The 72,089-nt window shown below is 40.8% G+C and overlaps 2 protein-coding genes and 1 pseudogene across 4 annotated transcripts; 2 read left to right on the top strand and 1 right to left on the bottom strand.

Moving 5' to 3' along the window:
• Positions 1–16,388: 16,388 nt before the first annotated feature.
• On the bottom strand, positions 16,389–30,638 carry ccdc30 (coiled-coil domain containing 30). Of its 3 annotated transcripts, XM_006785500.2 has the most exons (28): positions 30,562–30,638; positions 29,636–29,835; positions 28,787–28,969; positions 28,477–28,597; positions 28,089–28,279; positions 27,786–27,866; positions 27,621–27,695; positions 26,856–27,012; positions 26,528–26,599; positions 25,247–25,362; positions 25,033–25,136; positions 24,749–24,941; positions 23,682–23,780; positions 23,345–23,473; positions 23,015–23,152; positions 21,867–22,045; positions 21,360–21,627; positions 21,150–21,254; positions 20,565–20,735; positions 19,902–20,111; positions 19,346–19,503; positions 19,074–19,239; positions 18,460–18,581; positions 18,213–18,354; positions 17,953–18,089; positions 17,546–17,663; positions 17,284–17,348; positions 16,389–17,188 (listed from the first exon to the last, which is right to left on the bottom strand). In XM_006785500.2, exons 2-28 carry the CDS (start codon positions 29,648–29,650, stop codon positions 16,978–16,980), a joined length of 3,726 nt encoding a protein of 1,241 aa, XP_006785563.2. In that variant the 5' UTR covers positions 29,651–29,835; positions 30,562–30,638; the 3' UTR covers positions 16,389–16,977. The 3 variants fall into 3 exon arrangements, with proteins under 3 accessions (XP_006785563.2, XP_087690262.1, XP_087690263.1); XM_087834136.1 differs by lacking the exon at positions 27,621–27,695; XM_087834137.1 differs by lacking the exon at positions 29,636–29,835 and having other exon boundaries at positions 30,562–30,613.
• Positions 30,639–36,012: 5,374 nt separating this feature from the next.
• Positions 36,013–47,671, top strand: LOC102796035 (uncharacterized). Its single transcript, XM_087833711.1, has 5 exons — positions 36,013–36,133; positions 36,483–36,620; positions 36,806–36,946; positions 37,437–37,577; positions 47,523–47,671. The coding sequence occupies exons 1-5, from the start codon at positions 36,013–36,015 to the stop codon at positions 47,669–47,671; spliced, it is 690 nt and encodes a 229-aa protein (XP_087689837.1).
• Positions 47,672–55,367: 7,696 nt separating this feature from the next.
• LOC148096891 (uncharacterized) lies at positions 55,368–60,807 on the top strand (annotated as a pseudogene).
• The last annotated feature ends 11,282 nt before the right edge of the window (positions 60,808–72,089 follow it).

The raw sequence follows: 72,089 nt of genomic DNA, 5'->3' as shown, positions 1-72,089 counted from the left end.
GGCACCCTTATAATCAATAGCTCTCATGCATTTTTGAAGTGGTATTAAAAATAACTGAGCAAAGCTGTAGCGCTTATCAAGGTCACACCACATAAACAACAACACCCTGTGATGTCAGTGCAGTCTCACCAGTAGTCTACAATTATAGTGTGATTCTGTTTGTAGCGGTGGGAATCACACAGTACTCTTAGTATACACAAGACACCTTAACAATGGCATCACTGTATAGTGATTCTGCTATTCTGTAATACTTAAATGTAGTTACATCATGGAATATGTGAGAGAGAGTGAAGAAGAAGGCATTCATTTACTGCATTATGGTGTCAGTGCGAGTGTATTATTATTATTTTCTTTAGCCAAGTCAATTCAGCTCAGTTTAATTCAGTTTTATATCTAAATATATCAAACTAATCTTTCAAACACAAGCAACAACAGTGCCCTACAAGACCCTACAATACTTACACTACACAATATACTGATAGTTTTTTAACCCCCAACTTTCACGCTGATTAAATGAGGTTTGCAGCATTGTGCACAAGGCAAAAAGACAAAAATAGTTCCCATTTTTATTTGACTAATTGTTATTCCCTAGATCCAAAATAATGTTAAAAACAAGTTCCCCCTTAGTTTGGTAACACCTGCACTGGAGAACTGCTTATAGTATTACTTTACCAGACTTGCCTATGTTTGTTTTGCAGTCTATTGCTTTTAAATACAAATTTTCTGTTTGAATAGTTCAAAAATATTTCAACTAAAAATAAATATTATATATAAAAAAAAATGAAAATTTTCCATTTAATTGGGTTACAATTGCTCTCCTTCTCAGCTCTTGAATCTGCCCTACTTTGAGCCCTTTGAAAATGAAGGTCCTCAAAAAAAATCCCACTGGTCGCTTGACCAAGCAGCTTATTAAAACCTATTGTTGTATTAATAATTTCTGCTGCCCTTTTTTCCCCTGCCTGATCTCTCTTGAAAAAGAGAGTTTTAATATCAATCTTTTTTTTTTACCTGGATAAATAAAGGATACATATTTCAAAATTAAATGGCCTATAGCGGTTGTGTGAATGACTGTATGCAAAATTTGATTTTCACTCCTAGAAAACAGAGATTCTTCACATGCATTTAATGTTGTAAAATACTTCATTTTAACTGATCCTGCCTTTAGATAATTTTTGCCTAAACCTAAGCAGATTTATTACAGTGTAATATAATATAACATTTTCAGACATAAGACTCTAACCCTGGTAAATGGTAGAAAGTTATGTGTGGTTGCCCCTTATTATATCACAAATAAAATCAATCAATTCATACCAAACTGGCTACCCTGCTGGTAAAAGTGATAAAAAGTGAGAAGTGTGCTCCAAAGCTGAATAGTTTCAACCACAAGGTCGGCGGCACCTCGGGCAGTTTGTTAATAATCTTTAGTTGCCATTTCATGAGCTCACTTTGACTGCATGCTTGGTAACATTCTTGATGGCTTGGTTTCTGAAACTCAGGACTGAGTGTTTCATGATGTTAAGCTTTGCTGTGTTGCCAGATATAATGAATCTAGCTATCATGCAGAACTTCTGGCTGACTGCCTAGCTCACACCATCGTTAAACAATGTTTGTATGGTCACCTTTTTGTTTTCCATTAGTTTACTTCTTTCTCTGACATAGCGCACATCTGCAGTTGCTCAGCCTGATCGGCTACATTCAGGAAAGAGTCCCAGTTTCCAGTGTAGGGGTGAACTAATTGAATTGATGTTTTTGGTGTCTTTAAAACACGGCATTGTAAAAATTCAACAGTAAAGGACCTGTCCCAGCAACACTGAATAATTCACTGAGTGCTCTCAGCAGGGACTACTTCTTCGGAAGAAAGAGGCTCAGATCAAAACTGCACCACATGTTGCTTGAATCTCAGTCATAAATCTCAAAACCTGATTACCACTTGAAATAAGTGTTTTTAATGCAACTTTGGAGACCTGACCTTTAAAAATCCAATTAACATCTGTGGTATAACGCGTCCCTTTTTAACCACCGTGTGTCCACTGTTATGCTGGAATCTCTTTTTCCTGCTTTACTGATAGAACTTAGGCAGAGTTATTATCTGTAGTGCTTTGGATTAAAATTTGTTTGATCAGCAAACCAAGGATTTCCTTCTTTTCGTTTTCTTTTTTTTTCTTTTGCAAATCTACAGGTGACATATCTTCCATGAGTTTCAGGGATAATCTGGTTCTGTGCAGAAAATAGTTTAATAAAAATAAAATCTCCTCCCTGCAGGTGTACCTGAGTAGTTGACAGAAAAAGAGAGGAGCTGTTGAAGTGTGTCCTTTTGGCAGCTGGTGGAGGATCAAGTCTTGTGATGCCCCTGACCTAATATGGCTAGGTCTGGACTATCAGCTGAGAATCAGGTGCTTACTAAATATTTAGGAGGATAAAGACTTCCTGCTGGGCTGAAGCAGTCATCATAAGGCTTGGATCAGGCTTTCTTTTCCATCGCTGTTTCTCAGTCACACTCTGCATACAGCTCACCCATGTGTCCTTGTTCTCTACCAGTGTTGTCTTCTGTTCCGCATATGATCACATCTACCGTCGGCATCCAAGAGATTTTGTGTGGGAAGTCTGGATTTTGTGTGGGAAGAAACATTTAAAAAACAAACAAAAAAAAAGGGTTTCAGTTCTCCGAGAGGACTTTGAGTTTTCTTTGAATGCTTTAGATGTGATTGGTATGAACCATGTTGATAATTTCCAGCAGTTACATTTTTGTTGTCATTAAATAATATTAACAAAGGTAATTCCGTATTTTAGTGCTGAAGAATATTGATTTCACCCACTTTATCATTATCTTTGGCATGTAAACTGATTTTTTTTTATGTTAAATTAAGCGTTTTGAGCCAAAATAAACCAAAAACTAACAATGAGGAGAGCTAAAATTTTACAGGCCCCATCGCATGATTACTGTTGTTTCAAAAAACAAAACATTTTGTAATTATCCATCATTTTGCATGTTTTCTGTCTCTTACAAAAGTGTGGCAAAATGACTGTTTACCTTCTCCTTTTAATTTCAAAAAAAATATTCCTTGCACTATGTTTCTGCTACATGCGCAAAACAGGGGCGCCTCCTGACTTTTTTCTCAGGGGTGGCCATATGAGGACAGAACCAACCCTGAAATAACTGTGGTGGCACACTGAAAACAGAATTTCCAGGTTTATGATGCTTTTGTCAAATATATGTTACTTAAAAATATGGCAAAAATGAGTGAAAGAAAAGAATTGTATGCCTAGTTAATTTCCTGCTTTTAAAGCTGACATCACTGAAAATGGGTACGTATGAAAAACAAATAACATTTTGAATTGATAATTATCTTTTATAAATAATAAGTTAATGCTTGAACTCATTGCACGATGTCTTCTCTTTTGGTCATGTTTGTTAAAAGTATTACCAGCATGGGGAAGTCTTGCCAGGGTGGGCCACTGTTGGGTTCCAGCATTTTTTCTTGGGTGGGGGTCAGTGCCCCCCCTGGCCCCCGCCTTGAAGGTGCCCCTGAAGCAAAATTCAGTAACCATAAGTAACCTTGACCTACAAGAAATTCCTCTGAGGAACCACCCACAAAACAGGAAGCACATGGTTGTACAGTGTGCTCTTAGAAACTCCAACTCTTAGAAACTTGATGATGATGATTCAAATGATCCAAATCTAAAGAGTTTGTGTTTTTCCCCTAGCAGCGGGGTTACGGTATTTTTATTGTTACACTAACTTTCAATTTTAATATTCAGTTTAAATTATAGTGTACCCTACTGGCAAAAGTTCTAAACTTTGCTGTAGCCTCTGATTGCATTGATGTAAAACACAGCACAGTAAATTGTGAATTTTTAACCATGAAGCAGGAAAATTATGTCAGGGTCTAGATAATCTTGAAACTGGGAACATGCACCATTAAGCATAAAGTTGTGGTTGCAATACAGCGCACATTGTTCACATTGTCCGTGCTTGGTGATCATTTCAGCCTACACACATCAATACTCAGTCACTGTCACAGTACCCCCTACAGTTAACAGGAAGTCATCTGATTTGTGCTTTGATATGGACAGATACAGAGCGAGCAGAAACAGGCAAAGCTGGTGAGAGACTGTGGATGACATGCCTCAAAGGACCCGGCCACAATTGAATCTTGGCCGAGCAGGGACATTGCCTTGATTTGCTCATTCGATCATCTGACTTAGTAGGCAAACATATTACACCTCTGTGTAACATTGATAAAAGCCCAAGCCTGAAGACATCTACATGACCGTAATTAGCCCCCCCACCCACCCTGCCTGCTACTAGCTGTGTAGCACCCTAGCACAAAAGGTAAAAGGGCCCGATCATAGCTGCGTGCCATTTTTACTTTTTTTCTGAGCATGTAGCTGAATCCTTGCTGATTAAATTCTACCGTAAATGCTTCTGCTCAATGAAATGCAAGCAATTAAAGTAAAAGCCTGATCAAATGGTGGCTCACCGTCAGTCAAATAAGGTGACATGTAATTGAAAATGCTGCCGTTCTCTTGCTCTCTACTGCCCCTGTAATATGAATCCGTTTAAAAACAGATCAAGTTTCCCTACTGCAGGGGAGTAGATGATACTTAATCAACTAATTGACACAACAAAGACCTTTTCAAATGTGTGCGTTCAGTAACATCTGGTCCTTCTCATGTTTAAGGCTAAATTATTTACCAGCCATAGAATTCAGTGTTTGGCATCCAAACTAGTAACAACTCAACATTTCAGCTACTGATGTGAGTGTCGGGCAGCAAAGGTTAAAAGGTTAAACTGAAGTAAACCAAAGTAAAGACCCTGGTAGTACAGCTGATGTAAAATACAACTTCACTTTGTAAATGTGCTGGCACCTTCTGCAAAACTGATCTTTGCGACAAAAAGAAGAAAAGGCCAAAGACTTTCATTGATTGGCTATAGTATTAAACGTTATTACTCGTCAGGCTTTGCAGATCAAAGGTAATTATTCATAATTCACCTTTCCAAAATCCGTTGGTGTCGCTCTGCACTACAACAGGAGCAAAGAACACAGAATACAATTTAATGGATTACCATTTTTCCTGTGCTTTATGACACAATGACACAATTACCTTAAAGCTTATTTTCAAGGCGGGCAAAAGAGGATTGGGTGACAGAAAAATAAGGCGACTAATACTCCCAGCTGCATTTAACTCTGACAAACTTACAGGCTCAAGGCATTAACTGTTACCTACTCGTTTGTGTCGTGCTGCAGAGAGTGGGAAGGGCCTTGCATGCTGTAGCTACAGGTCATTGTTGGCCCACAGATGAACTAAGTGACAATAATTGAGTTAAGAGGGGAAACAAATGATGTCACGAGCGCATGAAGTGGAACGAGTCGACTGATTTATTTTTCAAAACAATACATGCCAAAGCAAATCAGTTTTATTAGGAGGTATACGGGGGTGGGGAGTCAAACTGTAGCTTTAATTCACTCAGCTTCAGTGAAGCTCCAGCATAAGCAAAAAGTTTCTTTATGCGTGATTGTAGGAGGGCAAAGATTGCAACATGAGAGAGTGAATACTTAAGAGGCAGGAATACGATTATCTGTGACTTTTACTTAAGCATGGCAGTATTATCTGCACATCTTTTAAAAAGAAAGGTAATTTTTTATGCCAAGCATGCTCATTTAGAATATTACATTCTATTATTGTATTGTTACTGATGCCTTAACATCAATCAGGTCCAGATGTTTTTCTATTAATTAATCAATAAATACAGATAAATACGCCTTCCTTGGAATTAGTTAAAGTGTTCTCGAGCTGTAGTTCTCCAGGTTTCCTTTGGAAATGCTTTTTCACTCTTTTGACCATTTCAAGGGGAATGTTTTTTGAATGAATCACTCAAGTATAAAAAAGCCACCTAGCTTAAGGGATAAACCAGCATTGTGTCAACACATAACAGATAAATTAGCATAAAATTAACTTTAAATTCTACTTTTAGGCTGTTACTACCATTTGTAAAATGCATTATTTGTTCCCCACAGAAAGTGCCAAAGATTACACAGTTTTTTGGAAATATTTTTGAATCCCAAAGAGCTCTTAGATGAAAACTTGGCCTATCTCAGCAAGCGCATCCTTAAAAAATACGAGGAAACTGGACAATTGGAAGACAATAGAAGACATTGCAGGCCATCTCCTGTTCACTGAAGCCTCATCAGAAATGATCTCAAGGTGGCTGTCAAGAAGCCATTCTTAAGCAAGGAAACAATGAGAAACAGTTGTGGTACTGGATGGTAAATTAGCAACAGGTCTTATGGAGTGATGAATCCAAATTAGTATGTATATGGAGGAGGTCAGGAGAGAAGTACAACAGTGCGTGTCTACAACCATCATCATTGTAAAACATGGCGGAGGCTCTGTCATGGTTAGTAGTTGCATTTCAGCCAGTGGTGTTGAGGATCTTGTCAAAAATAAAGAGATTGTGAATGCAGCAAAGTTAGATTTCGATCCACCATGCAGTACCACCTGGAAAGAATCTGATTGACAATGGCTTAATTTTTCAGCATGTCAGTGATCCCGAACACACTACCATATATCTGGACTGAAAAAAAAGAAAACCCCAAACATAATGGTAGACTGTCTCTATCAGTCATAGATTGAACTCATGACAGAAATCATTTTGACAGAGATAAATATCCAAAGAAGAGCTTTGAATGTCTTTCAGGAAGCCTGAAGAACTATTCCTGAAGACTACTTAAAGAAATTACAAGAAAGTTTACCTAAGGCTGTGTTGAAGAATGAAGGTGGTTATGCCAAATACTGACTTCTAAGCTTGTTACAATGTTTCCATGTATTTATTTATTTATTTATGTAATTCCATTTATGTTTGCACATGTTTTTTAAAAAAAATTGCTGCACCTATTTCCAGTTTTCCTAGCAAGACTTTTGCTCAAGACTTTTGCACAGTGTGGTATATTATAATTCCCTGCATCACTAAGTCGGATTCTGGTAACTGTGCTGAGATTAACTTAGTTTACTTCATATACTGTATGTTTTCATGGCGATCAGACAACGTGACCGCTGTTTCAGGAAATACAACAGACACAGTGCACACTCTTTCTAAATACACTAATATACAGCACAGGTCACAGCATCATCTGAAAGAAGAGCACTAATGATGTGAAATAGGACTGAAGGACATGTTGAGTTGTTGACATTCAGCTGCAGGAAACTCAGTCCACGCCAGCGCTTGGGGGGGGGGGGGGGGGGGGGGGGGGACACAGAGGAATGATTAAAGTGAAAAAGGTTCTGTCTGCTCTTGTGCTTTATCTGACTGATAACTTCACAGAAGAGATACTAATTGCGCTCATGATGAAAGTGGCCACAATTATATCCATATAATGGCACAGATGCATCCATTTCAAAGAGAGGTTGCAACTTCATATGAAGTTTGGCTGATGAAGCGCGAGTGTAGGGCTTTTTGTTCCTGCATGTTTACATTTGACTGTTTGAGATTTCACATGCAACTATTTTGGTTTTATGAATTTGTATGCAACAATGATTTCATTTAGGTCATTGACGCTGTTTCTATATATGCCTGTGACGATCTAAAAAGCCTATCAACTTTTGGGATTTTGCACATCTGGGATTTCAAAAAAAAATTAATGAAAATTTTGAAATATATTTTGAAAGGTCAACTGTTATACGTTGTTTTCACAGCTGAGGGGGATGTTTATCAGTTTAAACCGGATCTAATCACTTCTGTTGAAATTTTAGGCTGCACCACATTAAAAAAAAAGAAGCTATTGCCCCAGTTTTAGTGCGTCAACAGTCACAGGCATGCTGCAGTGGTAACTACTGTGAAAAGTTTTCCTGTCTGTAGGAGTGCGGTAAGGCTCTTCTTGTACTCAGGTAAAATATGACTCACAATCCCAGATGACTCATGTGGTGAGCTGAAGTCACACCAAGGTTTGCAATATACAGGATGGGTATAGTTTTGACAAGATTGGAGCTTCTTCCTTTTGTTCTACTTTTTAACTCTTGTCTGGGGGATGGCTGTGTTGGGTGGTGTGTGTGTGTGAAAGACTCGCTTATCTCTGGAAAAGCTTGATATGAATAACTGTGCAGAAGAAACTAGAAAGTCTGTTAAATATGCATTTAACAGCAACAAGAAATACAGACAGTTAAACTAGCTTAAAGGGATATTGTAGCTTTAGATATCACAGCAAATGATGTGCTGTGAATGCACCCCAAATGCCTCGGGCCAGCACAGTGACTAATGCATTTAGCTGTGATTAAACAGGCTATACTGTATATTTAATGTGAAAACTGGTCACATTTTCCAAGAAATAAAAGGAAAAACATGGGGGAAAAAGGTGGTTATATAACTAATATTTATAACTATTATTTTGAGTCTACCTAAAAAAAAAAATTCATGTATTCTCTTTAAAATTCATCAAATAGCTCACACCATTTAAAATGCTCTTACTTACTCTTACTTTTGTTTTCAGGGCAGGGTGTTACAGGAAAAGGGCGATACACTAACATGTTATTTACTTGTTATTGTGGACTAAGCTGTTTCCATTGTTTGTCACAGTGCAATCATACAGAAGAACAAAGGGATGCCATCTAAAACAGGCTTGAGCTCAGGAAAATGTATGGCCAGCACAAAAGGTACCCTAATTGTGTGCTGCAGCTAAACACACACACAAATATGTGAGCACACGCCACATATTTAAAAAGAAGTGAATGCATTAGTGTTTCTTTGCACTTTTCAAACGCTGCAGTTTCTGGGTCACAGCAGGGGGAAGAAAAGAGCCGTGTATAACTGCATTTAAAACATTAAATTAATAATTTTTCATGGACACATGCATACCCTGTAAAAGCATTGCATTGTGGTGTCAAAAACACCCTATGCCACCCTATGGCTTACTATTCACAAGCCATCCCTGTGTGCAACGGTTTGTTACAATTCAGATTTGGTAACTGAATATCGGGCAGCCGCATATACGTGACACTTCTTCTGTTCTTTTAAAAGGAACTATAAATGCTCATTCTATTTGAGATGATGTTACACTTCTTCACAGAAGCAGAAGTTGGAAGTTCTGGTCAGTCTCATATTCCCATGAGCACGAGCAGAAAGGACATCAGATCCCGGCGTTGACACTGGATTCTCTCACTGATGTTTACGAGGTAACGGAAACAATCCCGATGCCATAGTTGTAGAAACTCATTCCTTCTGTGTTTTCAGGTCAGTGGCTTTCATTAAATGTAATGGGGTGGCAGTAAATTATGAATGAAGAACCACTCTGTGGGCGAAGAGGATGATGCAGATTATTCATCCCTGCTTCCTTCGATGCCACTTCTCAGCAGAGGGATTTCACGCCAAAGGGATGAGGACTGTATTACTCAGTAGTGTAAAGTAAGTAGATTACAGGCTGCAGACAGCGACCGGTATCACCATCTGGATTATGGTGCGGATCAGGGGGTCCCCAAACTTTTTTATAATGTCAAAGACTACTATCGATATACGGTGGATTCAATCTTCAGTTGTTTAATCTGAAAAAACTTCTCTTGAGGGCTTTCTTTTAGTCACTGTTGAATCACTAATGTGTGTGTATTTCAAATGTATTTATGTAACTTTTGATCTTTGACCGAATACATTTTGGGGGGTTTTCTTTTAAGACAGGCTTCTGATCAAAGTGACGGTTCAGGTTACAGAAAAACGGGAAGGCTACATGGATGCTCGGCTTTGCTTAAAGATGAGGATAATAATGATGTGTGGGTGGAGGAGCTGAAACAGCCTGGGAGTGATGGCGATGGAGAGAACAATCAGATGGACAGAGGATCCTGAACTTCACCATTACTTCCTTCCTCCTTACTTCCTCTGTTCGCCATGACTACAGGCGAGCTTAGCAGGAGAATAAATGTTTTTAATTTACTTTTAAAACACAGCCGTGTCTGGCAGTTTGTGGGCCCTAGGCTAAATATCAGCAGCGTGGCAGGGAAGAATGATTGCTGCTGATCATGCAGTATGCAGGCTGCTGATGACTTTATCGGAACAGATCAAGTTATGGATGATTAATTTAGAAACTGAATCAATGCTTGCCGTTGGCTTCATCGGAGGCCTTGCTGACCTTACAAACCTTCATTATGTAGTGCGAGGCGACATGCTAAAGCCACTTCCCCCCTTCCCAGCATCATCACTTTTTAGCAAATTATCTTGGAATTTCCTTTAATTTCCTAGATGAACTATGCTTCCTTTTTCATTTGACTTTATTTACCTTTGTCCAGCTTACCGAAGTCACATGTGTCTGTCCCAATTCCCGATCTCATGATTATAAAATTTTATCAGTGAGCAGCCAGCTGCGCACGACCCGGATAGGAAACACTGATGTGATCTTGAGTGTTAAAAAGATACCATACTGTTTCCTGTCTGCTGTCTGGCAGAGGTATAGGTGGAGAGCAAACCACATGCAGAAGGAGAGAAGAGTAGGGAGGGGACCCTAGAGGAGAAATGAGGTTGGGCTCTGACGAGGAGGAATGGTGAAAAGAGAGGAAGAGAAGGGGGGGAAGCAGAGGGTGGGGTAAAGAGGAAAGGGGTGGATTGAGAGGAAGGGGGAGAAAAGAGGGGAACCGATATTGGGGGGAAAAAGGTAAGGTGAGGAGGGGGAGAAGGGTGCTTAGAGGGGTCTAACTCTGGCATAAAAGTAAATTCAAATACATTATTCATGGATCTCTGTGTCAAAATATCATTTACGTGTGCTGTGTTGACTCATGGCTCGTAAAATGAGAAGGACATGAAAAGAAAGAAAAGGAGGAAGGAAATAAACAACTCAGGAGGCTTTCTCTATTCTTGGCCAGAAATAAAGAAAAATAATAATAATAATAATAAAAGGAACCTCAGTGCAGTCGCCCTCAACTTATTAGGCATCAATAATTTATCGTACCCTTTGTTTACTATTCTTTATCCATGTAATAAGCAGCACCCCTTGTCAGCTGAAGTCTCATTGTGTTGTCAGAGTTTCTAGGTTTGAAAGGGACGTTGTATTTGCGAATGTTGCATAAACAATATAAAGAAGAATAAAATAATATTATTTAGGACTGTAAAACTTGGCAAACGAAGCCACGGATTTGTGAGGGTGGCAATTTTAAAATCAACCATACTCGCCCTCTCAATACATTTTTGAGTCTTCAATCATCTGATTAAAATATGGGCCAGCTGTTTGTGAGGTTTGTGTTTTTTTTCTTCCCCCCACATTTTAATTTTCTGGATTTCCTGTATAATGAGTGCTGCTGCTGCTACTGTAACCATCATCAACCTTCCAGTTGATACAGTACACCAACACCACAGCAGCCCCTACAGGTACACAGCGGCGCTGCCATCAGCTCCAGTCAGGTTTAATTACAGTAATAGAGGTTTCCAAACTGCAGGTTGATTGCAAGATAAATTCAAAAGGTCACCAGACGATTAACGGGATAGGGAAGCAGACAAAACCTTTATACTGCACAAAATTAAATTCACGATTCCGGGCGCTTCTATTAATCTTTGCTTGTGAATTACTGGCTAATTTTACCTCTTTAGACATCTAAAAATAATTCAAATGCAGGGCAGGAAAATAAACTTGCACATTAAAATAAAAAAACAGAAAAGAAAAAATCTCTTTGTAGGTTGTGAATGATGTACAACCAAAACAATGGGCCGCAAATACTTTGTTGTAAAGGTTTAAAAAAAAGAAGCTAAGATCTTGTTTTGGTGATTAAGTGTAAAGGAGAAAAATCCAAGAACAACTGGGCTTCGTTTCCTGTGTGAACAATAAATACAACCTTGTATTCTGATATAAGAGAATGAAAATGAATAAAACAATGTTCCACAGACTTTTCCTCTGATTTCTTCTCTTCTTACCCCAGGTTTTCGTACACATGTGTGCCTATACACACACGCACACATATATATGTATATACATACACATGCAGTGTATATATATATGTGTATGGGGGGATGTGGGTGTATCCACTGACGGTAGGGGCACATATGACCTGCTCCACTTTTATTTTGATTTATAAGGCTAGTAGAGAGCATCATCACAGAATCGCTTCATCTTCTCTCCTTTATTACACCACATTTGTTTTCATTTTACTCCCAAGGCCTGGCTGAATACATTACAGATATCCCATGGGGCCGTGGGGGCCAGCATCTTCACCACAGGAGACAATGGGATGACGGGAAGGGATTTGCGGGCATGCTTCATCATTACAGGCATTAGTATTATTTTGACTTCAAAACACTATCTGAGGGATTATCATTATTCTTGGTATTAGCACAGCAAGCGGACACGTGGGTCAAACACATTGATCGTAATAAGAAAAGTAATTATTTGTCAAGCCTGCTGGCAATAATTGGAGACATTAGTGTCAGGTGTCCGTCAGAGAGGCCAGCGCTAAAGAGCTAAATTCGGTTTCTAATCAGAAAATGATGCTTTACATGCTCACCTGAAATTTCCCCTTTCATTTGGAGCTCTTCAGTGTGTGCTTTTACCTGACTTTTTGGTGAGTCAGGGTCCAACCCCTCACACCCCACAACCCCCAATTCTTCTCGCTCATTCAAGACTTTTCTTCTTCTTTTTTTAAGCCCGGGGGTAAAGTGGGAGACAAAATCTGATTCACTGGGAGCGGGACATTACAGTGGAGATAATATGGCAATTGGGTTTAGCATAGAGAGGTCAATGGCAGGTTAATGCACAATGCAATACATCATTCAGTAGCAGATCTTAGAGGGGAGGGGCCTAGAGGTCAAGAGGTGGCTCCGAGTCTTGTTTTGGGGCACAAGAGCACAAGATGAGTTGAATTATGTCCATTTATCACGTTTGTCATATGATTTTGTCATGATGCCGGAGAAAGGAAACCTAGGTTGTACAAGCTTTTTATATCTTTGTTACTACATCAACATTTTCTTTAATAGTTCATGAAACAGGTCCATATTTAATTTCAGAAAGCTAGACATCCTTAAAAATATAAAAAAATAAAATTCCCCCCGTCCACGTTGTGCATATATCAATTTGCTGTTGTTCATAGCTACATGGCCACATCTATAAGCCTGTGTTTGAGGACAGTAGAAAAGGAATAATACGGCCATAAACGTGGGCAGATGACCTTACTTGAAGCTCTCACAACTCCAGTCATCACCACCGTCACCTGCTCGATTACAGTCGCACCGAACCATCTTTTTTTCCACCTCATTCACACGTTCAACATTCACAGCCAGCAGTGAAACTGATAGCATCTACATCATTTCAAGGACATACAATAACACCCACCAGCCAAGCCTTGTTACATGAATACATAGAGGAAAGGTTTCCAGCAACACTATTCCATGATTGAATTCCCAAGGACGAGAGGAAGAGGGAAAACATTGGAGGAATAAAAGGGGAAGCAATGGAGATGAAAGGAGGTTCGGATGGCTGAGAATGCAAAGTGAAACATACCTCAATTTTCTTTTAATAAAACCAATTTATGAAAATACTTATTTCTAACATTGTTTATGGGCTTGAAACATGCATGTGCAAAAGCATTCAACATACAAACCTTTCAAACTGTCCAGTATTCCACACAACATTTGAAACCAGCTGACAGTAAGAACAAATGTCAGATCTTGAAAAGCCCACCGATGAAATCCCACTGGCTACTAAGCTTGCTATAGGCATGACGGCTGGACATGTAAATTGCACGGCCTTTCCACTCCTGGGGGTAAAATTAGTCCTCTCTACTCACTGCACCCCATATAATAACCCATATATAATATCTCTCCTTGTTTGAGGATTCAGGGGAAGCCTGTCAATCATCTCAAAGGAACACAGAATATATTTACATAGTTATACCACTGTGCAGCATCTCAGAGACACTGACAAGAAATATTGTCTGAATAATGCCATTTTTATGAACAAGATTTATGACACTATCAGATTTCCCAATTTTGATCTAAACATTAAAGCAATCTAATGAAACACTTAATCTTGGCTATTGTTAGGAAGTGATCCATCTTAAGCAGCAATTATGTTTCACTAATAAACTTATTTGACTGGAGGATGATTAAAAAAAGGAGGTTTCGTTTGCTGAGATCCTCGAATGGAGACAGCCACCCAGAGGATAAAAGAGGTACTACAGTTCATGCATGTCTATTACTCTAATACCAAACTATTCCTGTGCATGGCTGCCTGCACTGCCATGCACTTTAAGGAATCACTATTACTTTAAAAGCATTTGTCAAAACCTTTATAGCATATTTCATATCAGCACTGAGGTTCTTTTTCCTATTAAGTAAACCAGTTATGACAGATCCTTTCTTTAACTGTTATTACAGCCCATCTGTGGCCTGCAGGATGCTCACCAGCTACTAAGGCTTCCTGTTTACAGCCCTCTTCCTGTTACTGCGATGGCCGAAATGTCACTAAAACCGCTGACAGAGCTGCTCACACCACAAGAGCCTCGCTATATAATACTTAGTTAAAACACTTTGGGAAGCATTTCACATCATTTAGGTTGTGCTTGTTAATACTTTATTTAACATTAATGCTCCTTTTATTTGTACTTTTTAGATAATTTATTTAGATCAGATTGTTCATTTGATTTTAGTTTCAACTACTTTTTCTTTTTTTCAGTTTCATTTTTATTGCGTAACATGCATTTCAGTATCTGTTTAGTGCTATTTGGAGGAAAGATTTAAGAACTTAAAGGGTATTGCAGTACAGTTTATTCACTATCATATCAACATAAAACCTCCACACATGCATAATACTAAATAGGATTCTGTGCATTTTATTTATATATATTTTTTATAAGGGAAAGAGTTTTGAAAAGGACCACACCCACCCTAAACAGTAACTTTAGAAATCTTTCATCCAAACAATAAAAATATAAAATTATTATTTTGTTCTCATTTACAAAACTGAGTGCAAAACATATCATAATTTAAGGATTATGACAGAATTTCTTCTAAAGTGATAAAACGACAAACAGCTTTAAATTGATTTGAATGGAAAATTTCCAAGAGACCCTCTTAAAGTTATTTCTATATCTTTATAAATTATAAAAATACTGGCATCTGCCAATGCTACCCCCTCAGCCTCCTAGTAGACACACCTATTATATTTCAAAATCCTACATCACCTTGTTCTCACGCTTTTGCAATCACAAGATTTTCAGAACACTTGATCTCTGACCTTTAAGGGGGGAAGATACTGAGATTCAACGATTTTCTAGTAGATACACCTATGGTATCAATTTGATACCATACTTCACCTTGTTGTCGAGTTACAGCAAAAAACACAAAACAAACCACAATAAAAAATCCAAATATGATTGATATGCTTTTTGGGTTTTTTTCCTGTTTTTGGTTTTTACACTGATACCCACACAGATGAGAAGTGTGAAATGCATAATATGCAGTTATAATAATATTGTTGCTCAACAAGGATTTTAAAGCTAATACATGTCAGGCAACAATTACAGTGAAAACTCTCCTGAGCAACTTTATTAAAAAGCAGATGGTAACAGCAGTAATTTCATTCTGAAATATTTCATATATTTCCATTCATTACAAATACAAAAAAACAACTCCAGAGATGTTAAACTCAATGTTATCAATGTAAAATTAAAGCAGCTTTGCATCCTTCGCTCAGTCACAACAGTGCACATTGAGATGTAGGGGAAATAAAAAAACAAACAAAAAGCATTGTTTATTTATCAGTCTTTATTTATGAAAATAGCTTTTTTTAAAAATGCATTTGTACAAATACAACAGGAGTGAAAGTTTCTTATTGACTACATCTCATTGTTCCCATGTCGTTTTTGTTATCAGATGTATTCACACTTTGTCATTTCAGGCACGTTGAAGACAAAACCAAAGACACTGTATAACGGTGGATACAAAACCTGTATTTAATACAATGTGCAAATGACTGAAGTCTTACTGCTGATCGTCTTTGTGACTAAAGCACAAATACCTTAAACAGCGAGAACAGAAAAAAAGGTTTAAAAAAGAGGAAAAAAATGCCTGGAATTGTGTGTCTTTGCAGACTAAAAGAAAACTATAAATAGTAAATAAAGCACTGATTGTAGCTAGTACTCATCTCTGAACAGAGTCCAGTATTTACTTTCAGTGTATGGCAATCTCTTATTAAACGAAAAAGTGAGTCCGCCTTGTCTATCTTGAGTCTGTCTTTATGGTTGATATGAAATGAGTACGATTTTTTTAAATTTGTAAAAATGCTTATTCTTTTTAAAATGTCTTTGAAACATTCATTACTATCACCTCTGTGCCTTTGATAGAGACTAGAGGAATCAATGTGGAAGAGCGACTCGAGTATCCCTGATGGTTGGTGTGTGGAGAAAAGTGTCCGGGCACCATCCACCAGCACACGCTCGCACTCACTGACATCAGAACACTGCCAAGGTTAAATTTAATTGGGGAAAATGCATACCTTTAATATCCCACACTTTCCCCAAATGTAAACACGAGTTAAACATCTTGTAAAGTGCTCAGTTTAAACTAGTACCATTCAAATATTCCTCATGAAGAGACATTCACTGCATTAGCGTGAAAAGCACTAATGTGATTTTAAATATTTAGACGGCTTAGATTTTTTTACAAAATTGATTCACTTCTTCAGCTACCAAGTCAAATCTCCTTTTAGATAATGCCCCCTTGAAAATATGTAATAAAAATATCGTATTGACACTAGCACAGGCATTTTTTGTTTTTTACAAACCCCCCAAATTTTCCCTCATCCAAAATCGGACTTGATATATACACATGTACCTCCCAGCCAAAGAAGAACCTGCTAACACATCAAACGTAGACACCGTCCTGAGCAGAAATGTAGTGGAAGCTCCCTTTCATTATTACTCTTTTAACAAGGATAATTTGGATTCTATATATAATATATATTTATTACTTCTACACAGATTTTTCCCTGTAGATGAAGACAGACATCGTACCATTTCTTATACCGGGTCACTGCTTTTAGAGCTCTCCTCCACCCCTTTGGCGGAGGCTAGAGGAATCAATGGGGAAGTGAGATTCAGGTATCCCTGCTCTGAAGGTTGGTGCATGGTGAAAGGTGTCCGGGTGCCATCTGCCAGCACACCATCGTCCACCTTCACCCGACAGATTGCATCCAGGACGCCCAGTTTGTTACCAGAACCTGACGTCAAACTGATGACAAACCACAGATGATATGAAAATTGCCCAAATGACAAATATCAATCAATATTTTAGGTCAACAAGCTGTTCTCTTAAAATTGTCTTACCTTAGTGCAGACGTATGTAGGATGCTGTCAGTGAGAGCATCAGTGGGAAGCATTTTTCTGGCATTCTGTTGATCATTTTAAATTTATTAGCAAGCATGCCAACATGTTTTTTTAATACAGTGAGATGAGAAACATTTTTACAGTCTTTTATTCCTCTTTTATTTAAAAAAAACCCCAGTCATTTAGTGAAATGGCAATCCTGTCATTTTTAATATGTGTATAGAAAAATATTGCAAAAACATAACGATGTATAAAGAGCTACCTCCATGCTGTAGAGTGACTGGACATTCCTCAGAGCACGCTCTAAAGAACTGACTTGATTGGAGAGTTTCAAGGTTTCGTCCTGCAGTTGTTTGTTTTCCACTTCTAAGAGGTTAACCCTTGAACACAATAATGTTCACAGCATTCACTCACAACTTCACAATAATTTTTCCAACATATCCTTTACATCTTTAGTTACAAAAACATTCAGGCTAACAACTAAAAAACATGATTCTGTTGTGTTAAATACTCTCAATATATGTACAAGTAAATGTGGTTTCTTAGCACTGTATTATGTAACTAATGAAGTTAACAAATAGTATTTTATACTTCTGGTTGAAATAATTAAAAGAGTAATATTCATACTGTTCTGCATCATGTACATGTGTAAACAGTGACTGAGGATACCTATATTGGACTGTTGAGGCGGTCTTCATGGCCTTGCTGCCCATCTCCTCGGCCTCAATTATCTTCTGCACCAGTTCCCTCTTCTCCTCCAAAAGCTTCTCATTGACTTCCATCACTAACTGGATCCTCTCTTTGTCCTATCACAATTCAGAAGACAAGAGAAAAATTAATGAAAACAGATTTTGAAGAACACTTTTCTACAGTGCTTCACATCTCTTCAGGAATATTTAGGAGTCAGCATTCTGCTTCGTGTGTGTGACCTTCTGAGAAAGCATGGAAGCAAGCTCGAGATCATTCTCCAGTTTCTGGATGGTGCTGTTTCTCTGTTCGGTTGCCTTTAGAAACACCTGCTTGGCCTGATGCAGTTTGGTCTTGTGTTGACTCTGTTTTTCATTGTACTTTCTGGTTGGTGGAGCAGAGGCAATTGAGAGCAAGAAAGGCAAAAGGTTAATGTAACCTAATTACCATTTACTTTATTTTATATTATGGTTGTTAGATGCATCTAACCTGACATGCACGTCGAGTTGGAGGAGAACCTGCTGCAGCTCATCCTGCAGTCCTTTACAATCCTGCTGACTGGCCAACAGCTCCTCCTGCAGCTTTTGACGTGACGCCTGGCTGTCCTTTCCCTACAAAACATATACATTTCAACAGATATTACAAGTGCATAAAATGTACAATCGTGCTAAACACAGTGAAGCGCTGACAGCAAACTGCTTGCAATATGATCGATTTTTTTTGTATATCTGTCAGCAATCAAGCAATCTTAAATAATGTACTTAATAGGTTAAATGTGCCCTGTATAGCAGCTTACTGTCAAAACTGAGTACGCATTCCTCTGAAAAACTTTCTGGTTTGCAGCAAAGGATTGAAATCTTAGCTCGAAAACAGAGGAAGTGACAGAAGATACATACTGCGCAAACAATGTTTGATATGGGCTGTCAGCAGGGCGCCTTAAAAAACAAACAAACAAGACACTTAATAACACACTCCTTTTAAGGCGTGTAGCAAACTTGGAATGGGTGTATGTTTTGACTGTCACTTTTCAGGGAAAGCTTTCAGTTCAATGAGACCTCAAGTGCCACAGCAGATCTTAAGAAGCACGGTGCACCATTCCTCACCTCCTCTCTAGCATTGCTAAGCTCAGCCTCCAGGACGGATAGACGGGTGTCCAGCTGCTGGACACGGTGGCTGAGCTCTGCATTTGTCCTGGTCAATGAGGCCTCCTTATGCCTCAAGGAGCGAACCTGCTGCTGCAGCTCCTCCTCGCGCTGTTCTAACAGCTTCCTGAGAGGAGACCGGAAGAAGAAGAAGAAAAAAACTATTCAAAGCTCTTAAAAGCAGGTGAAGAAAAAGGACAGTGTCAGCTGAGCTGCACTTTGTGGACTTTCACCTGGTGACGTGCTCTTCCTGCTGCTGGGCTCTCAGAGCTAACAAGGCGTCAGATAGATCCCTGCTTTCCCTCTCCAAGCGGTTGGTCTCGCCTACACGAGCTTCCTCCACACGCAGCTGGTGCTGGACAGACTTAAGCTGCTGTTGTAGTTCCAGGACCTTCCAAACCACAACAGAACCACAGGTTTTGCTCAAAAACACAAGCTCCTAAGTTTACACCCATCAACAAAATATGTCAGGATTTCCTTATGATATCAAACAAACAAAAAATACTCCACAATGTTCGCAAATAATGTTGACTGCAACCGCTTCTTCATCTTAGTCAATGTTCAGAAAAGCATTAACTTCATTTGCTTAAGACCAAAACATGTCAGACTGGATATTCTATTAAGGGCTCAGTATGGTGTCACTGGTTATTTCACTGATAAGAACAACTACAGCAAGAATAACATAACTGTTGAATAAAACCACTTGGAGCCTTTAATAACAGTTGACACACTGACAAACCAGGCGATCCAGATTTCACACCGGACTACAGTCTTTACAGTTATGCTAACCTTCTTGTCAGCAGCGATGAGTCGTGCCCTCTCAGCCTGGAGGTCCCCCTGCAGACTAGTAGTGGCATTGCGGTTTGCGGAGCTACGAGCCAGTTCCAGCTCCAATTGCCTGATTTTCTGCTGCTGATGTTCACACTCGGCCGCATGACCAGTGACTTTCTGCTCCATCTGTACCAGCTTTGTCTGGACCTGCTTCAGTTCTGCACTAAGCTGAGAAAACATGTGGGAGGACAGCAGATGTAAAAAAACAAAACAAAAAAAAAAAGATGTTGAGTGTTCATTTACATGTTGATTGCAGTTACACATTTGTTCATAAGTTAATATAAGTATCTAGTAACTCAAGTGAGGGTTGTCCACACAGAAAGTGATCTGCATGTCGCGCATCACCTTGCTGCTGATGGTTGGTTGATAACGGAGATTTCAGGTTATGGTTGCCTATGTAGTTACCAGTTTCATATGTCAATCTACAGTATTATTTGCTAACACAGTAGTCACTTCATTTGTGGTTATTTTCCCCATCATCGCTTTAAAATCATCCAGCGGTCTTTGGCCGTCATGTTGCTGTGAATCGCTTCCTATTTAGACATCTCTTAACAGTGGAATAAAGACGAGGAAGTGCTAAGTAAATTAAGTGATAAACAGAGGGTTTCAGGGAATACTCACCTTGAGTTTTTCCTGATCCAGCAGCGTGTTGTGTCTCTTCAGGTCCAAGTTCTTCTCTTTCTCATAGCGTAACTCTTTCTCCGCTGAGGTAAACAGGCTCTGGGCCCTCTGCAGGTCTTGCTTCATTTGTTTAGCTTCTTCTGTCTTCTGCTTCAGCACCGAATCTTGGGACTAAAGATGGACACAGTGTCAGTGTTCATGTTTATGCTGATTTAGCAAATGAACAGAGATAGTCAAGTGTCCCCAAGTAAGATGTGGCTGTCGCACAACTGGCCCTTCTGTAATTTTAATGCAACACCAGTGAAAGAAGGCCATCTGAAGCTTCTGTGTTAATGATGAAAATAATTACGACATTATTATTTTTATCATTATTATTACTACAATACAAAAGAGAGGTAGACTGCCATAATATTTGGCTTTCTGTCTTTCAGTAAGATTGCTGAAGTTGCTAATTAATAAGAATATTAAGATGTCAGCTGCTTAAAGCATAAAGGCTAATGCAGCTGCTACAGTATGACAATTATAGCAATAAAGAGCCAATTACATAATAAACATACAGAATAGATTTTTGTTTTTCACATGTACCTTAATATGTGCCTGGGCTTCATTCACCTGAGCCTCGAGGGCCATTTTGTGCTCAAGACCCTGCTGCCGCTTCTTCTCTAGCTTATTCTGTAGATCACTCAGCTCCTGCCCCAAAGAAGACAGTGAAAATATTTATATCCGTCTTCTATAGTTCTGGCATAAGAAATACCCTATTACCCCTAACCCACCTAAAAGAACCAATGCAGTTACCTGAGCCAAGCACTCTTCTCTGCGGTTTTCCACTGGACTGACTCTAGGTTCAAAATGAGCTATGTGCAGTTCAGGCTTCTGGCTGCTGCCAAGCACTTCCTTCGCGGTGGATAGTTGGTCTTGATGCCACTGAAGCTGCTTAACGAGGCGCTGGATCTCCAGCTCCAATCTCTCCTGTTTGCCCTCTGCTGCTAGCTTCTCCTGAACACTAGAGCTTAGCCTGGCCTGTAGCTCTGCAGTCTGCATCCGCTCAGAAGCCATCTCATCTCTGGGAAATATTCACATATATGCAAAGTAAGTAAGCTACAATGTTCCAGTCTTATCTCATCACTGACTATGAAAAAAGGTACAAGTAACAACTGAGGCAGTGATATCAGTTCTCATCCAACAATGATCCACTTCAATCCACATCTCATAAATACCATACATGTACTATATATTATTTGAATTTCCCAAATATGCAATGAATAAAATATCTTATTGTAGGACTGGAACTAAAAAAACAACCTCAGGCTGTTGTGTGCTGTCTGGAGGCTGCTAAGTTCAGCAGTAAGCCGGTCAGCTTGTTCCTGCAGCTGGCTGATGTGTAGCATGCTTTCCTTCATCTCTTCTTGGGTCTGCTTACTGTCTTTGTAGCACTGCAGCTCTCCCTGGAGTCTGCTATAGGCACGCTCCATCTGGGAGACCTGACAGCCACAGAGTTAAAGACAGTAAGGTGATGAGAAACTCACGTTGGGGGATGTAAATGTCAAACTAATGCATGCTATAAATTCATACTGACATATTTATACTGACACGTAATGTACAGCCCTGCATGAAAGTCTTGTAAAATAACTACATTATTTGGAGAATAGTTAATAAATTTACTTCTAATTTTCAGTGTCAGAAATACCTTATGTTAATGCTAAGAGTCTGAAGTTTGTTTAATATGCTATAATTTTGTATTACCTAATAATCATGAACCAGTCAATTTGAAGCTGGAAAATCTTTATGATATGATAATCAGTGAAATTCTAGTCAAGAAATGTTCTCTTTTTAATAGAGTAAATACAAAGAACACAAATATCAGTTTGTTATTTTATCATATGCATAATAGCCTGCATATACAGTGGTTATCATACTGCAAAGGTGTAAAGAGCTAGTTCATAAAGTCAGATTTGAAAGAGAAGGGTGTCTTTCAGAAATCCCAAAGCCGCTTCAAGTTTCTTTGTTTATGCTTCCAAATTTTCTCCTTCATTTTTTGCCCCCAATGAATGTCCCATATATCCATAATCATAAATAAAGTTTGAATAATTAAATAAAGAAATCCCCAGTCTCTTGGTAGTGCTTTAAAATTTCTGTCCATTCACCACTTAAACACAGTGAAGACGCCTGCAAACTTAGCAGCACACTTGCACTTGAGCCTTTTGATTTTATCTGGGATTCATTAGACTCATTGGTAAACTTATTTAATTAATTAGGAGTCAAGATATTTTAGTATTATACACACCTGTTTTCATATACTCTAAAGCTGTATTGTGTGCAAGGTATTTTTACTTTTTAAACCATTTACACCAAAGGCCTATTTCTGCCAAAATGTTTATAGTCTATAACCATTTTCCTCTGAAGAAAGACTGTGACAGTTTCATCATGTGTAAAATGAAAAATTAACAAACCTTTTCTTCCAGAAGTGTTTTTTCCACCTTAACTTGAGTGAGACTCTTGATGAGTGTTTTCCCCTGTTGGCATTCTATATGAAGGCTGTTGTTCTCAAGTCTCAGTTTGTTTCGCTCTCGCTCGCTTATCTGCAAAGCCTTTGGTGTAAAGAACCGAAGAATAACACTCAAAGAATACACGTGGTAACTGTGTGGCATTTAGTTTGTAACATTGTTAAAAACATTCTGAAAATACAACCATAACTCTTTGCATCAGTCCTAAATTGAATTTCTGTGCACGTGTGGTGTTTCTGTTCTGTATTTCACACAAAGCAAAAGTCTAGTTTTTACCTCTTTCTCCTTCTTCAGGGCAGCCTGTGCAGCACTGAGGTCCAACTCCAGCTGTTTCCTCCAGTCTTTCTCCTCAGTCAGACGAGCCTCAAGCATAGCCAGGCTCTCTTGACCACTGTTCCTTAGGTGCTTCATATATGGTGAGACAAGAACACAGAAACATACTGCATAAAAACAAACAAAAAAGTTATTCATGTCACATCATAACTCGCACCCCCTTTGTACTTTGTAGTGAGCTTTACCTTAGTTACTCATTTAAATTTGTGTACTTAAGACCTCCACGGCTACTGCATTCTTACCGCACAGTGTTGTGTAATGATTAAAGGGCATTTCTTACCAACTTTAAGTAGGACTCGGTGGTTTTGACCTCTTCTCCATTCTGCAACATTTTCTCTTGGGTTTTCTGCTTCTTTATCTCTGCCTCCAGGTTTGTGATCTGCATAGAAATGTAAGACTATCAGTCATTAGGTAAATCTGTAACTAAACTATAGTAAACTGCCATTAGTAATTAATGACTGTGAAAACAGCTTTCTTTAGAGTTTCTGGTGCAGGGGTGTCAAACATAAGGTTTGGAGCCAGAACTGGTGTGGCGAAGACAGACAGACAGATAGACACACACACACAACCCCTTTCAGCAATCTTAGTGAGGACCTTCATTGACATAATGCTTTCCCTAGCCCAGGGGTGGGCAACTTCAGGCCTCGAGGGCCGGTGTCCCTGCAGGTTTTATATGTGTCCTTGAACCAACACAGCTGATTTAAATGGCTAAATTAGCTCCTCAACATGTCCAGAAGTTCTCCAGAGGCCTGGTAACGAACTAATCATGTGAGTCAGGTGTGTTGACCCAAGGTGAGATCTAAAACCTGCACTGGCCCTCGAGGCCTGGAATTGCCCACCCCTGCCCTAGCCCCTTACCCTAAACCTAACCATTAAAAATGAATGCCTAACCCCAACCCTTACCCTAAACCTAACCATAACCTAATTGTAACCCTGACACTAAAACCACATTTTGAGCCTCAAAAACGCCTTTAAATGCCTTCAAATTTGTGAGGACCGGGTTGTGTGTCCTCACAAGTGAATGCTGGTTCTCACAAGTATAGTAGAATGCAGATTTCAGTCCTCACAAAGATAGCTAGACAGGAACACACACACACACACACACTCTATTACAGAAGCATATGTTTTTTTTGTTGGTTTGTTTGTTTGGTTTTTTTACAACAGGTCCATGGTTAAAAAAAATTCTGTGAATTAACAAAAAATGTGTTTTATAATTACATGACAGTCTGGACAATGGGCTACCAGAACTTTTTCTGTAATTTTACACATTTGTTTTTACAGGCTGTTTGTGGCCCACAATGTAAAATGAGTTTGATATTTGATGTTTGAACCAGTTCTGATAAGTACCCTTCTTCGCAGGCCCTCGAGTTCTCCCTCATGTCGATGCCTCTCCTCTTTGCTAGCATTCTGGGCTTCCCCCAGCAAGGCCTCCAGCTCCTCGTTCCTCTCCTCCAGCTCTTCATGTTCCGTGCGTAGCCTCTGCAGTTGTCGCTGCAGCTCTTTCACCTGCACAAGCCCATCTTCCAGAGCCTCTTGACACCTAACCGTCAATAAATTACAATTAAACAGCCAGAGAGAGCAGATTGTGAATACCCATCATAATGTAGTTATCCAGGAATTCAAGTTTTTACCGTTTGTGAATGTGGTCTTTTTCTTGAGCTGATAAAGCAGACAGATTGTTTTGTTGGTCACTGCAAACACTTTTATCTTTTCTATCTTCTTTGGCTGCATCATTCTTTGCCAAGTGAAAACAAATACAACACCAGTCAGTGCCAAGCTTCTGTCATAACTTATTTTATTCATTTTGTTATAATAAATTAATAGGTATGTTCTGTAAATACTGACCTGGTCAAGGAGATTTTTCTTCTCTGACTCCAAAATACGCACTCTGTCCCTCAGAGCTCTGTTCTCAGCATCTAGTTTGTCATTTTGCTCTTTAGCCTGCTGCAACTTCATCACATCTGTGGAGTGAAAAATGTATTAATGTGAGATTAAAATGCCGGTGATCAGCAAATGTGATCATCCCTATAAAAGCAGAAGATTTTGGCAGTTTGCAGTATAGCCATAATAATAGTGGTTTACATATTTGTCTAACAAGTCATAGATGCCCAGTTTGATCTAAGGAGAGGATACAAATCCCCTGAGGGTTGCATGAGGAGCCGTATAAAAATCTGCCAAATCAAATATGCAGAGGCACAGATTGTGGAAACCTCTTGAGACAAGGAAGCAGCAAGAGTAGCTGTTTTTTCTGCTCTGGAGCAGGTATGTGTTAAAACAATGCCAGTCATTCACCCCGAGGTCTGACCATGCAATGTTCAGAGAAATTCAAAAAAAACCAAGAGCTACAACTCAGACTCTACAGGCCTCATTTAGCATTTTAAATGTTAAAGTTCATGACAGCACAGTTTTAAAAAAATGGCTGAACATGATATGCTAATTTGGAAGGACTGCCAAGAGAAAGTCTCTTCTTTCTAAAAAGAAAAGGGCACGGCTTAGGTTTACAAACTTGCATTCGAATAAAGCACAAAACTTCTGAAAAAACTGCCCAGATGAGACTAAAGTAAAGATGCCTGGCCATAATGCATGGCACCCCGTTTGGTGAAAAACAACACAGCAGACCAGCACAAACACCTCATAGCAACTGTCAAGCATAGTGGTGTACGAATGATGTTGCAGTCACTGAACCAATCATGAACACCTGTAAAAAACTGTGAAAGTGTAGCAGCCAGCCTCCATGACTCAGCTTCCAAAGAAATGACAGATTCACCCAAAACACCACCAATATCAGGCAAAGGGGAAATATTTGTAACATTTATATAATGACTTTTTTTTACTCCAGTGTTGTAGAATTACAAGTAGCTTCTCTCTAACAGTGACTAAAGTCTTAAAATTTATTAAATCTAAAAGAATAAAAAATAAACAATTTACTAGATGAGTAAAGTTTTTACATCATCTTTATTTTTCCTATGAAAACAGATTAAATACAAGCAAAACTAAACAAGCACAGTTTATACTGAGATACAAAATATCTACATAGTGATTGTTTTGTCCACCTAAATTTTAAAATAGTTTAAAAAAAATTTAAAAAAAAAAAACATCTGAAAAGTTTCCATCAATCTGTCTCACCAGAGTATTTAAGATTTTCCACTTCCTTCCTCAGGTTCTCTACTTCTTGGACGGTTCCCTGAAGCTCAGATCCTGAGATTAAAAGCACATTTTTAATTCTGTGGACCACAAATATGCTTGGTGCCAATTTGTGTCTATTCATATTAACATTCAGTAAAGTCAAAGATGAGGTATGTTACCAAAATCTATGGGTATAAATAACAGGTAACTGACATTTCATTAGGGGAAGACATCAAAGCTACTGTTATGCTGACTTTAAACACTGGAAAGGTTAATAGGATGTGTGTGCAGGGCAGAAATTTAGGACCATACTGTAACTGCAACATACCGCTTGGGTCTGGGTTGTTGTTTTTGGCAGCATCCAGTTCATTAGTGAGTCTGCGGATATCCTGATGAGCCATCGCCAGCCTCCGGGATGCTTCTTCCAAGTCCCGTTCCAGTCGCTGACGCTCATTTCGCTCTTGGGAAATCTCCTCACTGTGGGCCTGATGTACAGGAAATAAGGGATTAACAACTGGAGTAGGAGAAAGGGGAGGAAAGAAAAATGGTAGGAATGGTAGACTGGAGATGCATGGACCCAACATGCAATTGTTAGAGACATGCATTTTCAGACTGCGAGTAATCATCTCTGCAGGCCTGGAACAAAGCAGGGGAAATTAAGTATATATTTATATCCCAGCATTCACCTGCACAGAGAGACCAGGAAGACCAAAAGTGCACATGCTGTTACCTGTGTTATGCCATCACTGCCCTATGATAAATTATGTTCTTTAAATCAGTTTTTTTTTGTGACAGCCACAGTAGACAAGAAATTGTTGAGGTGAGAGGAGGGTATGACATGCAGCAAAGGTCCACACAGACAGTCAAATGTTTTGTAACCATTAAGAACCAGGGACACCCTTAAAAAATGCATTTATAGATGTGTTAGTGAAATGCTCTGCAGCACAGCAGTCATGCAGATAACAAGGTATATTATTAATGTGGAAAACATTTCAAAAAGCAGTGGCCCTCTGAAACAAGCCGGTGAAGTTTGGCTCTTTATCATGATACCACTGTTAAATTACTTAGCATAAGCTATAAAGTGGAGACCTACAGGGTTAATACTGTGCTTGCTCTGACCAGACCTGCGAAGGCCAAACAGCTTCTTCCACGGACTCTGGGATGAGCACTGCTGAGAGGAAAAACCACTGTATACACACTCACAACAAACACTATTCGGACATGGATCTCAGCCAGGGCAAAATGAACGCCACTTCACCTTCACTGCGTTATTGAAGGTCTTCTGGAGATCCTCCTTTTGCTGTCTCAGGTCATCCCCCCTCATATGGCAAATAAACTCCTGTCCAAATGTCACAAAGAGACAAGGCCTTACTTAGCATTTTACATACACATACAGTCTTTGCACGTGTTAGCTTTAAACATTGCTTTTCACTACAAGCATGAAGCCTTTGGGCATACTATTTTACTCTATTAGCTCTCAAAACATTTCAAAATTACGTTGGTCCCACGAGATAACTGACATCCAAATAAAGCCTTTGATTTATGTAGGTCAGCTCTTTACCTGGTGGTCAACTTCCTTCAAGTTAACACTGAGACTCTGACTTTCCAGTCTCCTCTCAGTAGCCTCCAACCTTTCCAGCAGTGTGGCCCTCTCCACCAGTAAATAAGCCACTATCTCACTGGGGCTGGTCAAGCCCATCTCCACCAGGTCCTCCTGAGCCAGCATCTCTGCCAACTCCTTGCTCTGACTCTCTAGAAGAAAGGAGGATTTCCTCTGGTCAGCAGTTTGTCATGTACAATTATAAAAAAAAAAAACCCCACAGACGAACAAATGATGCTCTACAGCAACATAGTAATTACAAAGTACATTTCCACTGGTAAGCAAAGCTAGGGTACAGCCCAAAGGAAAAAATGCCCAACACATTGTACTACAGTTGTGAAAAATTCACCCAGCTGGTGTTGAATCTGGTGAAGTTCGTGCTGCAGCTGTTCATTGTGTCTTTCATATTCTGCAGCCAGGCCCTCTCGCTCTTCTAACAGCCCACGAATATGTGCAACATAGCTCTCCAGCTGATAGACAAAAAGAATTGCAGTGTAATTTAGCTGTGACACTGATGTGTCCCACACATGTTCATGATTGTACTTCATGTGAAAAGTGACACGTTCTTTTTAGACTGCTTGTTTGGGCGTTTCATTACACATCATTGGCTCACTCTATGATGAAAGTTGGTCAAATAAAACAACAAAGGAGAGTCTCACCTCCTTCATCTCATTGGCTTGCTGCACACGTAGGGTCTGCACCTCTTGGGTAGCTGCATGAAGCTTCGCCTCACTGTTGAGAAGCTGCTGCCAAAGGTGGCGCTGCTTCTCTTCTCCACTGGCCCCTGGCGATAAGCCATCCTCCTGGAGCCGCCTAGAAATCTTGTCCAGCTCCGTCAACACCTGAAGGTCCGGAGAAGGTCCAGTTATCATATTTTTTTAATGCAATGTTTACCTGCAGCTTTTAAGAATTTATACATGAAAACACCTTTCAGTCATCTTGTTGTTGCATATGCAGCTTTGGGTATTATAATTCTTTGTTTGCTAATGTTTATTCAACTCCAGTGTTATTTAAGTAAGAGTGAAAAATTTTTAAATTTTGATTATTTTTCTATACAGTTTTCCTGCTAGCTAACTACAAGACTAAGCATAATGAACAATGGTATATCTTTTTGCAGTGGCACACGGTTCAATGATGTGACATTGAACACATGTTGCAGAATTCAATACTGTATGTTGTAGGGCTGGTAACTGGAGCTAGCGGTCATGCAAACTGCATACTACTCTGGGAGCTGTCACGGCTCCAACAACATCCTGCATATTGTCACAGGTTGGGTATCAGGTCTCATGTACTTGTTGAAGTCAAACATTGCACCACCTGGTCTATGCTATCGCGGACTAAATGGTTAAAAGATCAGAAATTTGGTGATTGTGTGTGCAAGATTTATTTGCCCCCAAAACCAGTTTAGGTATGGTGTTTTCATAGTTGAAGAAAAGTTACATTGGCCAGCACATAGGAGCATAGCAGATAGGTCTAGTGTATTTTAAAAGTAGCCAATGCTGTGTTACCTCTTTATTATCCATCGTTACAAATTAAGTTTGGCACAGCAGCGTCTGTAAGGGATGAATTTTATCTCCATCAGTCGAAGTACTGATCCCACACAACATTTCTGCTAACTCAGGCTCCAACGATGCGCCAGAGATCAGCAGATCCTCAAACTTCAGCACTCACATTGCTGGAGTAATCCATCCAGTATCTCATGTCCGCTCTGTGAAAGACGCGATTCTTTAGAACAGTGCTGCCAGGTAGGACAGGCAGTCATAAGCTTAGAGATTATCTACCTCCTACCTGCGACAGGCACATGCATTTTAACAGCTGACACACATTGCATCACCCGAGGCTATGCAAAACTCCAAACTGGTGAGCTGTTTTATCTGCTGTTTCCTTAAATGGTAAGGATAACACATCTAGCCCTAAGCTTCCTCTCCAACATTTAGGAAGATTTCATGGAGCAGGGAGATCTATGAAAATTCCCTGCAATAAAAACAATGCAAGTGTCTTCCCAATAATAGACAAGGATCATTTAATTTTGTTTAAAAAAAACATATTTTTTCCCCGGCTAACCTTTCTTTCCAAAATGTCTGACGACGAGGAGCAAACGGGGATTTTTATTTCTTTTGGCAAGATCTCCAGTCAGAGATATGTAACAATCACAGATGTGTTAACCAAGACAAGCTGTTTTAGTAAGATATTACACAACGAAAACAGACAGATGTGACTTTCCACGATGCTAGTTAGCAAAGTTCTTTCCAAACTTACCAAGGCATACTTCACATTGAGCTAACGCTAGCTCGCTAACGGTAGCCATAGCTTTTACCACTGGCCGCTTGGCAGCAAAAGATAGACTCTGTGATATCGTAAGACTCCTACTTAACCCTAACTTCTCCGAGGCGGTAAAGCTGAGCACACAATGCAAAGTTAAAGTTCTACAAACCTTTTAGAGTAAATACGGACGGCTGTGGACAGGCGTGGCAGTGTAAATTGGCTTCTACCAGCACCTAGGCAACGGACCGTACCATTAAAAGGATGCAGAGGGGACAATCGATCACGAAACGTCACCACCAACACAACACTTAGGCTTTTAGAAGATTAGCTATTAGGGATCTTGCTGACCTAGAATGAAAAGAGAATGACGTTTATCGTCATTATACGGCCGTACAGATTGACTTTGTACTTGACAATCTGGCAAGTCAATAACCATAAATACAGAAGAATCCCACTCTTTCCAGCTATATTAGTTCATAGCGTCTTTAAGGATTTCTCATTTCTCAGGTCATACTCGAAAACTGTAGAGGGCGACAAATGTTTGACAACTCGAAGACTCCTTATCGAACAACTTCATTGCTTGAGACTAGGGTTAGAGTATTTGCACATCAAAAATTACTCTAGTAGTATGTCCATCCACATTTTATTAGGTCTTTGACGCACATTTCAGAGTTTTCTGCAGTGTTATAAATGATATGACTTTATCATGATTACTTAATAAACCTTATACAGTAGTTCAAGTAGATCATCCAAAAGAACTAAGAAACATGTCAAATAGGAACATTGAAACATGTTCTCCACCTGCTGGTGAAAAGAAGCAGCTGCATGAACCCCGTGCAGCTGTGTCCAAATCCAGCCATTTGCACAATTTCAATCCAGCCCACATATCATTACAGGTTCTTGATCAATTTTGGCCTGTCAAAATGTGGCATGCACAGTGATGTGCACCCCAAAGCTCACCTTCACAGCACCTTTAAGCTAACAAGCATAACTGACAGAAGGCTACAAAAATGAAAGCTCAAGTTAAACGCAGACAAGTTCAGCTGAAGTGGGAGACTGGTTATCATGCAACTTTAAAGGCTGTAAAGAAAGGTCTGTGTATTCATTTGCAGGTCAATATATGTCATGCAAGGAAGAAAAAAAAAGATTTATTACTTTACCTTTAGATCAGGATGTGTTTTGTTATATTTAATATCTCATTCTACCAGTGGCTCCCAAATCAAGCTTGCTGTGAGGTGGCTGTATGATAGCCTTCTTGCTGAATATATGATATGCTAATTTTGCTTGACTAAATGGTATAAAGCCTAAGAAGTTCTTTTGATGGCTGTTTGGCTGAGGGTTCATACATGCAAAAGCTCCATATATTTTAGATGAAATTAAACTATATTACTATATAGTGAATTCCATCCAATACAGAAATGTGTGCTCATGGTTGGCTGTCAGACAGGCAGATGTGTTATTCAGACTATACACCAAAACATTGTGCATCAGAAAAAAACCCCAAAAAACATTTGGTGCAGTTCTCCAAAACAGTCTAAGTTTCTCATGTGGCCCTTTGGGAAAATTAAATGGGCAATATTCAGACTATTTTACCAAGCCGTACATATAATACAATCTCTACTCTTCTTGTTCGCGCTCACCTATGCTGATGTGGACTAAATGTAATGAAGAGGGAAAAGGAGAAGAAAGGTCATTTTCCATCTGCTGGATAGGAGCTAAAATAAAAAGTAGCCAAGGAGTACAAAACACATGAGCAGCAATAATTTATTTACAATAAAACAGGCCCAGGGAATTTAAAAAGCAATAAAAGACAAACAAGAAGCCCCACTTATATACTATATGCACAGGTGTAACAGTCTTGAAACAGATGCTCTAGCAACCATCACAGAAATCACACTTTTCACTGGTTCTGTCTCACTGGGAAAGGCCTTCTACAGGGTTCTAACACTGGTTCCACAGACAATTCCAGTCCCATCTTCTTAGTATCCCTCTGACCTATCCATCCTGTTGCTGCTGATGCTCTGCTGTGGCTTGCACTCCTTCTGTACATGCTCCTTGACTGTCCTCACCTCTTATCCTTATGCAGAGTGAGCAGGTGTGGATAATTTATTTGAATAGTCACTGGTAGGTACATGTAACAACCTTAAAATAAATGCAAAAAATATACAAACATGCATAAAACTATACTATAAAACCAAACCACAGTATAAAAACATGAAAACTACATCCACCCTGTAACACAAAGATACTGATTTAGTACCTGACAATCTGTCAAGTCAGAAAGAATGAATACATAAAAAACCCTGTCAGTGTCATGCTTTATTTACTGTTCGCAGGTCATATTTTTCTTTGTTTCTCATTAGTCCATAAACACTAGAAGGCAACAAATTGACTGGATTTCTTTCATTCATCCTAAAATGTGAACTACAATAACAAAAAAATGTTGTTGACTGTATTTGTTCTGAGGACATTTTTATTTCTGATCATCAGTTTTCTTTTTCACTTGTCCTTTGTTGTGTCTCTGTCTCCTGTTTGCTACATGGTTCGCTCTTCTTCTACTACTGTTAAATATTCGGACACTTTTAATGCATTTTTATTCCCTCAAGATAATGTTGATGTCTCAACAAAATGTTTTTTTTGTTTTACAATTTTTTTTTTTTTTAAACAAAAAGTGTGTCTTGTTATAGCCAGGTTAGCTACTGTTTTGAACTCTTCTCCCTGGATAATTGCCAGTACTTGCTGTTTAATGTATTCTTGCTGAAAAGTTGAGTGCTTGCAGAAATCAACTCTTTTACACACTCATCACCTTCATTTAAAGGATCTTTTATTTTATTTTCAACAGTTCAGTGAAACATGCAAGGGCTGCCTTTTGTTGTGAGGCACAAAAAAATTCATTTTTTGAAGACCTACCTATTTCACAGACTTTCAGGTCACTTTGAAACCGGCAGCGGGTTTGTTCTGGCTTAGTTTATCTCGGTTACTTATGCTAGGTGTGTGTGTGTGTGTGTGTGTGTGTGTGTATAGCAGTTGAATAGTGTATTGGTAACACTACATGCCACTACATCGAGATATAATCACCCCCACCATCCCTACTGCGGCCATGACTGATCTGCAACAAGGTAGGAGTGATCTTGGAGATGATATAAGATAAACAGTCACAAGGAGCAGTACCCTTCATGGAGAAGGAGAGTAGAAGCTGAAATCAAGACCAATAAGGCAGTCGTGTACCATCCAGGGTATATTCAGGGTGGCAGGGGTACAATATGAGAACAGCAGCTGCACCAAGACTGGAGACAGAGCAATACTGGAATAACATGGGAGAACCTGCCTGAACAGAATCCAGACATCCAAGACATCCAAGAAAGGTTCTCCAGTATAAAGAATTGGGCATGATTTATGCCTACTGGCTGAAGAAGCTGACTGCACTCCATGAGCGTCTGGCAGCACAAATGAACCAACTACCAGATCCCCATGTATCCCCAGAATGGACCGGTCTCATCCAACTACCGGCCAGTAACCTCTCTCAGTACCACACTGAAGCTTGTGTCAGGCGTTAAAGGACTGGTGAGTGTCAGAACCCCTGTCCAGAAACATCCATGAGTGCATCAGGAAGATGGCCCCAACCGACTGCGTGCTTAGTGAATACCTCAGGCAGCAGAAAGCAGAGTAAGAAAAGGACCAAGAGGAGGAACCATCATGGAATGAAAGGCCCCTGCACAGTATGTACCACCGGCAGATAGAAGTGGCTGACATCAATAAATCCTACCAGTGGCTGGACAAAGCTGGACTGAAAGATAGCACAGAGGAACTGACCATGGCGGCACAGTAACAAGCTCTAAATACAAGATCCATAGAGGCTGGAGTCTACCACACCAGGCAAGACCCAAGATGCAGGCTGCGTAAAGACGAGGTCAAAATAGGACAAATCCCACAGGGTCGAGATAGACCGAGCTATGATCCTGTGGGACTTCCAGATACAGACAAAAAAACTGGTGATGGCTAACCAACCAAAGATAGTAGAAGTGGACAAGCAGAGGAAGTCGGCTATAGTAATAGATGTAGTGATTCAGAGAAACAGAGGAAGAAGGAACATGAGCTTGAGAAGTACAAAGGGCTAAAAAAAAGTGCTAGAGAAAATGTGGAGGGTGAAGGCAAAAGTAGTCCCAGTGGTAATCGCAGCACTCGGTACAGTGACCCTCAAGCTGGGCGAGTGGCTCCAGGAGATCCCAGGAACAACATCCAAGATCTCTGCCCAGGACCGCTGAGATACTGCACATGTATATGCTATATATGTTACTATAGGCTTTTGTATATAGGTAGGTGTGCGTGTATATGGACTTTTGGTAATCTTTTGAGATAATTCATTTTAATCTTTTATTTTCTTTTAACTACTTTGTTCTTCTTTTCAGCACTTTGGCTGACACTTTCAAATGTGCTATACAAATAAAGTTGACTTGACTCTATGATATTTATCTTGAAATGTGCTATATTAAATGAAATTGTATTATTATTTAAACATACTAATATACTGTAATAATCTATCTTATGATGATTACTTTTATTTGTTTTTGTAGGAAATATTTCTTAACTTTCAATTACTTTGGGCTACATTTTACTGCATAAAAAGTGCTTAGACATGTTTTGTTTAAGCATTCTTTATATTTTCGGGGTGGTACTGTACATCATGACACAGTACAGTAGATTATGTGTGCTGGCACCACTTTATCAAAATCAGGGGACCGAATCAGATAGTCTGGCAGTCGAGTCTCACAGCAGAGTGATCAGAAGTCTAACACAGACTGTGTCAGCTCATGCAGAAACAAAATACAATTGTGCAGACTGATATTATCTCATTAATTTGTCCCTATCACTACTATCATGGTTCATGGGTATGATATCATATAGTAATGTTTCTGATGTTTCGTAGAGACAGAAGAATAATCTACAACAGATAGAAGAAGAAAAAGTGAGCAGTGTGCAACAAGCCTGTTTGGAGCTGTAATCGAAATGCTGAACCAACAAAATATGAAAGGGAAGAAAATATTTAAAATGCATGTATGTGGACTGGATTATTCTTAGTGTATTCATTTGTTATCTAAAAAATAGTAATCTCACTTGTATAGATTAGTTGAGAGAGAATGAAGGGATAAAAAAAAGTCCTAGCGATAAAAATAAGACTAAAAAACAAAACAACAAATAACAAATGATTTTTAAAAAATTAACAAGGACATAAAGTACTGAACAAGACATTAACAATTAGATTTCCGAGTACAAGCAAAAATATGTTATTTCTAAGAAACGATAAACCTTGGGTGCCAACAAGGTCTATTGCTATGAAAAAAAGTTAACATTGAAGCGGTGTTAATCTTCTTTATGACCATGTGGTTGTCGTCATGCTGGATAAAGAAGATACTGAAGTCTGTCTTGTTGCATTACTAATATGTAAACACAAGATTCATATCATCATTTGAGCAAAAAGAACAAAAAAAAACAACCTTAAATGTGCCTGACATGACACCTTATTAGAGAGAATAAAACTCTAAACACACAAGGATCTGGCATCCTTTAACTGGCCTGTTCAGTCAGTGGTTGTGCACAATCTTTTGAGCAAGAGGTGAACATGGACAAACTGTCGTCTACAGTTTATGTGTTGACTGTAGCACTTTGTGCATTTCCGCACTTTGGCACGGTTTTTCACGCACATGCTTTGAGAAGTAGTTTGAGAAGTGGCATTTCAACAGGTGAGTTTCCTTTGTCTTGATTTGTATTGAGTTTACAATCTGTCTACTTATTGATTGTTTCTAAAATCAGGAGAATGCCCATGGCACCTTAATCTTGCTCTGTAACGTATGGGAATGACAGCTATTGTAGAGACCACATATGCTGTAACTATGATGGTGAAAAAGTCTGTGTCCCTCCTGTTTTCAGTACGTGTTACAATGTTTAATGTCTTCTTAAGAGTGTGTGTGAACAATCTCATTAAATAAAAGCACTCGAAGTAGTACAAAAATTAAGTTTCTTCTAATAAAAGCCACATTTGCATTTTCAAGAGCTCCTTGTCTAAATGGATGTTGTTGTTTTTTTTTATAGCAAAGCCAGGAGTGTGTCCTGTCAGGTACTACATACACGAAGATTGTACCGAATCTTGCTCTAAAGACAGTGACTGCCACGATAATGAGAAGTGCTGCTCCAACGGATGTGGACATGAGTGCATGGCTCCAGTCATAGGTGAGAAATGAACAAAGTAGATTTGTATTATATCTAAATATGTAGGTTATTTTCTCATTTGCTTTCTGTTCAGCAACCAATTTGGCAACCACAAATCACAGACTTCACACCTCAGCTGATCACACTTCTTTCTCACTTTACAGCGTCAAGTCCATATTTTCTGACTGACTTTGTTTTCCTTTCAGTGAAGCCAGGAGCTTGTCCTCACAGGCTTCCCGCAGCCCTTGGACCATGTGTTGAGTCTTGCTCTACAGACAGTGACTGCCACGATAGTGAGAAGTGCTGCTCCAACGGATGTGGACATGAGTGCATGGTTCCAGATATAGGTGAAAAAAGAACAAAGCAGCAAAGACCACCCCAAAGTGAAAATGACCTACAGGATATCTGTTTATTATATCATCTGTATCATGTATATAAAGAATAAATTGTAAATTTGACTTAAAACTACAGTTTAATCATCTGGATCAGCAGTATGAGGTACAGTAGCCTCCCACTGGGAAACAGAATCAGGGCAAAACAGAGAGCTAAGAACTTGAACTAAAGATCACTAGGGTGAAAAAAAAGTTAAATAATAAGTCATAGGGTAGAAATGATTATTGAATCAGATGACAGTGCTGAGTACACATCGTCTTAAAAAGACAATAAAATGTTTCATATTTGTCACACACTCTTAGATAAGATTTTGGTTCATTTTTTTTTATCACAAATCACAGACTTCATACCTCATTTCCTACAGCTGATCACACTTCTTTCTGGCTTTACAGCTTCAAGTCCATATTTCCAAATATCTTTATACTGACTTTGTTTTCCTTTCAGTGAAGCCAGGAGTGTGTCCTCTCAGGCATCCCCCAACCTTTGGACCATGTGTAGAATCTTGCTCTAAAGACAGCGACTGCACTGATAAAAAGAAGTGCTGCTCCAATGGATGTGGACATGAATGCATGGCACCTTATATAGGTGAGAAATGAACAAAGTGACTGTTTACAGCATATCTTTTGCATCACATCATATAAAACAGCTCGACATACACTTTATTTAATCCCACACTGGGGAAATTCAAAAGTTACAGCAGTAACTTAGTTACAGTATTTTTATTTTAAGAAATTTTTAAGAAAATAAAAAAACAAAAAAATAAATATCAAAAACAGTGTACAAAAAAAGCCTTAATTCTGAATTATGTGCAAATAGTTACTAAATACAATAAAATACGAGATTTTATATAATATGATACATATAATGTGATGTACATTTACGGCAAAAAAAAAAAAAGAGAAGATAAAAGATGATGAGTTGTGGATCATGTTGTGAAAAGTGGTTCTTCTTTATGACCATGCAGTTGTTTGAATGCTGCAAACAACCACATGGTCACTGGGGTTCAGTGTTGGGCAAGTTACCTTCAAAAAGTAATTAATTATAGTCACTAGTTACTTCTTCAAAAAAAGTAACTGAGTTACAATATTCTAAAAGTAATTAATTACTTGAAAAGTAACTATTGCGTTACTTTAAAAAAAACGTTTAACCCTCTGGGGTCCAGGGTATAATTGGCCATTTTTAACTACTTATGATTTTACCTCAACATTTTACCTTTAAAAACTATTTACTTTGCCTTCTTTGGTATTATTCTCACACAGCAGCAGGTGTATCACTCCTGTTCTCTATCTGGGGACAGCAGTCACTTCATTGTTCTGACACACTACACAAAACTATCCACAACACTACACACTAACTACACAAGACAACACACTAACTACACAAGACAACACATTAACTACACACTCCAAACACGCTAAACGTCACAAATGTCTCACATCTCAAAACTTGCTCTCTCTCTCTCTTTTTCTGCTCTCTCTCTCTCTCTCTCTCTCTCTCCGTCACTCCTAAAACTCCCTGTTTTTTTTGTCTTTTGCTCATAAGCAAAGCGTGCTTGCTAGCGCTGCCCTTAGACAGTAAACGTGACGAAACTATTGAGGAAAAAACGCCGTGTATATATTGTTTATCATGACTCTGGTTTTACGTGGCCCATCAACACAATTTAAAAACTGGTATATATCACCTTGTTGCTTTGTCTTTAAGTGGTCGTGTGATTGGCTTACCACGACTACTTTATTCTTCCTCAGTCAAACAGCAGCACTCATGCGATTGTTTTGCCCCCTTAGCTCCAGGTGTTGTGCTAGACAGTGATTGTGATTACCGTCCGCGGGAGCACGCGCAGCTGCTTAAAGCTGTAGCGTCCAGATTACTTACGTAGTCAGCTACTTCCGTGCAATTGATATAAAATGCGGTAAGCTGAACACAGCTACAACCGTCTGTTTGTTGAAAAATAGTAAAGGACCGCGTTTTCTTGTTAGTAACTGTAACGGCGTTGTAACGATAGGAATAGTAATTAGTTAGATTACTCGTTACTGAAAAAAGTAACGCCGTTATTCCCATCACTGCTGGGGTTTAATAGCCTCATGGGATATTTTGCAGAGGGAAAGTGTAACACTCTCTGGTTAAAGTTCTTTGTCGATGTGGCCAGATGGGCTACTCGCCTTTTTCTCTCTCCTTTCTTTCTCTCTCTCCCTCGCTCTCTCCTGCGCTCGCTCTCTTCGCCGCGCAGCTAGGTTGATTGGGAGCCCACCTGCGTATTGATTGCAGGGCGGCATTAGCCTGTATAAAGCAAGCCGGTGTTTTTGTTTGATCATTCCTCCCATGCATGCGGCACAAAGCAGCAGTAAATGCTGGCCCACTGCGACGGACTGATCAGCAGGAGTCAATCATATGACAGCTACAGGTACGCTCTTAACCTCAGATTCCCTTCGAACACTGGGATTTGTGTTAATAGTTTTGCGGCCTGTTGTAGCACGGCAGTTGGTTTTATTCCGGCGTTGCGGAGAGAGGTGCTCGTGTTATCCCCACCAGTGAGAGTATAGCGCCTCCGTTCCTGGGGTAAGCCGTTAAAACGACTTTTATTAGCATTTATAGCTATAAGGGTCTAAGGCTATATTTATCTGTTTTAGGGTTGACTGCTGCATTCGCCTCTCCGTGGCAGATCGCCCTACCTAAACTGGAAGGGTGAAACGCCTTCCCAGCGGCTGGTGTGAGGACTCCTCCTCAGTGGACCCTGCTGTCTTGTCTTGTCTTGTTTTGCTTTGTTTCGTCTTATTTTGTTTTTTATTAAGTAGGCTTACCTCTTTCTGGTTCGCCTGGTTTTATTCTATTTTTATCCTGGACTGTTGCTCGTACCCACGCTTCTGTGATCGGGCTGAAGTGACCCTCTGCCCGAGTGTCGTGCTGGACTTTAAATCGCCTCGGTTGCCGGTCTCAGCCGGTGAAGAGCCAGACCGGCTCGCGATCGAGGATAATTACCACCAGCACGAGTGATAGTTTGATCCGTGGGGTATAAGCCTTCCCGTGTGCGTGTGTGTGTGTGTGTGTGTGTGTGTTTCCTTTTATTAAAGTTATTAAAGTGTGTTTTAGTTTTTTATGATCCGTAGCGAGCCTGACGCTCAGTGTCCTTTTATTTTTTTTTACATATTTTTCTGTGTTTTATTTCAGTGAACGGCGGACGTGCCAGTGGCCTTGGGACCTCAGGTGGTGGGTCGTTTTTCACACTTTCTTTTGTACAGCACCGGGTGGGCTGCAGTGATTTTCTTTGTGTGATTTTCTTTTGGGTCCACAGCTGCTGGTAAGTCCAAGTTCCCTGATTGTTTTATTTTCATTCTAGGACACTGTCAACAATGACGCTACATCTTGGGTTTTAATATTTTATTTATTTTTATTATAAATAAAACTGTTATAATATTGGAGCCAACCTGCCTCAGTATGCATCTTTGAATCTGTGCGGCCTCCTTTTATTCTTTTTATTTATTCTTCTTAAATACATTTCCTGGGGGTGAAACTCCCCTAGGTGGCGTTGTCATTTTTATTATTACTTTTTATCTAACCCCGCCGACCACTTGGTCACATACTTGGCGTTGGTCGACAGGATGCACATTTGAGGTAGATGTTTGGTCTTGTAAATTGTTTTATTTTTGCAAAGATCACAGTTCGCCTGTTTGAAGACTATTTGTTTTCGAGTGTGATTATAGACAAGACAGCAGTATCCAGGTTTAGGAGGAAGAGTAATAGGGTTTTAGCACCTTGCTGATTTAATTTACCTTTGGTCAAAATTTATTATGGAGGAAGAATTGCAGCAACTTAGAGACTTGGTAGCGCAGTTAAAGGCAGATAATGAGCAATTGCGCCGGGATAGGGGCGCTGTGCTGGAGTCTGGTGGTGGTGCTGCGTCGGCCTCCTTCGCACCAGCTGGTTGCATACCAAACGTTGGTAGCCAGGCCGCCGTTACTGAGCGCTTGGTGGTGGTGCCTAGGGACCGTAAATGTCCCATGTTCAATGGCAGAACAGGCATCAATATAGCTGAATGGGTCGAAGAGGTTCAAGCGTGCATGCGTGCCCGGCACCTGTCTGTTGCTGATCAAGCGTTCTTTATTTTTGACCATTTAGAGGGAGAAGCAAGGGAGGAGATCAAATTTCGCCCTAATTTAGAGCGAGGGGATCCTGCTCGGGTGTTGACCATTTTAACGGAGCTGTATGGCAATGCGCAGTCCTATGTCACTCTGCAGCAGGCTTTCTTTTCAAGGAGACAGCGGGAGGGAGAGACTTTGCAGGAGTTTTCCTTAGCGCTAATGGCTCTGATGGAGCAAGTAAAACAAAGTGCACCTGATGGCATGCGTAATGCAGAGGTGTTGCTCCGAGACCAGTTTGTAGAACATGTTGTTGATAGTGCTCTCCGCAGAGAGCTTAAACAATATGTTCGCCGTGCGCCTACTGCCACCTTGTTAGAGGTGCGCGGGGAAGCAATTAGATGGGAAAGAGAAGGGTTTTCAGGCGGTGTTCGCGACCGTGGCTATTCCCACCCATCAGCGTATGGTTTCCAGTGTGGGGTGCATACCAGCCCTAGGATTGCCCCTGTTGGTACACCCGAGTCCGAGTGGCGTGAGCTAAAGGAACTCCTAAAGCGCCAACAAGAGCAGTTAAATCAGCTCACTGAGACAGTGGTTTCTTTACAGAACCCCCGAAGAGGTGTTCGGCCTTCACGGGCTGGCTCGGTGATTTGTCGCCGGTGTCAGCAGCCAGGACACTTTGCTAGGGAGTGCACTGGGGAGCGGGTTTCACGCCGCCCCAGAGCAGGTTCTGATTCAGGCCCTCCTTATACCACAGTTGGCAATCGTCTTCCCGCTACCCAGTCGGAAAACTAAAGCCCTCTGAGCTGCAGAGTCACAGTTCAGGTGGGGAGTTCACTGGCTCACAGAAAGATAGGATGGGCAGGCTAATTTCATCGTGTCCACAGATGGATGTGCTGATTAGTGGGGTGACTGTCCCTTGTTTGGTGGATACTGGTTCTATGGTTTCCACCATCACAGAAAGTTTCTTTTTGGCACATTTTGCCCCTTGGGGACAAGAACGCCTGCAGTCATGCCATTGGTTACAGCTTCGGGCTGCCAATGGGCTTGCCATCCCTTACATTGGCTATTTGGAGCTCAGTGTACTCCTGTGTGGCAAGGAAATGCCCTCTTGTGGGATCCTTATAGTGAAGGACCCTCCTGGTGCCACACCCTCTGTTCCTGGTATTTTGGGAATGAATGTAATCCGCCGCTGTTATCAAGAGCTGTTTGGGGCTTTCGGTGGCTCCTTGTTTAATTCTCCTTCTGTGTCACAGGCACCGAGACCAGTTCTGGAGGCCTTACATCAGTGTCACCAGTCGGCAGCTCAAGTCCCAGAGGACCCTGTCAATACCGTTAAGGTACAGGGCCCGCGGGCCGTGCGGATACCTGGTGGTGTCATGCAGCTGGTGGTCACCACCTGTTCTCAGCAGTTGTCAGGTCAGTCTGTGCTTTTTGAGCCTCCTGAGTCCGGGTTGCCAGTTGGGTTGCTGGCCTCTCCATGTTTGGTCCAGGTGGATAAGGGCATTGCCTATATCCCAGTCACCAATGTGGGGACAGCTGAAGCTGTTCTCCACCCACGGACCCGTTTGGGAGTGATAAGCAAAGCTACTGTTGTTAGCCTCCCTGCTGGTGTTAGCGAGGAACACTCTTTTCTCGTTACCGTTTCCTCCCATACCACCTGCAGCCCTGCTCAAGAGATGGTGGATGCAATTGACCTGTCTGCTCTCGCTGAGCCAGAGCAACATGAGGTACGGTTACTTTTGCAGAAGTACCGCTCTGTTTTCTCTACTCATGAGGGAGACTTGGGTTGCACAAACCTCATTTCACACGACATACCCCTGCTCGATGACGCACCCGTCCGGCAGAGGTACAGGCGAATTCCTCCTTCTGATTATGAGGCTGTCAGGGCCCATATCAACCAGCTACTGGAGGCCCAGGTAATTCGGGAGAGTAGCAGTCCTTATGCCTCTCCCATTGTGTTGGTCCGCAAAAAGGATGGAAGTCTCCGTCTGTGTGTTGACTACCGTTTGCTGAATAGTAAAACGAGGAAGGACGCCTTTCCTTTACCTCGCATTGAGGAAAGCCTGGATGCCCTTGCTGGCGCACGCTGGTTTTCTACCATCGACCTGGCCAGCGGGTACAACCAGGTGCCAGTTTCTGAGCAGGATAAGCCCAAGACCGCTTTTTGCACACCGTTTGGCCTGTTCGAGTGGAATCGTATGCCGTTCGGACTGTGCAATGCTCCTGGTACCTTCCAGCGCCTAATGCAGAGGATGTTCGGGGATCAGCAGTGCCAGTCGCTACTGCTGTACCTAGACGATATCATCGTCTTCTCCTCTTCTGTCTCTCAGCACCTGCAACGGCTAGAGATGGTGATGGCAAGGCTGCAGCAAGAGGGGCTCAAGGCTAAGCTAGAAAAGTGTGCCTTTTTCCAGCAGAAGGTTAACTACTTGGGCCATGTAATCTCTTGCGAGGGTGTCTCCACCGATCCAGCCAAGGTTGACGCAGTAGCCAAGTGGCAGTGTCCTCGTTCCGTGTCAGAGTTGAGATCCTTTTTGGGTTTCGCCAGCTATTACCGGCGCTTCGTGGAGGGGTTTGCCACATTGGCGGCTCCCCTGCATCAAGTGGTGGCTAAATTGGCTGGCACCAAGACAAAGAAGGGCTCGGGACAGGGTTTGAGTGCTATTTGGACACCTCAGTGTGAGGAGAGCTTTGAGGCCCTGAAAGCAAAGCTTGTGTCCGCACCTGTGCTGGCATATGCTGACTTTGCACGCCCATTTATCTTGGAGATTGACGCCAGCCACAGTGGTTTGGGTGCAGTTCTCTCCCAAGATGTAGAAGGTGTTGTTAGGCCAGTGGCTTATGCTAGTCGAGGTCTTCGACCACATGAGCGCAACATGGACAATTACAGCTCCATGAAGCTGGAGTTTCTTACGCTCAAGTGGGCCATGGCCGAGAAGTTCCGGGAGTACCTGCTGGGGCAGAAGTGTGTGGTTTATACTGATAACAACCCACTCAGTTACCTCTCTTCAGCTAAGCTGGGTGCCACCGAGCAGCGGTGGGCTTCCCAGCTGGCGGCATTCGATTTTGAGATCAAGTATCGCTCAGGCCGTAGTAATAGGAACGCTGATGCTCTCTCTCGACAGTATGAGACGAGCTCCAGCTTGGCCGAGGGTGTGTTGCCTGGGACTCCTGTCCCAACTTCACTTCAGCAGGCTCAGTGTCCAGCAGTTTTGCCCTCCGTTACTCAGTTGGAGATTGGGGCCTTTCCATCTCACTCTCTGGGGGATATTCGTGCTTTGCAGGAGGCTGACCCCGTCCTCAAGGATTTCTTGGTATACTGGAGGAGGCACACCCCGCCCTCTTCGGAGGAAAGGAGTCAGGTCCCCAAACCAGTTATGGTTCTGATGCGTCAGTGGGATCGTCTGGTGGAGAAGGATGGCATCCTTTATCGCCGTATTTTGCGTCCGGGTGGAGGTGAGGAAGCCCTCCAACTTGTTCTTCCAGAGGCTTTGAAGCCTGAGACCTTGAGGCAGCTGCACCAGGACCATGGGCACCAAGGTATTGAGCGTACCACTGAACTGGTCAGGCAGCGTTGCTATTGGCCCGGGATGTCCTCTGACATCAAGCAATGGGTTCAGCGTTGTGAACGCTGTCAGGTCGCAAAGGACTCAGAGTTGGGGTCTCATAGCTATATGGGTCACCTGTTGGCGTCTAGGCCAAATGAAATCCTGGCCATAGACTTCACGGTGTTGGAACCATCCCGTAGTGGAGTTGAGAACGTCTTGGTTATGACGGACGTTTTCAGCAAATACACTGTTGCAGTCCCTACCCGGGACCAGCGGGCCTCTACTGTGGCCCAGACCCTGTTAACAGAGTGGTTTTTTAAGTTTGGCGTTCCTAGCCGCCTCCACTCTGATCAGGGTAGAAACTTTGAGAGTTTGGTGATGCAACAGCTATGCGAGTTATATCGGGTAGCCAAGTCCCGTACAACCCCTTACCACCCAGCGGGTAATGGGCAGTGTGAACGGTTTAACAGAACCCTCCATAACCTCCTCCGGACCCTACCATCATCTCGGAAACGCGACTGGGCTGCATGCTTACCGCATGTGCTCTTTTGCTATAATAGCACACCGCATCAGGGCACTGGAGAGTCGCCATTTTTCCTGATGTTTGGCAGGGATCCTAGGCTGCCTATTGATTTCCTTCTAGGCCGCGTTCAGGACCCGGTGCCTGGACAGGTACAGGACTGGGTGGCCGAGCATCAAGCCAGGTTAATGGTGGCGTTCGAGGGAGCTCAGGCACGGTTGTCGCTGGCCGCTGACCGTCGCAAGGAGCGGCATGACCAGAGAGTCCACCCTGTTCCTTTAAAGGTCGGTCAGCTGGTGTATCTTCGAGATCACAGCGCCCGGGGCCGGCACAAGATCCAGGACCTGTGGAGCTCTGTGGTCTATCAGGTGTTGCGGGCACCCCGAGAGAATGGGGCTGTTTATACCATTGCCCCCATGAGAGATTTAGAGAAGGTTCGACATGTCCATCGTGACATGTTGAAGGCACAGGTCAGCCTAGGGCCTCCTACACCTGGTCCACAGGTTCCACCTCCACCTGTGCCTGCTGACTCAGAGCAGACCTCTCTGAGCGACGACGAGTTGTGGCTCCTTGTCCCTGAGGTACCCTCACACTCTGTAGCACCTGCGGCGTCACTTTTCGATGCCTCTAGAGTTCCATCGGTGGAGCTCAGGTCTACTCCCAGTGTGGTTGTAGCACCCCCGACCTCTGCTCCCCTGGGTTCTTCCTCAGGCTCTGTTGAACAGTCTGAGGTGAGTGGGCCACACTTGCGGAGAACAGCACGTTCGACAGCTGGTCAGCACTCCAATGTTCATCACTTGCCACGTCCTGTTGAACCTGCACCAGTCACTAATGCTCAGCTTGCCGTATTCAGGCCATGGTGTTAGGTTCCTTGAGTTATTGTCGGGGCGCCAATACAAAAAGGGGGGGTAGATGTGGCCAGATGGGCTACTCGCCTTTTTCTCTCTCCTTTCTTTCTCTCTCTCCCTCGCTCTCTCCTGCGCTCGCTCTCTTCGCCGCGCAGCTAGGTTGATTGGGAGCCCACCTGCGTATTGATTGCAGGGCGGCATTAGCCTGTATAAAGCAAGCCGGTGTTTTTGTTTGATCATTCCTCCCATGCATGCGGCACAAAGCAGCAGTAAATGCTGGCCCACTGCGACGGACTGATCAGCAGGAGTCAATCATATGACAGCTACAGGTACGCTCTTAACCTCAGATTCCCTTCGAACACTGGGATTTGTGTTAATAGTTTTGCGGCCTGTTGTAGCACGGCAGTTGGTTTTATTCCGGCGTTGCGGAGAGAGGTGCTCGTGTTATCCCCACCAGTGAGAGTATAGCGCCTCCGTTCCTGGGGTAAGCCGTTAAAACGACTTTTATTAGCATTTATAGCTATAAGGGTCTAAGGCTATATTTATCTGTTTTAGGGTTGACTGCTGCATTCGCCTCTCCGTGGCAGATCGCCCTACCTAAACTGGAAGGGTGAAACGCCTTCCCAGCGGCTGGTGTGAGGACTCCTCCTCAGTGGACCCTGCTGTCTTGTCTTGTCTTGTTTTGCTTTGTTTCGTCTTATTTTGTTTTTTATTAAGTAGGCTTACCTCTTTCTGGTTCGCCTGGTTTTATTCTATTTTTATCCTGGACTGTTGCTCGTACCCACGCTTCTGTGATCGGGCTGAAGTGACCCTCTGCCCGAGTGTCGTGCTGGACTTTAAATCGCCTCGGTTGCCGGTCTCAGCCGGTGAAGAGCCAGACCGGCTCGCGATCGAGGATAATTACCACCAGCACGAGTGATAGTTTGATCCGTGGGGTATAAGCCTTCCCGTGTGCGTGTGTGTGTGTGTGTGTGTGTGTGTGTGTGTGTTTCCTTTTATTAAAGTTATTAAAGTGTGTTTTAGTTTTTTATGATCCGTAGCGAGCCTGACGCTCAGTGTCCTTTTATTTTTTTTTACATATTTTTCTGTGTTTTATTTCAGTGAACGGCGGACGTGCCAGTGGCCTTGGGACCTCAGGTGGTGGGTCGTTTTTCACACTTTCTTTTGTACAGCACCGGGTGGGCTGCAGTGATTTTCTTTGTGTGATTTTCTTTTGGGTCCACAGCTGCTGGTAAGTCCAAGTTCCCTGATTGTTTTATTTTCATTCTAGGACACTGTCAACAATGACGCTACATCTTGGGTTTTAATATTTTATTTATTTTTATTATAAATAAAACTGTTATAATATTGGAGCCAACCTGCCTCAGTATGCATCTTTGAATCTGTGCGGCCTCCTTTTATTCTTTTTATTTATTCTTCTTAAATACATTTCCTGGGGGTGAAACTCCCCTAGGTGGCGTTGTCATTTTTATTATTACTTTTTATCTAACCCCGCCGACCACTTGGTCACATCTTTAATGTTTTCTTATTTTTTTCAGTGAAGCCGGGAGTGTGTCCTCTCGGACTGTTGGATGACAGAAGGTGTGCTGAATCTTGCTCTAATGACATTGACTGCCCCGATAATGAGAAGTGCTGCTTCAGTCGATGTGGTCGTCATTGCATAGAGCCTTACATGGGTGAGATATGAACAATGATAAGTAGCTAACACTCCCTAAACACTTTTTAAGCGGTTAAAGGCATTTTGTAACAAATCATATTCTCTATTTTGGTGTATCTGTTAAGTCCCCCGACCGGTGGTCACCTGAGGCCTCCACATGTGTGCCAAGTACTATTGTCATGATGGTCAGGGTCCAGGACATCAGAAGTGCTGTGACCACACCTGCAGTGAGCTCTGCTGATTAGAAATCACTTTTTTCTTTCGTTAACGTTATTAAGACTTTCTGTTTCTCATGATAATCATGTCTCTATTACACATTTTTCTTACAAAGAAAAAGCGGTCTGTTTGCATTATTTTCTTGTTTTCTTCTTTACATCATGCAATCTGACCTTAGTGTAAAAACACTGTATTCAAGAAACAGTGTTTCACAATGAGTAGTATATCTGTTCCACTTCTAATAAAAGAGTTATAGAATGATGCATTGTGTGTTGTTCCTTTATATTAAACAATATAAATTGCCCCTCACCTGTTGATTTGCTACACATTTGTAATAGGTCTCTGATTTCAAAAGTCTGTGAGGTTCAACAGATCAAATGCAAACGTTTATGATGCTTAAATATTTATATTTAACATTCAAAATGTAACTAAAATCAGTGCAAAATAATTTTTTTGGTAAAGGGCTAAAAAGCACACACAGAAAAAAAAACAGAACCAAAAATAAGATAAGTCTGATAGAAACACTGAAACATGTTCTCCACCTGGTGGTGAGAACAATAGGTCATGCATTCAGGCCATGCCCTGTATGCACACTCGCCACACCAGACTCCATTGCTGAAGCAAAAGCATGCTGAAGAATGTTTAATGTCTACTGAAAAACATTTTAGACAAGCCTGTGAAATATTGGAAGAAGAATATTCTGTGGTAAGATGAGCCCAAAACAGAAATTTCTGTAGACCATAATACACACCATGGAGTTCAAAAAGCACTGCATTTCACCCCAAACATGCAATACTGACAATAAAGTTTGGAGTTGGGAACATCCTAGTGTGGGGCTGTTTTTCATGCTTCCTATAACTAAAGGAAGGATGAATAGAAAAATGTAATGACACATTCTTGATTTTAAGGAAATCTGCTGTCATCTATCAGTAGACGATTTGCCTAAAATCCCACCTGAGCAATGCATGTGACTAGTTTCTCCACACAGGAGGCGTCTTGAAGCTGTCAACACCAAGAAAGGCGTTTGCATGAAGTATTAAATACATTTCCAGCAAGAATGCTCCCCTGTGTCATTTCTCATTATTACACGTAATTTATGGACATATATGGGTTGATGATTTTGCATGTGTGAATTGGATGGGTTGTTGACGACATCGGGTGAGAATTTCATGTCAATAACACCTTTAGAAATGAGCCTTGTTACATGCTCAATTATCCAGGTAAAGAAATCCCCAATTGATTTTGTTCATCTGGACGTAACGTTTTCAGTGGGAGAAGCAAATCTACTTGTAAACAGTATATTTACATAGTGACTGAAAGTTTCTCATTTCAGTCACTCGAAGTCAAGAAGTCAATTGGTTGAATGACGAAACATTTCTCCGACTGAATGATACTGTTCATTCTGTCTAGATGAATAAAACCAACTTTTGGGGGCTATTTATTTAGAAAATTGATGACACATTGTCACAAACGGCAGCAAGACTGCCCCCGCGCTCAATTGGTTGGCATCCACCAGGATTGTAAATGCACTATCAAAACATGGAGGTGCTAAAACAGGAGGGAAGCACAACAAAGGCTTTACATTGTCAAACGCTAGCTGACATTGTTGAGATGAAATTATTTCAAGTGCCTTAATTCTATGCTTTATATTAACTAAAATGCCATATAACTATATAGTGTAGTATTAGGTGGACACGGCCCTGAAATAAAGGCATTAGACTACGTGTCCTTGGGGCGTAGAATGCTGTAGACTCTCGCCCACGCTTGCCTGGGAAAAAGTAGATAACGGGACCATCTTCTAGTGGAAAGTTACTGAGACACTGTTGTTTAGACTAGAGTGAGAGAGCTGGTAATAAAACTGTTAGGCGCGCACAACCATTTTGAGATCTGCGGCAATGTGTCATGCAGGACGCACACTTCAACAACTCAGTCAGTGGGAATACAACAGTGGAAAGGTTTTTACTTTGACTCTTTAGGAAAGCAGAATGCCTTTGGAAATCAACTAAACTCTAAGTTCACAGGCTTCACTGACTTTTAAAGCTTTGAATCATGACGCTCCTGTTTATATTTAGGATCTTTTAGAGCCTCACACTCCCTCTTGCAGCCTGAGATCATCTAATCAAAGGCTGTTGGTAGTCACCCGAACATGTTTTAAAATCAGAGGTGATAGATCTTTTACAGCAGTGGCCCCCGGGTTGTGGAATTCTCTCCCTCCATCTTTACGTTGCCTGGATTGTATTTATTCTTTTAAACATCATCTTAAGAATAATTTATTTAGACTAGCTTTTAATTCGATTTTTGCTGTAAGTTTGACTGTACTGTTTTATGTTCATCTGTTTTATATTATTGTTGAGAGTGCTATATAAATCAATAAATCAATAAATCTTTGGAGTTCCTTCTATGTTGTTGAAGGAAGATGCTCCTCAATTGCTGCAACCTTTGCTGTCACATTGGCCACACGCCCTTGTCACACCACACGGCCAAGATAGATCACCATCACCTTAGCAAACTCACATTTAGCCAAGTTAATAGTAAGCTTGGCATCAGCCAGTCGATCAAACAATGCTTGGATGCGATGAAGATGAGCATCCTACTTGTCAGTGACCCTCTACGTGTAAAAGGATAAACATTATTTATACTGTGTCCAAGCTGGGTCAACTTTACTGTTATTCCGGAGCCCAAGTGGTACAGGAAGCCAAAATAAGGACAAAGTGCCTTGGGGGCTTGTTTCTAAACAAACAGGACTACAGTGAGATGAAACTAAACACGGAGGCAGGATGGTGGTATGTCAAAAGGTGGGAATTTTTAGTCAATTTATCTGAGCTGCACAGTACTTGTAGGAGGCTACATCAAATGTATGTCCCTTTTCTTTTCCTCTGCATGCAAAAATGAGTTGGAAACAGGAAAGTAGAAATCATCTGCCATCATCCTCACAGCTTTATTCATTAATCACAGAAATGCTGCCAGAGCATTTCTTAAACCAAATGGTATGACTTTATGAGAGTAAAGAACAGAAGGGGTAGTGAAAGGTGATATTTCCTGTTCCCGTGCCTACAATGGCACCTGCCAATAACCTTTAAGCAAATCAAATTTACTTGAAAATGTGGCCGATCCAACCTGGTCAATACAGTCATCCATTCATGGGAACAGAAAAGAGTTTGTTAAAGAATTGACTTTTAAATCTGTACAAAATGTTTAATCTGGCTTTGGCACCAGGATAGATGGAAAAGCAATGTCATTTCAGAGCATAAAAGAAACTTCAGCACCCATATGTTTAAGCTTTTCCAGTGACCTGCGATAGAATCACTTCTTAACTGGCTGTACATCTCCAACATCCATATCATGTTCAATCCAGTCAGTGCAAAATGGTACATCACCAAACAAAGAGGTATACTTTAACCACTAAGAAACAGACAAAACAGGGTGCACAATGTCCTTAACACTCTGACTAGAATTTTGGTCACTTATATTATACAGTTTGAGTTTGTTTATAACACAAAGCTGAACTGACTTGTCCAACAAACCAATTTGAGCCGGAACAATAATGCATGAAAGGCAATTCTGTTCATGTATTAATCACCAGGAGATGTGGCATGTCCATTTCACAGCTGGTACTTTTTCACTTTTACTTGAGTGAAGAACCTTAATCAGTACTTCAACTTTTACTGGAGTAGTTTTTTGGGTTTTTTTTTTTAACAATAGCATCTGTAATTCTACTTAAGTACAGAATATCTGTACTTTTGCAAACTCTGGTCATGAGAAGGTAAGGACTACAGATGAATTTAAAAATAAAAAATAAAAAGAAGAAAGAAAGAAGGAGCACAGGAAAATAGTGAAGTGCCAGGGGCTGAAGGAACAACTGAGCAGATGTGGATGTCACTTATATGATACAGTTTGAGTTGTTAATAAGACAAAGCTGAACTGACTTTGTCCTTTTTGATGTTGAAACTAAATCATATCAGAAAGCTTCTCTGACCATATGAAGGTCTGTATATCAGGCCTGGAATAGAGATCCCACAATTGGCACCACAACTTGATCCCCAGGATTAAACTGACGATGTTTTGTGCCACAATCATTCACACTCTTCATTCCAGTCTGTGCATTTTGCCATAAAACCAGCTACAAACAATTGGCGTCTAAATCCATTCACAATGACAGCCAAGTTTTTCTGAATCAACCCCATTATCCTTTAATGCAGCCAAGGGTCCATGCGCACTATGTCTGAACACAAGCTCATTAGGGCTCAAGCCTGTACTCTCCTGAACTGCCTGTGTGTGTAATGTTTGTGAGAAATCCTTACTGAAACTGGATGTAAATATTTGACTCTGTTTCTCATCTTAATATAATGCCTCTCATAATGCATTCTTGAATGATTTTTTCATCATTTAAGGTGAACAAAACCAGATCTACCTTGCTTGGTAGATCTGTCTTAAATTGTTTCATCACAGAAGACTGTTCCTTTTCTTAAATACAGGTTATCAGCTTAAAGCATTAATTTTTATCAAAAGCATTTCTTCAAAGGATGTACAGTCGCTAAAGAAGATACGTTTTAATAAATGATAAATATATATATATATCTTGCTACTTGGTCCTTTGATCTTAAGAATTTAAAAATATAGTCAATTTCTAATGCATTTTGGCCAAACTCATCCAACATGTAAACACATAGTGCAATAAATTGTAAAGATAACTGTTAGTAACAGTTTCTCATGTTTTTTAAGGTGAGGAATAAGGATCCTTTTTACTGCGCTGTGTTGTATTGTCCTCCCGGACTAATAACAGTTTGTTATCAGTCTTTCCTTTTAAGTTAACGTTTGCGCTTGTTTTTAAACTTTCATCCCTGGATAAATGCCAGTACTCGCTGTTTAAAGTGTTCTTTGAAAAGTTGATCTCTTGTGGAGATCAACTCGTTTACACATTCATCTCCATCCTTTAAAGGAACTTTTGGTTGTTGTTTTTTTCAACATTTCAGTAAGACATGTGAGGGACGCCTACTTTTTCAAACCTGGCCTCAAAGAGCAGAGGTAATCCTGAGGTATTATTCAGCAACCTTAAATGATTTACTCCTTCTTAACCAGCTGTATCAGTTCTTTCAAATTAGGCTGTAAAAGCCTTCTTGTTGTTTGTTTATCGTTGTTGTACTCCAGCTTTTTACCTTTTCGGTTACCTGAGTTGTCAGTGTTAGCTGACTGGATGAAAGCATCCTTCTGTTCTCTCAAAATTTGACCTGCACCTTTGCTCAAAAATGTGTTTCAGTCTATCTGACCCTGTGTGCTCAATATAATCAAGGATCCACTAGAATCTGCTTGGTTTAAGAATCCTATATATCCCCCCACTTAGAAAAAACAAAAAACTTGTCGTTTTTTGCCCTTCACCCCGTCCCTCTTCTCACTTGTTTTTCTTTCCCTCTTTCTTTCTCCCTTTTCTTTCCCCCAGTCAAGTCTGTCCCGTATTCAGCAAGTGAAAATAAAATAAACAATAAAAGGTGAATCAAATGGACCATTACGGCAAAGCTGGGATGGTCAATTTGGTAAAGAAAATCCGTTGGGCATCTTTCTTCGCCTTTAGACAATAATTGCTCATTTCAGTGAAACAGCTCTTCTCAGTGAAGTTATGAGAGACGGTGTTCTGTTTTGCAGACGATGGCCCTGACCTCTGCCTTTTATACTAGTGAACACCACATTACTTAAAGTATTATTTATAAGTGTTCATTTGTCTCATCATAAGTACATTTACTTGTTTTTGTTAGGAATGTTTCCCCACTTTTGATCACTTTGGACTATTTCTTATGCCATAAAAGAACTGCTTAAACACTCAAACCTTACATGTAGTACAAACATACTGTGTTTTGGGGTGGTACTGTACATCCTGACAGAGTACATTAGATTATGTGTGCTGGCACCACTTTATCACAATCAGGGGACCGAACCAGATAGTCTGGCCGTCCAGTCTCCCAGCAGAGTGATCTGAAATCTAATACAGACTAAACTGTGTATCACCTCATGCTCATGCAGAAGGAAAATAAAGTTGTGCAGACTCATATTATCTCACTAATTTGTCCCTATCACGTCTCTCATGGTGAATGGACCTCACGCAGTGATGTTTCTGATGTCTCATAGAAACAGACGAATCATCAACAACAGATAGAAGAAGAAAAGTTTGTGCAAGAAATGAAAGAAAAAAACTTAAAACGCATTGATGGTAATGTGATCAAATATAGTGCATTAATTTGTTATCCTAAAAGAACAGCAAAATCACTTAGACTATTAGAGACTGAATGGAATTCTAGTAAGAGGTGAACAAAAACAAGGGATATCTATACAACCCTGAGGAAGAACAAGGAGAAAAAACAACAATAAAAAGACGATAAAGAACACTTTATAGCTAAGGATAATTTTGTTATATGAATGTCATAGTGAGTTGACTCCTCCTTATTGACTCCGCACATTCTGGTCCTATCTGAACCACAGGAACAGAAAAAATAAAAATAAAATAAACAAGGATGCAAAGCACATAAAGAAACAAAAGATATGGTGATTGTGTTGTCCAGTTCTCTTTCTAAGAACTTTTAAAAATCTTGGTTACCAACAAGGTTCAGCAGTATAAAAATAAAGTTAACATTGGGATAAAGTGGTGTTAATGTCTCTATGACTATGTGGTTGTTGTCATGCTGGATAATAAAGATAATGAAAACTGCCTAGTTGTTTTACTAAGATGTAAACACAAAATTTGTATCATCATTTGAGCAACAAGGAACATAAAAAACGAAATGTGTCTGATATGAAACCTTATCAGACAGAATATAAGACCACAAGCACAGTGATCCATCATCCTTTAACTGGCTGCTCAGTCAGTGGTTGCAGACAGTCTTTTTTTAAAAAAAGAGGTGAACATGGACAAAAGCTCGTCTACAGTTTGTATATTGATTGTAGCACTTTGTGCATTGGTGCACTTTGGCACGGTCTTTTCTTTGGTGAGACCTGACGTTCCAAGACGTGAGTTTCTTTTGAGTATTGTTTCTTTCTGAAATGTGCATGTTTGTCACCTCAGCTGTCACCTGATTTACCAGCTGATCCATATCCTTTTTTGCCTTACTGCCTCGGGCGACCGTGGCTCAAGAGTTGGCAGTTTGTCCTGTGATCAGATGGTTGCCGGTTCAAGCCCCACCTCGGACAGTCTTGGTCGTTGTGTACTTGGGCAAGACACTTCACCTGTTGCCTACTGGTGGTGGTCAGAGTGCCCGGTGGTGCCAGTGTCCAGCAGCCTCAAGACATTTTGATTCATTTGCTGCAGGGTTCAATAAGATTTTTCAGAGGGAAAACCTAACGCACGCTCTGGTTAGAGTTCTTGGTCAATTTTGATTTCTCATTTCTTTCAGCAAAGCCAGGAGAGTGTCCTCGCAAACACTGGGAGTTTGAACGGTGTGTTGGATTCGTTAAATCTTGCTCTAATGACTATCAATGTCCCGGTAACGAGAAGTGCTGCCCCAATGGATGTGGATATGAGTGCATGGCTCCGGTCAGAGGTGAGAGATGAACAAAGTAGCAAAGATCACTCCAAAGTGAAAATTATCTGCAAGATATTTAGTTTATTATATCATCTACAATAGAAAGAAGAGAAAAAGAGTGATTGCAAAGGATGTCTCTACCTGACTTATTTAATTGAGCTATAAAAAAACATTTACTTGCAACTTCATGAAACTTGAGAGGTCAAGAGGTCAGTTTTAAATATGTACGTTGTATATACATACATATATGTGTGTGTATGTGTGTTTGTGTTTGTGTGTGTGTGCGCACATAGGACAACAAGTATGAGATGGAGGTCCAGCACTGTGACAATAAGAGCAAAACAGAAAGATACGAATTTGAAGTCAGATAGGGTGAAAAAGAAAATTAAATCTTGAGTCAATAGACAGAAATGTCATTGAGACGACAGGGAAAGAGGATGAGTGAAAAGACGGCTGGAGCTAATTAAGCGTTTAAAGACATATTTGCAATTAACGTGAAGATATTTTAACAAGCAAGTTTATTTTGCCTCAGACATGTTCAGTTTATAATCTGCTGCTTACTGTTTATTACTAAAATGTGCATGTTTGGTTTGTTTCATTAAACAGCCAAACTGGCAATCACACAGCATCAGAACTCTTATCTCATTTACCACTTTACCACAGCTGATCTATGTCCTTTTCTGCTTTAGTGCCTCCTCCCAAACCAGAATGTCCACCGGATCTTAATCTTGCTCTGTCACGTAAGGGGTGTAAGGACTGTCCTACAGGCCACACATGCTGCGTCTATTATGGTGATGAAGTCTGCGTCCCTCCTGTTCTCAGTACGTCTCACAATGTTTGATTTCTTCTTAAGAGGCTGTGTATTTAATTAAATCTTTTTAAAATTTTAAAATATAAGAAGTAGTTTAAAAATAACGTTTAGGCTACATTTACTGCACTCTCTAGTTGGAGTTCTTTGTTTGTACTAATTTATTTTTCCTATCAGCAAAGCCAGGAGAGTGTCCTGACAAACACTGGTACTTTGGACTGTGTGAAGAATCTTGCTCTAATGACTATGACTGTCCCAATAACGAGAAGTGCTGCCCCAATGGATGTGGACATGAGTGCATGGCTCCTGTCGGAAATGAGAGATGAACAAAGTAGCAAAGATCACTCCAAAGTGAAAATTATCTGCAAGATATTTAGTTTATTATATCATCTACAATAGAAAAAAGAGAAAAAGAGTGATTGCAAAGGATGTCTCTACCTGACTTATTTAATTGAACTATAAAAAAACATTTACTTGCAACTTCATGAAACTTGAGAAGTCAAGAGGTCAGTTTTAAATATGTACGTTGTATATACATACATATATGTGTGTGTGTGTGTGTGTGTGTGTGTGTGCGCATAGGACAACAAGTATGAGATGGAGGTCCAGCACTGTGACAATAAGAGCAAAACAGAAAGATACGAATTTGAAGTCAGATAGGGTGAAAAAGAAAATTAAATCTTGAGTCAATAGACAGAAATGTCATTGAGACGACAGGGAAAGAGGATGAGTGAAAAGACGGCTGGAGCTAATTAAGCGTTTAAAGACATATTTGCAATTAACTTGAAGATATTTTAACAAGCAAGTTTATTTTGCCTCAGACATGTTCAGTTTATAATCTGCTGCTTACTGTTTATTACTAAAATGTGCATGTTTGGTTTGTTTCATTAAACAGCCAAACTGGCAATCACACAGCATCAGAACTCTTATCTCATTTACCACTTTACCACAGCTGATCTATGTCCTTTTCTGCTTTAGTGCCTCCTCCCAAACCAGAATGTCCACCGGATCTTAATCTTGCTCTGTCACGTAAGGGGTGTAATGACTGTCCTACAGACCACACATGCTGCGTCTATTATGGTGATGAAGTCTGCGTCCCTCCTGTTCTCAGTACGTCTCACAATATTTGATTTCTTCTTAAGAGGTTGTGTATTTAATTAAATCTTTTTAAAATTTTAAAATATAAGAAGTAGTTTAAAAATAAAGTTTAGGCTACATTTACTGCACTCTCTAGTTGGAGTTCTTTGTTTGTACTAATTTATTTTTCCTATCAGCAAAGCCAGGAGAGTGTCCTGACAAACACTGGTACTTTGGACTGTGTGAAGAATCTTGCTTTAATGACTATGACTGTCCCGATAACGAGAAGTGCTGCTTCACTGGATGTGGTCATCAGTGCATGACCACGGGTGAGATATGAACAAAGTCCACACTCCCTAAACACTTTTCATGTGGTTTAAGGAATTTTGTAACTAAGCCTATTCTTGACTTTGGTGTGTCTGTAAAGACTGGGAGCCGTACCCTGTCTATTGGCCTCCACATGTGTGACGAGTACTACTATCATGATGGTCAGGATCCAGGACATCAGACGTGCTGCAGGACAACCTGTGATTACACCTGCAGTGAGCTCTGCTGCCAATCTATAAAAAAACATCATTAAACTTACTGTGACCATCTCTGCAAATGAATCCAAATCACTTTTTTCTTCTTTAGTGTGATAAGCACTTTCTGTTTCTGATGATAATCATGTCTCTCCTTTTTTTCAAACTGACATATTTGTCTTACAAATAAAAAACGGTGTGTTGGCATTTTATTCTTGTTCTCTTATTTACAACATGCGAGCTTACTTCAGTGTGAAAATATTGAAGAAACAGTGTTTCACTATGAATAGTATATCTGTTCCATTTCTAATTACATAGTTCTAGCATGATGCCTCGTGTGTTTCTTCTTTATATATACCAATAAAAATTGCCCCTCACCTGTTGAAATGTAGCAAGAATGGAAAGTGCTTATTGTCAGAACACAAAATGATCCAGATGGATTATCAAAACATTCTGTTTCTCACTTGTGTCTCAAACTGGATTTTAAAAGCATTCATTCTTTCACAAATCTTTGTAAAAGCAGACTGCATGACTAGGTGCTTAATTTTATGCACCTGCGATAACTGAACTGAAAACCCCTGAATTCAGAAAGAAAGTGTGGCCCCATACTTTCGTCAACATAGTGTACTTGCTTAAAAGTGCTTAAAATTGACACGTCACTAATGTAATGAGTCAACAAATCAAATGCAACACTTTATGACACTCAAGTAATTGTATTTACCTTAAAAAGTGTAACTAAAATTAGTGCAAAAAAAAGGTAAAGGGCTTCCCCTTTTATCTACAATCACTAGAATCACTTGGAAAACAAGTAATTTCCTGCTTTGAAATGTAAGAAAAAGTTCCCTCTAAGCCTGAAGGGAAAAAGAAGGAATACACACATGTAAAGGAAGCTCTTAAAACATGTGGTTATCCTAATTGGGCTTTCATCAAGTAAGCAAAGATGCACAGAAAAGAAGATCAGAGACCAACTAGGGAGGATAAGAAAGACAAACACAACAACATTGTCATCCTCTATGTAACCGTTTTAGCAAAAAAACTCAAGAGAGTCTTCTCCACGCACGACATCCCAGTTTACTTCAGACCCAGCAACACACTCAGATAAAAACACAAAACTCCTAAACACAATCTTAACAATGTAGTATATGCTGTACAATGTAGTGAGAAATGCCCAGACCTCTACATTGGAGAGACCAAACAGCCACTTCATAAACACATGTCACAACATATAAGAGCCACCTCCACGGGACAAGACTCAGCTGTCCATCTGCATCTAAAGGACAAAGGTCACTCCTTCGAGGACACCAGTGTTCACATTTGGGACAGAGAAGAAAGATGGTTTGAAAGAGGAGTGAAAGAAGCCATTTATGTCCACTGTGAGCGACCATCTTTGAACAGACGCGGTGGTTTACGACACCAACTGTCTGCCATCTACAATACAGTTTTAAGATCACCTCCCAGACGCCTTAACACCCACTCACCTGATGAGAGGTGTAAAGTCTTCAAGCAACTTAAAGAAGTCCAGATGCTTTTCTTTCCAAGCTCCTTAGACATGTTGTGAAAAATGCAAAACAGATTGAGGCAGACTAAGTATATTAGTTAAAGACTGATATTCCACTATTTAGCGCAAGATAAACAAGTTAGTTTGCTGTAATGTCACAGGTTTAAAGCCATAGTTCGGTTATATCAATTAGATATAGTTGAGATGTGTGACCCCCCCTTTTGTGAGTGCGGACGCTTCCTCTCTTTGCTCTTTAAATGCTTTGCTTCTATTATTGATTTTTATGCTGATTTTTTCCCTTTTTTCCGTATGAGCTTACCTGCGATAGCTTCTGGACACTTATAGATCATTAGGACTAAAGCATTCTTAACAGAAACAGCAACATTTTTATAGTTACCGTATCTTCAGCGCTCCGTGTGTCTGTGGCCTAGACACAGCTGAAGCCTGATTACAGCGTCTGGGCACCGAACAGCCTCAATAGCCTGGGAAGGTGCTAACCGCTAGGCTAACTAGCAACAAGTTGCCTTCCCTCTACACAGATGACTACCACAGCCTCCTGCAGAAGATTGCAGTACTGGAGACAAAAATTCATCGCTTAGAAGTAAACGTGGAGGTAAATGGACTGTGTGGAGATGAAACAACCTTGCTTTTGATTCAAAACAATGGCGATGAGCAAGCTAGTACACAGCTAAGGAGCACAGATAACATGACCAAGAAAGTAGACTCTGTGCATTATAATAAATCCTCAAGCGATAATCCCCCTTGGACTGTCTTGGTGCAAAACCAAGACATAAATCATGTCTCCTGGAAGGGGGAGGACGTATCACAGGCAGGGCACAGCAAGCTGAAATCTCTGAAACCGACTGGCCTTCACTTCCTACGAGACAGAGAAGCTCTTCTACCCCTGTATACGGGAGGAAACAGGACTGGACAACCGTGACTAGGAGGGTTAACAACAAACCTCCAAAACAACTGAATGTGAAACTGCAGAACAGATTTGCTCCACTATCAAAGGACCCTGGATCTATATGGGACAACCATCCATCTAAAAGTAGCGAAGTAAGGTCTGAAAATCTGTTGGTAAAAGGCCACAGGGAAAGCTAAAGGCTAGGCCTGAAACTCTGATTGTGGGTGACTCTGCCGTAAAGGATGTACAAAGGATGTGCGGTAAGAACACTAAAGTCCTCTGCTTTCCTAAGGATATGGTCAACAACCTGAAGGAGAGAATTCTTCAAATTGCAGATGAATATCCAACTGTGACAAACATTGTTCTGTATACAGGGTCAAACGATGTGTCCAAACAACAGTCGGAGGTTCTGAAGCAGGACTTTACTGGATTATTAAATACTGTAAACTCTCTGAATGCAGCTGTATTCATCAGTGGACCTGTACCGCCCGTCAGAGGAGGAGACGAGAGATTCAGCAGGTTGTTTGCACTGAATAAATGGCTTATATCAGCATGTACTGACCACTCAGTGCATTTTATCAACAATTTTAATATTTTTTGGGAACGCAGGTGTTACGGGTCCCAGATGTGAAGACCACAATAACAAAAAGAATACGAATCTGTAAAAATAAAGGTAGAGTCTCAGAGAAAGAATCACAGGAGCACTCCTATCTTTTCTGCGTCTGAGAGGACAGGAAGTTGGTCCGCTCTAGGCGAACAACTACAGTGTCAACAGTTCCGCTTATTATTTCTCACTTTTACTCTCCTCAATTGTTATGGAATACACGTAATGAATGTAAAATAATAATTGTCTTAATTGCTGGCATATGTTTTTCTTAAAAATAATAAAATTTACCAAAATGTGGTAGCACATTTGTGTTCACCACACGCTCCCCAACAGCAAAAGTGGCTCCTGACACTTAACTTGAATTATAAAAAAAACCTTTAAACTAACAATGTCTCTTTACAGAAGTCCCTGGAATATTCCCCTTGCCCAGGTGTCCTTAACCTTCAGGCATCCTTCTTCCTAAGATTTCTGTTCGATTCAATAGCAAGGAACAACATAAGTTCCTTGCTATGTAAGTAAGGGCTAAAGGTAAGGGGAGAGGGGTAGGGGGGCTGGGAGTAGAGAAGAGGGTAGTACAGGGAAGAATATGGCGAAGGCTGGACGTTGATGGTGTTCACCGCAGGATGAGCCTGATAGGCTGGTTGACCCAAGGACGGGTAGGTGAAGAATGTGGTGGGACGTCTCTGCCTGCTGGACTGCCTAAGATGAGACGGTGGCTCTGGATGGATGTCATCCCCTGGCCCCACCCTGGGTTCCAGCTCTAGGTCAGGAACCTCTACTGGATCAGGACTGGACTCAGTGACGTCAACTTCTTCTTGAACCTGAGACATCTCCTGATCGTCACCTAGCTGAGTTAGGTCTGGGTCTCTTAACACGATTAGATCCTCTTCTGGAACAATGCCACTTTTTTTTCTAGGTTGGACACGAGCCCTTAAGACTTGTCCTAGTTCACTTGAACCGGAGCTCCGTTGCGTTCCACTTGGAACTGGTGTGACTGGAGAATGGCCCCCTCGAGGATATCTGGGTACACCAAGCCAGTAGAATGGCTCACCCTCTTCCGAGTCAGTTGTGTCAGGGTTCGGCTCTGGTGTCATTGGTCTTCCGGTGGACTTCTTGTTTCTCTTGTGTGGTCTTGTAGCCTGACTTTGGATAATGTCCACAGGCAAGTCGTTTACTTGTAACAACAAGTTCCTGTGCAAGGTGCGAACAGGACGGCCTCCCGCCTCTGGACTCACTTTGTAGACGGAGTTGTTGCCCACTTGCTCCCTCAAAATGTAGACCGTTTGCTCCCAGTAGGGTCTCAGTTTGCCAGGGCCCCCCCTTTGACTCAGGTTTCGTACCAGTACCTGGTCTCCTGTCTGTAGCATTACTCGTTTGCACCTTTTGTCATAGTTTGCTTTGCCTTTGGAACTTGACTGTTGACTGTTTGCATTTGCAATGTGGTATGCTTCTGTCATCTTCCCTTTCCATCTTTCTGCATACCCATGTGGTGTCTCAGTGTTGTTTTCTGTCATGAGACCAAAGAGAAGGTCCACTGGAAGACGAGGTTGTCGACCATACAAGAGGTAGTACAGAGAGAAGCCAGTCGATTCATGCTTGGTACAGTTGTAAGCATGGATAACATGGGGTAGATGTTCCTTCCAATTTTGTTTCTCCTTTTCTCCCAGTGTACGCAGCATCTGTAACAGGGTGCGATTCAGTCTTTCAGTAGGGTTGCATTGGGGATGGTAGGGGGATGTCCTTGAGTGACCAACGCCTGCAAGTTCTCTTAGGGACTTGAATAACTGATTCTCGAACTCGTGACCCTGGTCGTGGTGGAGCTTGGAGGGGTAGCCAAATTTGGGAATGTAGTCGTTGAAGAGGCGTTCTGCCGCGGTCTTTGCGGCCTTATTCTTGGTGGGATACGCTTGTGCGAACCTGGTAAAATGGTCCACAACAACCAGAATATATTCAAACCCACCTTTACAAGACTCTAAGTCAATGCAAATGAGCTCAAGAGGGGAACCGGATGTTATGCTACCCATGGGTGCCCTCTCGTGTGTCGTTGGCTTCTTCTGCTTGATGCACTGACACTTCCTTGTGACGTACTCTTCAATTTCTCTCTTCATGAAAGGCCAATAGAACCACTCTCGAGCCAGGTTCAAGACTTTCTCCACGCCGACATGGCCCATGTTGTTGTGGAGATGTGTGAGAGCGACCTGTCTGTAGAGAGTAGGTAGGACCAGCTGCTTGTGTCCTGTAGTCTTTCTATAGAGAAAGTCATTCTCCGTGTGCAGCCGACTCCACTCTCTCAACAGTCTCTTTGTGTTAGTGTCAGCCTTGTCATCTTCTGTTGGTCTTATGTCCTTCTCTACCATGTCAATGACTTTCCCGATTGCTGGATCTGCTCTCTGCGATTGTACAAGTTGGTCATGACTGATTGACTGTAGGGGTTCTTTGACGGGTAGGTTTGGTGCGGTGAGGTTAAGGGCTGCAATCCATGCTACGTCTCCTTGCTCCACTCTTCTGCTCCCTTCCCAAACTGCACATACGGCTTCCTCCGACAGTTCCTCTGAGCACTCTCCCATGAACCTCTCAATGTCAAGTGGGCAACGTGACAGCACATCTGCATCAATGTTTACTTTTCCTGGCCGGTATTTGATGTCGAAGTGGAAATCTGCCAATTGTCCGACCCAACGGTGTCCGACTGCGTTGAGCTTTGCTGTGCCGAGGACATATGTCAAGGGATTGTTATCTGTAAAAATGGTGAAATGTGGAGCATAGTAGAGGTAATCCTTAAACTTGTCACAAACTGCCCACTTGAGGGCGAGAAACTCTAGTTTTCCGCTGTGCAAGTGGTAGTTTTGTTCAGCAGGCGTGAGCGTGCGAGACCCGTACCCAATCACTCTCATCTTGTCTTGTTGGTTCTGATATAGGACGGCACCAAGGCCCCTCTGGGATGTGTCCGTGTGTAATATAAAAGGGCGGGTGAAGTCAGGGTACGCTAACACTGGTGGCTGAGTGAGCATGTCGATCAAGCGCTCGAGGATCTCTTGGTGTTCTTTGTTCCACTGTATCAGGGCTCGAGAAGGCTGCTGAGTGTGTTTTGCTCTGCTTCTAGTTGGCTTTGGTGGCAGTGTGTTGGACGGGACTTGGAGCAAGTCATACAATGGTTTAGCTATGCGGGAGAAGTCCTGCACATACGTCCGATAATAGCTTAGGAATCCCAAAAGCTGCCTGACTTCTCCGACGGTCTGTGGCCTCTTGTGTTTGAGTGCCTGTACTGCCTCAGTATCTTTGGGGTCCACCTTTACTCCATCTGCGGATACCAATCGGCCGACATAGCAAACCTCTTTACGGAACAACTCACACTTCTCGGGTTTTAGCTTTACACCATGCCGTTGTAGGGCTTGGAGGACTTTCTGTAGCACGAACGACTTGGAAAACCAAAGCACGTCGTCAAGGTAAGGGATACAGCACTCGTCTCGGAGGGTGTCAAGCATTTCTTCCATGCTCCGTTGGAAGGCTGCTGGGGCATTCGACAGTCCAAAGGGTATCCTCACCCATTCGTAGAGGCCCCACGGGGTAGTGAATGCCGTCAGGTACCTTGAGCCTTCTGCAATGAAACCTTGATGATAAGCTTTACCCTGATCCAGGATCGAGAACCAGCTGTAACCACCTAGCGAGTCTGTGAGATCCTGGATCCGGGGAAGTGGGTGTCTGTCTGGCACAGTCTTGTTGTTTAAGAGACAGTAATCGATGCACAAACGTAAAGACCCATCCTTCTTCCTTACGCAAATGACTGGAGCAGCATATGGCGACTGTGACTTCACTACCCATCCCTTGACAATCAGCTCTTGAATATACTCCTTCACTTCCCTGTAGAGGGGTTTAGGAATAGAAGCATAGGCCCTCTGGACTGGTGTATCATCTTTGAGCCTGATTTACATTTATAGTGAAGGGATACAGCCTATGTCTGTGCTGCTACGAGAGAACGCCTCACACTCTTCCCTTAGCACCTTTTCAACTGACTCCTGTTGGTCCGGACTCAGGTGGCTAAGATCAACTGGGGGCAGCCATGACTCAGTGGACAGTTCAGAAACAGAGGTGGCTGCGCTTACCTCAGCTGTGGTGATGGGGCTCTGTGTGGGTTGAGTCAGCTCTGATGTGTTTGTGGGTCGGTCTGTCTCAATAACTTTAGTGACATGTTGAATAGTACCCAGGGCTGTTCTCTTCGGTAGAATTATTTCATGTTTGGAGTGGTTAGAGATGGGGAGCCTGAGCATTTCAAAGGTTACTGTGTCTGATGTGGGCCTGTCTGATCATTACTGTTTTTTCTTTGAAAGTAAAATTTCAGCCCACACAAATATATCAACAACAGTGATCACAAAACGGTGTATAACTGAATACAGTAGTGAGATATTTAACCAGGTCTTCCCCTTAACACCTGGCCTGTCCAGAGGTTCAGCCAATGAGCTCGTCAATAGCTTCAATGCTAAAATGTTAAATGTAATGGACACTATTAAGGTGAAGGTTATCTCTGGAAGGAAAAAGTCTCCCTGGAGAAACTCCACACTGGTGAAAAATGAAAAAAAGAGAGTGTAGGAAAGCTGAGCGCAGATGGAGAAAAACAAACCTCCAGGTTCATTCCAGTTATAATTGTGAAGTTTCTCTTTATAGATGTCAATCTATAAAGAGAAACTTCACAATTATAATTTACAACTGAGGAGTGAAAGGAGGTCCTACTTCTCTGACATCATCACCAAAAACAGTCATAATGCTCGGGTCTTATTTTCTACAGTTGACAGGCTAACAAACCCTCCTGTGTCAGTGACAGCTGAACTTCATTCGACCATGGCCTGCAATGACTTCGCCAAATTCTTCACAGACAAAATCCAAAAGATTAGACAAGCAATTGGTACATCAACAGCATATTCAGGATATATACCGTGTCCACTGAAAAACTGTTTAAACACCATCAAACAGTTTCACCCTATTAACAGCAAAGACCTGGAGGACATCCTAGGTCAACTGAACTCCTCCTCTTGCTGTTTAGATGTCCTGCCAACAAGTTTTTTCAGAAAGGTCTCAAAGACTTTGGAGTCAGACCTGTTACAGATCGTCAACTTTTCTTTAATGTCAGGTGTGTTTCCAGAACCACTAAAAACTGCTGTAATTAAACCTATACTGAAAAAGGACAATCTTGACAAGACACAAATGAACAACTACAGGCCGATTTCAAATCTCCCATTTTTAAGTAAGATCATTGAAAAAGCAGTTTCTCAACAGCTCAATTACTTCTTAAAACAGAATAACTGCTATGATGCCTTCCAGTCAGGTTTTAGACAGAACCACAGCGTTGAAACTGCTCTGACCAAAGTGTTTAATGACATATGTCTGAATGCAGACAGCGGAAAATGTCAGTCTTAGTTTTGCTGGATCTCAGTGCAGCATTTGTTACAGTTGACCACAACATATTACTCAAACGACTGGAGAACTGGGCATGTCTTTCAGGAACTGTACTAAACTGGTTCAAAACATACTTAGAAAACAGGAAATACTTTGTATCAATAGGTAACTTCACATCTGAGCAGACAAGTATCACATGTGGAGTTCCCCAAGGTTCCATCTTGGGACCCCTTCTGTTTAACATTTGCATGCTCCCACTGGCACAGATTATAAAGAACAACAAAATAAACTATCATAGCTATGCAGATGACACACAAATATATATCACAATGTCACCAGGAGACCAAGGCCCTGTACAGGCTCTTGGTAAATGCATTGAGGAAATTAATGACTGGTTGTGTCACAATTTTCTCCAGCTAAACAAAAACAAAACTGAAGTAATAGTCTTTGATGCCAAAGAAAAACGATTACAGGTCACCAGAGAACTTCAATCTATACACCTAAAAACCACAAACCAGGCGAGAAATTTGGGTGTAGTGATGGATGCAGACCTAAACTTAGAAAAACACATTAAGACAATAACAAAATCAGCTTACTATCACCTCAAGAATATTTCAAGGATAAAAGATTTGATGTCTCAACAGGACCTGCCTGTCCGTCAGAGGATAGACTTTAAAGTTCTGATGCTGGTCTATAAAGCTCTGAATGGTTTAGGACCAAAATACATCAGTGACCTCCTGACCCAGTATGAACCTTCCAGATCCCTCAGGTCATCTGGATACGTTTTTTTGTTTATCAGTTCCCAGAGTCAGAACCAGACACGGAGAAGCTGCATTCAGCTTTTGTGCTCCATATATCTGGAACAAACTCCCAGAAAGCCTCAGATCAGCTGAAACACTCAGTCTATTTAAATCCAGGTTGAAGACTCACCTATTCTCAGCTGCATTTGAATAAAGCACCAAATCCACACTTTTAAGCTTAAATTTCAAAACTTATATTTTAACTACTGATTTTATCTACTGTTCTGATTTTATCTACTGTTTTTTTTAAATCAATTTTAAATCATGCTTTTTATTGTTTTTGTTTTTTTAATGTCTCTGTAAAGCACTTTGAATCACCTTGTTGTTGAATTGTGCTATATAAATAAACTTGCCTTGCCTAGAGGTGAATCTGAAGTTAAGTTGATGATGCTGAGATTTATTCACCAAATTGCACCTTCATACCAATTTTATAGTGTCTAATATAAAGACAGCAGTGTAGTGCCAGTGTAGAGGATGGAAATCAGCCAGGACAACTCATGAAACATCTGTTAAATTAAGGTGTGTAAATCCACAAAGAGGAGTGAACCTCAGCAGGCCAGCTGATTACAGCCCGTACACTAAGAAAATTAACTGGAGCTCTCAATAGAAGTTATTGTGAACTGAGCCACTACAACTGATTCCTCCACCTACTGAATCCCAGTTTAACCTCTTCCCTACTCATTTTCCTGTTTACAGGTAAAGGCACCCTCTACGTGGTAGCCAAAAGAAAATAGAGCTATTTTTTTCTTCTTTTTCTCTGCTAATGTCTTACTTTACTGATTCAAGCTGAGTGCATTCCTTAGAATTAAAATACAGACTAACATAAAGTTTATATTCCCATAAGATAATATTATTTTATCATTACATTAATGTAGAGCAAGGTTCTGTTGGCATGCCATAAAAATGGGTGGTAGAAAGGTTCTTCAAAGAGCTACTTTTACTTTCTTGTTTTGAGTGCATTTCACAGCTGGTACTTTTTCACTTTTACTTGAGTGAAGAAGCTGAATCAGTACTTCAACTTTTACTGGACTATTTTTTAACGATAGTATCTGTAATTCTACTTCAGTACAGGATGTCTGCACTTTTGCCAACTCTCGTCATGAGACGGTAAGGACTACAGATTAATTTTGTTAAAAAAGAAAGAAAGAAGGAGCACAGGAAAATAGTGAAGAGCCAAGGGGCTGAAGGAACAACTGAGCAGATGTGGAAAGAATAAAGAAAGAGCAGGACACAGCACAGCAAAGCCACATGAATGGTCCTGTCCACTGTAAACAAGACAAACTTATCCCTGATTTGAATGCACTCTAGATAATTTTTATCTTTCTTGTGCCATGACTGAAAATTATGTATTTTTTTTCCTGTCAAATATCTGGATTGTTTCAAACGGGTGTTAGTTCACATGGAATAAGTGAAAACTTTTTAAAAAAAATTCCCATATGGCTGTGAGAAAGGTGTTTATGGCTTTTAAGCAGCTTTGATGCTTTGAGCTGGTTCTAGGCCCAGCCATGAGTTGCCCATACCACTTGGTCTGATCCATTTTGAAACATGTAGCAACCTATAATAATGGATTGGATTTATATAGTGCTTTTCAAGGCACCCAAAGCGCTTTACAATGCCACTATTCATTCACTCTCACATTCACACACTGGTGGAGGCAAGCTACAGTTGTAGCCACAGCTGCCCTGGGGCAGACTGACAGAAGCGAGGCTGCCATATCGCACCATCGGCCCCTCTGGCCATCACCAATTGACTATTGACTTAGAGATAATGATTAAATGAGGTAATTCGCTGTGTTTTTGTAGAACTTCTAAACTTCTTGATGGTTTCTTTTTCCATAAAAACTAGTGGCTTAAACATATTGTGGGGTCCTTAGCGCTCAATAGAGGGTTTGTAGCGCTAAGGACCCCACACACAGCCAGGGAGTGACCATTTTGGCTTATTTTATTGTGCACACACTCGCACACACAGAACTTGTCTGTTTGGCAGCACACTGCTTTCCAGCACGTTGATGCCTCTGTTTCCTCACCACTGCTCACTGCCCAGTATGATGACCAGCCTCCTCACTGCCCCCTGAAACACATCTCATCACAAAGGTTTATTAGGGATCTGTGAAAACAAATAGCTTATTTTAGGCAGAAACATAACTTTAATTGAGGCAAGGTAATTGTAGCGGGGATATGGTCTTTGGAGAACATGTCGGTGCCAACCCAGAATGGGAAAACATAAATAAACAAAAGTCAAACTGAACTCTGTCTGGTTCCCCGTCTGTTCACAGTAACGTATTCCAACATGATGAGAGATCATCATTATCTATTATTTTTAGTAGCAGAACATGTGAAAGGATTATTCCTAAATATCTGACATTACCTGACTGTAATGTGAAAGGAATGTGTGAAAGTTACAATTCAGATATAAAACCCCTGATTTACTGCAGCTGATGGACTAGTCAGATATAGATGAGAACATATTTATAAGTGTGATCATCTACCAAACAGAGTTTTGTGTTTTAATCAAGTCATAAGTGCAGAAATAGAAATTTCAAGTTAACCCATTCAATTTTTATTATTTTCTTATGCTTAACTTCTCCAATCTGACAGTTATTTTAGTAAACGGAATCAATGTCTGAATGCTTTGTTGTGTCAAACACATTAGCTTTTCCAAGATGAGCCTCTGTAGGCTCTTCTTACTTTTTGTTTTGTTTATTTATTTTTATTTTGTTATTCACATAATTATCATATGGAGCAGTTAGAGAAATGCTGGGTTTCCCAGCAAAGGGAATAAGGAGGCCCTGGACGGAACGCCCACAGCCAACTGAGGCAGAGGCCGGCCATCCAGGACGTGTTCAGGGCCTGCTGATGCCAGAGCATACAAGGCCAAAAATTTAAAGAGACTACTTTTTGTTTTTATGTTTTCAAATTTTTTCTGAATCATTTGTGATATTTATCCTGAAAGGTGCTATATAAATACAATTTTACTGACTTACTTAATGTATTCATTTTGTCTCATGATGGGTTTTCATTAGAGCTATTTCCTTACTTCTAATTAGTTTGGAATACTTTTTACAATCGATCTACAAATGCAATAAAAACATGTTGGGTGTTACATCATGAGACAGCAGTAAATGTGTGTGCTGGCACCATTTTATCAGAGTCAGGGGACCCAATCACATACTCAGGCAGAAGAAGCTCAGTGAGACTTATCTGAAGATCTGAAATCTAATACACACTAAGCTGTGTGTCAGCTCATGCAGAAACAAATTGTAATTGTGCAGACAATCTCGTTAATTTCTCCCTGTTCCTACTATCACGGATATGACATATAGTGATGTTTCGTTGGTATCATCTACAACAGATAAAAGAAGAACAAAGTGACAAATTGGCAAAAAGCCTGTCTGGAACTTGGTAGAAAGGCTAAACAGACAAGAAATGAAAAAAATAAATAAATTCAAATGCAGGTATATAGATTTGTTTAGAGTCAAGATATTAATTTGTTATCCTACAAAACAATAATGTCATATACATTAGGTGAGACCGAACAAAATTCTGGTATCAGAAATAATGGATATGCGTACAATAAATCCTCATTGTTAAATGTGATTTAGATAACTTCATAGCTTCATCTGAAGAACAGGAACAATCAAAAAATAAACAAGGACACAGTGTACACAAGGAAGCAGGGGACTGAACAAGATAGATATGATAGATATGAGAGAACCAGGAGAAATATGTGATTCATTTGATACTTTTATAAATCGTAGGTACCAACAAGGTATAGCAATATAAGAAAGTCAATTGTGGGAAAAATCTTCTTAATGTTCTTCATGAGCATGTCGTTGTTGTCTTGCTATATGAAGAAGATATTAAATACTGTGTAGATGTATTACTAAGATGCAAACACAAGATTCATATTATCATTTCAGCAACAAGGAACGTAAAAAACTAAATGTTTCTGATATGACACCTTATCAGAGAGAATATAAGACTACAAGCACAACGATCCAGCATCATTCAACTGGCCACTCAGTCGGTGGTTGTGCACATTCTTTTGAGCAAGAGGTGAACATGGACAAAGGCTCGTCTACAGTTTGTGTATTGATTGTAGCACTTTGTGCATTGGTGCACTTTGGCACGGTTTTTTCCACATTGACAACTGGTGGCATCGTCACAGGTGAGTTGGGTTTTTCTTTTTTACTTAGACGTGTTCAGCTCATAACTGTCTTCTTAACAATTCTTTCTGAAATGTGCATGTTTGTTAGTTACTTATATGGTCTGTTTGGGGACCACACAGCATCATAACCTTTCGCTCAATTACCACACCTCATTCATATCCTTTTCTGCTTCACTGCTTCTTCTAAAACCAGAATGCCCACGCCATCTTAAGCTTGATCAGTCATGTAAGGGGTGTGAGCACTGTCCTAGAGACAGACTTCTTGAGAGGGGTGTGGAGTAAATTTTTGGTCAAACATTCTCAGTTTATAAAATGAGAGATAAAAAGGTTTCTTCAAGTTAAATCCACATTTACCACCCTCTCTGGTTAGTGTTCTTTGTCTGCACTAATTTCTGTTTCCTTCCAGGAAAGCCTGGAGTGTGTCCTCGCCCGCGCTTAAACTTTGGACATTGTGCTGAAATTTGCTCTAAAGACAGAGACTGCCCCAATATTGAGAAGTGCTGCTCCAACGGATGTGGACATGTGTGCATGACTCCATTGTCAGGTGAGATTAAACAAAGTGACATTTTAACAACCAAGTTTGTTCAGCTTATAATCTACTGCTCATGGTTTCTTTCTAAAATGTGCATGTTTGGTTTGTTTTGTTAAACAGCCAAACTGGCAATCAGACAGCTTTATAAGACTGACTTCATTTACCACAGCTCATCCATGTCCTTTTCTACTTTACTGCTTCCTCCAAAACCAGAATGCCCAAGCCATCTTAATCTTGCTCTGTCACGTAAGGGGTGTAAGAACTGTCCTAAAAGCCACATATGCTGTATCTGTGATGGTGAAGAAGTCTGCGTCCCTCCTGCTCCCAGTACGTGTCACAATGTTTAATTTCTTCTTGGTGTGTGTGGTAAATCTTTGGTTAAACCTTGACAGATAATAAAATTTCTTCAAGTTAAATCC

Source organism: Neolamprologus brichardi, chromosome 20, assembly GCF_056152115.1.
Source record: "Neolamprologus brichardi isolate AB-2024 chromosome 20, ASM5615211v1, whole genome shotgun sequence".
NCBI classification, from domain to species: Eukaryota; Metazoa; Chordata; class Actinopteri; order Cichliformes; family Cichlidae; genus Neolamprologus; species Neolamprologus brichardi.
This window is presented reverse-complemented; position numbering and strand designations above follow the sequence as displayed.

Excerpts from the sequence above, each read along its gene's own strand:
- ccdc30 (XM_006785500.2), bottom strand. Across the intron at positions 26,600-26,855 it reads CAACAACCCAGACCCAAGCG|GATCTGAGCTTCAGGGAACC; the intron begins GTATGTTGCAGT and ends TTTTAATCTCAG. Across the intron at positions 17,664-17,952 it reads GCCTCAACAGTCCAATATAG|GGTTAACCTCTTAGAAGTGG; the intron begins GTATCCTCAGTC and ends ATTGTGTTCAAG.
- LOC102796035 (XM_087833711.1), top strand. The coding sequence starts at position 36,013 with ATGGACAAACTGTCGTCTACAGTTTATGTGTTGACTGTAGCACTTTGT. Across the intron at positions 36,134-36,482 it reads GAGAAGTGGCATTTCAACAG|CAAAGCCAGGAGTGTGTCCT; the intron begins GTGAGTTTCCTT and ends TTTTTTTTATAG. Across the intron at positions 36,621-36,805 it reads GTGCATGGCTCCAGTCATAG|TGAAGCCAGGAGCTTGTCCT; the intron begins GTGAGAAATGAA and ends TTTTCCTTTCAG.